The sequence below is a fragment of the Paramormyrops kingsleyae genome, chromosome 21 (genome assembly GCF_048594095.1).
Source record: "Paramormyrops kingsleyae isolate MSU_618 chromosome 21, PKINGS_0.4, whole genome shotgun sequence".
In the NCBI taxonomy this organism is placed as follows: domain Eukaryota; kingdom Metazoa; phylum Chordata; class Actinopteri; order Osteoglossiformes; family Mormyridae; genus Paramormyrops; species Paramormyrops kingsleyae.
The window spans coordinates 16,520,568-16,592,656 of record NC_132817.1 but is presented as its reverse complement, the minus strand read 5'-3'; the positions used below and the strand labels follow the sequence as shown (position 1 = coordinate 16,592,656).

General features: G+C 44.7%; 3 protein-coding genes across 13 annotated transcripts in view; all 3 read right to left on the bottom strand.

Moving 5' to 3' along the window:
• The window catches only part of LOC111836658 (arf-GAP with coiled-coil, ANK repeat and PH domain-containing protein 2-like), a 40,179-nt gene extending 31,609 nt beyond the window's left edge, over nt 1-8,570 (bottom strand). For 2 of the 4 annotated variants that reach the window (XM_072704022.1, XM_023798136.2), the window contains exon 1: nt 8,144-8,567. In XM_072704022.1, the coding sequence (XP_072560123.1) occupies nt 8,144-8,196 (53 nt within the window). In that variant the 5' untranslated portion in view covers nt 8,197-8,567. Of the gene's footprint in view, nt 1-8,143 lie in introns of all 4 variants that reach the window. The other 2 variants (XM_023798134.2, XM_023798138.2) reach the window with 2 other exon arrangements.
• A 5,839-nt stretch (nt 8,571-14,409) lies between these two features.
• On the bottom strand, nt 14,410-21,486 carry LOC111836553 (intestinal-type alkaline phosphatase-like). The gene is made up of 11 exons (XM_023797929.2): nt 21,202-21,486; nt 20,749-20,865; nt 20,254-20,369; nt 19,659-19,833; nt 19,155-19,327; nt 18,559-18,684; nt 17,966-18,035; nt 16,674-16,808; nt 15,685-15,876; nt 15,446-15,562; nt 14,410-14,851 (listed from the first exon to the last, which is right to left on the bottom strand). Exons 1-11 carry the CDS (start codon nt 21,332-21,334, stop codon nt 14,592-14,594), a joined length of 1,614 nt encoding a protein of 537 aa, XP_023653697.1. The 5' UTR covers nt 21,335-21,486; the 3' UTR covers nt 14,410-14,591.
• A 1,384-nt stretch (nt 21,487-22,870) lies between these two features.
• dis3l2 (DIS3 like 3'-5' exoribonuclease 2) lies at nt 22,871-70,454 on the bottom strand. Of its 8 annotated transcripts, XM_072704505.1 has the most exons (22): nt 70,170-70,345; nt 69,948-70,026; nt 66,637-67,335; nt 66,371-66,513; nt 65,971-66,024; nt 62,926-63,027; nt 56,553-56,757; nt 53,705-53,766; nt 53,325-53,554; nt 51,668-51,841; nt 46,810-46,889; nt 43,295-43,407; nt 42,302-42,409; nt 40,489-40,722; nt 36,057-36,136; nt 29,183-29,366; nt 28,688-28,774; nt 27,629-27,776; nt 27,091-27,221; nt 26,714-26,818; nt 26,291-26,395; nt 22,871-25,033 (listed from the first exon to the last, which is right to left on the bottom strand). In XM_072704505.1, the coding sequence occupies exons 3-22, from the start codon at nt 67,325-67,327 to the stop codon at nt 24,932-24,934; spliced, it is 3,138 nt and encodes a 1,045-aa protein (XP_072560606.1). In that variant the 5' UTR covers nt 67,328-67,335; nt 69,948-70,026; nt 70,170-70,345; the 3' UTR covers nt 22,871-24,931. The 8 variants fall into 8 exon arrangements, with proteins under 8 accessions (XP_072560606.1, XP_072560603.1, XP_072560602.1 ...); XM_072704502.1 differs by lacking the exons at nt 69,948-70,026; nt 70,170-70,345 and adding an exon at nt 70,352-70,454 and having other exon boundaries at nt 66,637-67,332; XM_072704501.1 differs by lacking the exons at nt 69,948-70,026; nt 70,170-70,345 and adding an exon at nt 70,352-70,430.
• Nucleotides 70,455-72,089: the final 1,635 nt, after the last annotated feature.

The following is a 72,089-nucleotide window of genomic DNA, read 5'->3' as shown; positions in this document are numbered from 1 at the left end:
AGATGGCAATATTCCGATCTGCTGCACCCCTTTTTTGCAAAAGCTGAAATGCCTGCTTTTCACGTCATACTTTTGTCAATCCCACCACCACCCCCACATCCAGATAAAGGATCTGTTACTTCCTTCCATTTATGTCACATGGTTCCGTTAATGTTAATACTTTTCTTTCAAAAAAAATAAATAAATAAAAAAAAATCATGAAATCCATTAAGCCATGACCAGTGGCTAGACCCACTGCTATGGGACACAAGGTGGCCATTGCCATGGCAACCGCGCCCACTGGGTCACATGGCAAAACCGAAGCAAGTGCAGCAAGCCAAAGGGCGTGACCTGAGTTTTCACCCCGGCCTCATTCCACTTCAGGGTACGTGGGGAACGGCGCTTGTGCTCCAGGCTGGAAAGCAGAAACGGAAACAGACAGAGGATGAAACGCGACAAAGCAGACAGCCAGCGCTGTTCCCCGGGTGACAGACACCGGAGCACTGCGGCCAAGACACATCAACGGAAAACGTGCAAAGTCACATCCACACGGGCCCTCGATCCAGAGCGCCTTTCACTGCATCATTGTTTGGGATAAACCAAAGACACATGGTGTGTTTATTTAGAGGAAGCGTGGCAGGGAGTGGGCGGGGCTTGCAGAACCGCCACCCTCTCCAGGGGCAACCTCCGCCGTTTACAGAACAGCATGAAGGCCGTGTGAGAAGCAGATCTTCCAGGGCGTAGTGACAAAACAATCAAAATGACCACGATTATCATCCGGCCCCCTGCCAAAACCACTCTTCTAGTAAAAAGTCAGTATGAAGGTCCACAGGGGATTGGAGGAGGGAATACCCAAGGCAGGGTGCCAGGTCATTGCAGGACATACAGTCACCATCATAAACTGTGGGCAACCCAAAGAAGCTAATAAAGCTAAGCGCGTGTTTGCGGGCTGTGGGAGGAAACTCATGGGGCCACGAAGAGAAAATCCCGACTCAACACACCCTGAAGCTGGTGCAGGGAAAACCACTGAGCCGGGCTGTATAAACAGATATTTTTATCAATTTATATAGTATGATACAGGGCCGGCTCTAGAAACAGACAGACCGGGCAGCTGCCAGGGCCCCCGGACGATGATGACGGAAAAAGAAAGACGGAATACAGAGGAAGAGGAGGATAGGGAAGACAGACGGCGAAGGAGGAGGACGAGAATCAAAAATGAAGATGAAAGATGGTGAAGGAAAAAAAGGAGGATGAAAGATGGAAGACGAAAGGACTGAAGGAGAAGAAAGCGGCGGAGGAGGACGGAAGACGGATGAAGAGATGGACGAAAGATGGAGGACGAAAGATGGAAGATGGAGTAGGAGGGGGAGGACGGAAGACTGATGGAGAAGGAGGAGGATGAAAGATGGAAGACAACAGGCAGAGAAGAAGGAGGAGGAGGAGGAAGACAGAAGAAGGACAATACTGATCCCCGTGGGGAAACTCTTTTCGCCTGCCTCGCCTTGCTCTCTGTGACACGGACACATACGTAGATAAAAGCCAGCTTGGCAGTGAAGGGCAGCCACCCGCAGCAATGCCCATGGAGCTGGGGGTAAAGAGCCTTGCTCTAGGGCTCACAGACGTGCCGAGGATGGACTCGAACCGGCGACCTTCCAATCGCAGGCACAGAGCCCTGGCCCACTGAGCCACACGCCGCATTGACCTGCACTGTGAAGTGAAACAATCATCACTTTTCATGGTAGGGGGGCCTCCCAAGAAAGGTTTTGCGTAGGGCCCCTAAAAAGGTAGATGACGCATCACCAAGGGGGTCCAGTCCCTTTTAGGGACACAACTGGGACCCTTCCGTTGCCATCAGCCTATGCCGCATACACCAATCAGAGGTGGACGTTTCCTCTGCACAGTCAGGTGAAGGGAGAACACAAACAAGCAGCTCACGGGGGGGGGGGGGGGGGGTTCCTCTCTGTGCACCCTGCCTGGCAGGAAGCTGCGACGAATGCCTGTTTTATAAATAAATAAACAAATAAAAAACCACAAATAAAAATAGCTGCAAAGACAGTTGCCGAAACAAACATCATTCCATGGGACGTACTCAGCCGGGTTCCTTCGGAAGGAGACGCCACATTTGTTATTTCTGACTTATTCGCACACAGTGAGGCAGCCAGCCAGCTAGTCAGTGCCTGTGTAAGAACCTGCAGCCACAGCAGCATCGCCCAGTCTGACCCACGGTCTGACCCACAGTCTGCTGTAGCGGAAGCGGGCAACCAACAGCCTCTCGGCGTGTGAATACGGCAAACAGAAACTCTCATTCTCAAACAGTGTTTGACTTCTGCCTGGCCAGTGGGAACATGCTCTTGTGGTTTTGAACGCCATTGTTGCTAAGACACATCACTGGGTGTGTGTATATGTGTGTGTGTACAATATATACACACACACACACACACAGACACCAGCATATATGCAGGGATGCAAATAACTGGTATGCACATACGCGTTTGGTGGGTGAAGTGTACTTATTTTATGTGCATTTGCGCTATTATGCCAAGAAGTTGCATCGCGTATCGAGTTACATGCCAAATGCTACCTGCGTAGCAGCTATGTGCATCCCTGCATATAACATTTAAAAACAGGGGGCTAACAGTTTGCACTTTCCGGTGACATCTGCTCATAAGTTTACCCCCTTAACTTGGCTCCTTCTAAGATAATAGAGTGACCATTTGCTTTTCAATGGCGGCTTGGGAAAGTGCCTCCACTTTAACCTCATGCTCGTCCTTTATCCAGTGGAGGGTCATCGAGAGCCTGGAGCCAATGCAAGGAAGCAAAGGCTGGCAGATGGGATGCTCACACACACACACACACACACACACACACAAACACACACTTATAAGCTGAATAAGCCCAGCTGCACCAGAAGTTCAAAATTCACAAATATCTGCTTCATCTGCGGCCTGAAAACATTACTTTAACTCATACAGCTAAAGACCTGGAACTTCTTGAGCAGTTTGCTGTGGTTGTGGTGCACCAGTGTGGACATTCTGACTGCCACCAATAACCGATATATCTCTCTCTAACATGACTAATACAGATAACCTCTGAGCCGCTTGTGCCGGCAGTGAGACTCTCCAGTGCTGATTAGCAGAATGATCTTACATCATATTCTTATCCTCCGTGGAAAAGAAACGTTCGATCTGCAGGCCGGGTTATTAATGAATTAAAAATATGTCTCAGGCCAGAACTTTGAAACCGACAGAATACCTTGTCCTCAAATGGTTGATTATCCAATGCAATCATCTCCATTGGGTTTCTAACCCTAAACCATTGGTGTAGTGAATGTGTCTTAAGCTCTGCTGCTGCCAACTTAGTCTAAATAAGGAGCTGTAATATTGACACGTCGGACTGAAGCTTGATTTCTAACGAACATCAGCCAATACCAATAAGGTAACAGACATATGAATCTCTATGGTGCGGCTGGAACTTGATGGATTCCTGAACTCTGAAGTCGACAGACTGAAAGCATCTCCTTTCTTCCAAATTTCAGCACCATAAAAAGTGCTTCTTAAATTGTCCGCTCTGTTTCAGTGAGGCTAGGGGTGTCGTACTTAGCAGAGCAAATCTACTGAAGGTCATCCCCTCCCTTCAAGACTTTCCTCCATTTCCCCTCGGGGGATCAATGACGTTTATCTACCTAAAGCTGCCCGTGACTGATATTTGCAGTATAGCACATTGGGTACTATAAGGTGGACAATCAGTAGTATAGTACATAGGGTATTATAAGGTAGACAATCAGTAGTATAGTACATTGGGTACTATAAGGTAGACAATAAGTAGTATAGCACATTGGGTACTATAAGGTGGACAATCAGTAGTATAGTACATTGGGTACTATAAGGTAGACAATCAGTAGTATAGCACATTGGGTACTATAAGGTGGACAATCAGTAGTATAGCACATTGGGTACTATAAGGTGGACAATCAGTAGTATAGCACATTGGGTACTATAAGGTGGACAATCAGTAGTATAGCACATTGGGTACTATAAGGTAGACAATCAGTAGTATAGCACATTGGGTACTATAAGGTAGACAATCAGTAGTATAGCACATTGGGTACTATAAGGTAGACAATCAGTAGTATAGCACATTGGGTACTATAAGGTAGACAATCAGTAGTATAGCACATTGGGTACTATAAGGTAGACAATCAGTAGTATAGCACATTGGGTACTATAAGGTAGACAATCAGTAGTATAGCACATTGGGTACTATAAGGTAGACAATCAGTAGTATAGCACATTGGGTACTATAAGGTAGACAATCAGTAGTATAGTACATTGGGTACTATAAGGTAGACAATCAGTAGTATAGCACATTGGGTACTATAAGGTAGACAATCAGTAGTATAGTACATTGGGTACTATAAGGTAGAAAATGCTCAACCAGGTATAAGAAAGCAAGTCCGTTCAATTAAATGCAGGCTTGTGAGGGTTCAGGGCAGAAGCCTCTGCATAAGAAGGTCCTGCAAAGTAAAGAATCCAGGCAAAGGTTTTGTTTCAACCATGCAGTTGAATATAAAGAGTCACAGTCCGTTACTTTGCTGGTTGGTTCAAACAAAACCTTGGTCTGTATTTTTACTTTCTGGACCTGAACTATCCACCTCTGGCCAAGTGCTTCTGTACTGGAGGTGGAGACTGATAATCCAGACAAATAACAGAGCAAGCAAACCTCCGAGATGTTACAGTGCTGCTCATTGGTCAGTCACAGAGGGTTTTTCCAAATAAAGTAATCGATCATTCATCGGAACTCGAACTGTCGAATGTACCGAATTCTTCATATCAGTCCTATAACGTAAGATTTTATTACTTGGCAGAAATATCAGAAAAGATCATCAAGTTGCATAAAAAAAAGAGAAATAGGGATTAATGAAGAAAACTTGTCTGATCACCTGATCAAGTCAAAGCCCACAGTCAGATCATATAATGGAAAAATTGTTACAATCAAAACTCAAAGCTATAGAAGTAGCATGAAATACGTCCACAGAGGGAAATGAGCATGGAGCGTGCCTGCCACGAGGAACAGACGGTAAACAGCAGGGACAAGCAGATCCATACCTTAGTGTCGATACTTCAATACTCAATTGGTATCGATTACCATTAAAAAGTATCCGTTACAAATGCTTGTTTTCCTCAAAGGTGACACTTCCACAATAACAGATCCACTTCCAGAGGCCCATGACATTTATAAATAAGTTAAAAAACTCCCATTTTATTTTATTGTAACTTGTATTAATGGGACTAAATCCAAAAGCATGATTTTTTTTGTTTGTTTGAATTTTAATTCAATTTACGGACATATAATGGAGTATTATATGTATGGTAATGTTTACAGATAAATAAACATCATTAAATAAATATTTTGTATCATATCCATATATTAGTTCATAAAATACTTATTTGGGTTCTGAATGTAAAAATTGCAGTATTTCCCGTCTCTAGTATGCAAACAGCACAAAAATGCTAGAAACTGCTACCACATCAAAATGTGACCCTAACAGATTAATGGCGAGATATCTGGTGACGTGCTTCATTGTCTCTTATTTTTCCTGCACAAGTCTGTGAGTGTGCAATAAAAATAATTTGAGTTTTTCCATTATCTGCAGTCTGAAAACCTCTGAAAGTTTCTTTACAGCTTCAATGATTCCACTTCAAATGACTAAAAAAAATAGCTTCCTGAACTCGAATTACTACCAGCAGGTAGAAGCAGTAGTATGGGCTTAAAATGTACATGCAGAAACATGGAAACAGATGTGAATGACTCCGCCATTCCGCGTCGGTCAGCAAACTTCCCCTTGAGCCCTACTGGTGATTTTTCTCCTCCCCAAAGAAAACCTGCCAAATTAAACAGAGCATGGAAATGGAAAGAGGCTGAACACAACAGCACAGGAACTCCATCTGAAGGGAGGGGGGCGGACAGGGGATGGTGGTGGTGGTGGTGGGGGGGGGGGGGGTGGTGGTGGGCGATACACACACCCATCACTTTGAGGAATGCCAGAAACTCTCAGATAGAACAGGGAGCATATAAAAATCAGATCTAGCCCACTCTGTTACACCTGATTAGAGACAAAACGAGAGAGAGAGAGAGAGAGAGAGAGAGAGAGAGAGGGAGAGAGAGAGGGAGAGGGAGAGAGACAAAGCTTGTCCCAGCTTGTCAATAAGGGGCCACAACAATGGCATTGTCTAAGGACAGGGTTTCCACTCAGTTGCCAGGATCACAACGGGGTACCAGAGATGAGCTCAGTGCATGAGCGGATACCATCCTGAAAGAAAGGGAATGGGTTCCCCTTCCTGCAAGTCTGCAATTTAATCACAAGTTCTCCCATAGAGGTTGGAGTTCAGCATTCACAGAGCCTCAATTGGGATATTTACTGATCCGCAGAATTCTCTCTGACAGATACAGTATGTACATTTACCCAAAAAGTATTTCAACTAGTAAGATGCGCTCTACTACCTGTTAATTTGTGACTTTAACAGATCACCTGAACAAAATATTTCTTATATACAAGACATGCATAAAATTGTTAAAGGGCCACAAATAATCCATATAAAATCCATAAAAAGGAGACATAAGAGCAGCTTGGCTGAGCTTCTAATGAACGCCCAGGTCAAGTGTGGGCAGCACTGGTGCAGAGGTATACAACAGCTTCTAACAAAGCGAGAACCTACTGGACAATTCAAGGAGCAGAAGTGGAATATAAGATTATCCAGGGAACACAGAGAGGCGTCAGGTCATACCTCCAGTACGGTGCCCTTCCGTCACACACTAGCAATTACTGCAATAACGAACCGTTAAATGAGTCACCATTCATTACTACAGTTCGGCACAAGCGGTTGCATGGTCCCATGCAATAATCGATCTGACAGGACATTAACACCCACTGAGTTCAATGACACCAGACACACTGCATTACATTTAGAAAACAAAGAAAAAAAAACTTTATTATATAAAGTTATAATCTCAAGTATGGAAATCTAAACAGCAGACAACATGACACCCAGACTGTCAGCCCCATTGTATTAACCTCAATGCTGTTCGGTGCACCTTGGATTATTCAAAGGCTGCTCTTTGAGGAAACCTTCCCAGAAGTCCCCTCCCGCGTTTCCTGCATCAAACTTTCTAACATCTGTTCTTGATTTGGGACGAGCGGATGTTGTGATGGAAGGGGGGCAGAGGGGGCTTGTGGGGGCGGGGAATAGTTTGCTATATGGGACAAAATAATAATAATAATAATAATAATAATAATAATAATAATAATAAAATAATAATAGGTTTAGAATTTATCTAAATTCTTAAACTTTACAGAAGTATATACAAGATCCTAACCTATGGAAGCCCAGCCTTTCAGGAATAGCCTGATTAAACAACAAAAAAAAAAACGCTTTCAGGTGCCAAAGAAAGTCGACATCGTTTCACAAGACCTCGAATCAGGTAACATCTCTGGATAACTTTATTGACACATGACCCCCCACGGAGCCCGCATCTTACGCCGCTCGTCGGCCGACATCCAGCCGCCTAATGGTTGTATAGGAACACCATTTTCCCTTTGTTCCCAAATGCTTAGACTTCAGCAACGCGTACGCTGATTTTCCACAGTTAAAGAGCAACAGCTACGACCATGCAATATTGTTTTAGGTTTCCTCCTGTGTTGGAGCTTTTGTTTTACGACAGAAGGTAAATGTCTTAATTAAATATTAGATCGTTTACATTATGGCTCCACTAGCGTTGCACGAGGAGATTCCTGCGGTCCAAACTACTGCACATGACAAACCAGCTAATGCACAACAGAAGGGTGATATAAAGTAACTTTCGTTAAATGATCGCTGTGGATACAATGTGACAAGGGGCCGAGATCTGAATATGGAGAAAAGCCGAACAAAGTCAAGGGTCAACCGGATTCCTTTCTGGGACTAAACTAGAACGATCTTGGTTATTGGTGCCGTATTACGGTATAATACACCGTGTCCACACTGCAAAAAGGGAACCATTGCAATTTTCACCCATTGCTCACCCACCACTGATTTAGTTACATGTCATAACCGAATAAAAGGGAAAATGGTCATTGGAGGACGGTGCTTTCATTAGTCAGATGGCAGATATATATGATGTCGCCTACCTGAATCGGGGGGAGTCTTTAAGGCATTCTTCAAAATCCACAGTCACCTTCATCTTCCTCTTCGATTCAGCACACCAGGAAAGATTTAAAACTGCAGCCCCTTATGCCTTTCCCAAATTGGAAGCGCGAGTAATCGTCGAAATCAAAACACGCCCTTTTTGTAACTGAAAATAAAAATTTAAAAGCTATTGCGGAATAATAAAGAAGAGGATACCGGCGTTAATTATCCATAATAAAGGGGGCCGAGTCATTGCACTGCTTCTGCTTTCGGACAAGGACAATATTTTAAGCAAGCGATCGCTACAGTCCGAGCTGCATCGGACCCCTCCTGGATTTGCCCGATCGTCAGCTTTGGATACGCGGTTGAGTGTCAGACCGGAGGGCCAACGGGAGCATGACAGAGGCTGGGCTTCTCCCCGTTTCCTGTAATGAAGCCGACGCGGGGCTCCGTACTGTGTGGAGGTCCGATCCTCTGCCGCGTCCCGCCCCGCACTTATCTGTGCGTTAAACCGTCACGCAGCGCCACTGCGGGACGTTTGCATACAGACACTTTCAGTTTTGTTCTCGGGAAACATAAAACAGTGGAATCGTGGCCAGTGTAAGCGCATGGACGAACGGTAACAGTCCGCCCTCTGGTGGACATTTATATTTCTTTGTAATTGTTATGAGGAGCTGTTCGACGCTGTTTCAGTGATATGACTTTACATGTAAAATAGATTAAGATAATTACACATAACCGTGTTTTAAATGTAAGAAAAAGAAAAAAATCATTGTGAGGACAGGATGTTCCTTCCTAACTATCCTAAACTATGCTGTTTTGGGACTCAAATTATTACTGGGGGATATCCTGGCATCTCATCCAGTGTCCCCAGCCTTGTGTCCTATACTTTCTGGAAGAGGCTCCAGACTCACCACAACCATGTACTGGACACTTGCTTACAGGAGATTAATAGATGGTGTGTGTGTACGTGTGTGTGTGTAATATTGCAGTTATTTATACATGTCATTTAGCAGTTCCACAGTAAAACTATGTACTAAATATGGTAATTAATTATTTAAAAATATGAATTACCCAGTAATACCCAAGATGGAAGATGGATATATGAACATTACACACATTATTTGTTCTCTTTCAATCAGGAGGAATTAGTTTCAGATTTCTCCGCTTTTTTCTCAGATATTCATTTTAAAGTCATCAGTTTCAAATCACTTTTGTCACGTCACTCGTCACCAGTACACAGGTACTGTACATGTGAGTGAAATGCTTGTGTGCAAAGCCTCTCGAAGCGGCCGTCGTATGACAACGAATTAACAATCAATATAAGTATAAATATATAACACATAAAACATTTGAGAAATCTGTATATGTACAAAAGTGCATGCAGTGGTGCAATGAGAACGTAGAGTTAAATGATGTGCAGAAGAGCATCATGTGGAATGTGTGGTAAATGGCTGAGTGTCGGTGCCCATTGTTAATGGTCAGAGTTCAGCAGTTTGATGGGCTGGTGGAAGAAACTGTCCCTCAGTCTGCCGGTCCGGGACCGGATGCTGCAGTATTGGGGTCTTTGATGATCTTCCCCGCTTTCCTCAGGTACCTCGTGCTGTAGATGTCCCGGAGGAAGGGAAGACCACCTCCTATAATCCTCACAGAACACTGCACCACTCCCTGCAGAGCTTTGCGGTTCTAGGCCGTTTCTGCACGTATGTAACTGTAAATGAATCCAGGACATGTGACACCTTTGCCCAAAGGGGGAAAGTAGGTTAACTGTCCACGTGCTCTGCCATGTGGCCATCTAAACATCTAAGCATTTAAACATCTGCAGTTACAGCAAGATCGCGGCATGCTGGACTTCTCGTCTAGAAATCCAAAGAATCCACTTTATGGGGAGAAGAAGAAATCAGGGCGTGAGCACATGTGGTGAAACATCTGAGGTACAACTGAAAACACCGGCAGCACCTAACCTCCGCTTTTCATATGCTGGTCCAAAATGAAGGGGATCCCAATGCCCCAGTGCAGTGACGGGGACACTGTGGCCAGCAGGGGGAGCCCATCCTGCAGTCTGCGTGGATCCCAATGCCCCAGTCCAGTGACGGGACACTGTGGCCAGCAGGGGGAGCCCATCCTGTGGTCTGCGTGGATCCCAATGCCCCAGTGCAGTGATGGGGACACTGTGGCCAGCAGGGGGAGCCCATCCTGTGGTCTGCGTGGATCCCAATGCCCCAGTGCAGTGACGGGGACACTGCACTGTAAAAATGGTGTTGTCCTTCAGATGAGACGTAAAACTGAGGTCTTGACTCTCTGAGGTCATAAAAGATCCCCGGACATCTTTTTCAAAAAAAGTAGAGTTGGTACCCTGATGTCCAGGCTAAAATCTCCCACTTTGGCCCTTTCAAATTTGGCCTCCTAATTATCCCCTATATGTAACTGATGAATTGGATACTTCCAAACATACCGACCATAATGTACTTTTTTCACCTGTGAATTGGAAACCATTTCATATTCAAAAGATCTCCATACAGAACTGTATTTTATAACAAAGTTAATACAATGGTATTTTTAAAGTGTGAGTCACTGGTTGCAATGCTATCAAACTTGTAGCTCTATTGGGTAGATTCTACATGTAATTATTTCTACTATAGCTAACATTTCATTATTATGCATTGATTTAAAGTGACTTACAACTCACTGTCCATATTACCTCATAATAAAATACAGCTTAAACATATATTATTTATGCATAGAACAACTCAAGACATTTCTTGATTGTGGCTGTGTTTGCGGCTTGATTGTAATCATATATAAACGACAATGAATTCTGAGAGAAAAATGTACTCAATGTGTTGTATGGGTGTTTATATTTTGTAGAAATAATATTCCCCTGTACATTGTTCTTACAGTAATGCAATAAAAAGAAATATTTTATTACTTAAAGTCAGTAAAAAGTAAAAAGTCATATTTTAAAAAAGATTGTGACCTTGGCCTGCCCTCACTGTTGTGGTTTCCGTGGAATGCTGAATTCCACAACCTCGGGTGTCAAAGATCCTTAACACCAGTTACCATCTTCTGCAGGGTCCGTGCTGAGGTCCTCATTTCTGTATCGTCGTTCACTGGCTTTTCAACTTTCTCCTTTAGCGCAGACGTTCAGACCGTCGTTGCAGTGAATTTTCCTCATCATTTGAAACTGCTTTTTTTTTTTTCACGGACAAAAAGAAACTAATATTACTCAAGGCTTGGGCTTCCCGTCAGCGCAGTGAAATTCCGGGAATGCAGAGCAGGGTCTACACAGATGCCAGAGGGTTAAACCAGAGGAACGTGTAGGACACACTGACATCTTTTTCAGAAGAATTATTAAAAGTGAGTATGCTGCAGCTTCCAAGCATGCTTTACTAGAACATATAAACGGGTCTTCCAGTGCTGCTAACCTCCACCATTTGGCACCATGTGGAGCCAGTGCTCCTGGACACCTGCTCAGCAGTGATCATCTCTAAGGAGCAGCTCCAAACACAGTTCTCTTTATAAGATTCTGTTCAGCTTGCAGTGGGCTGCACTCAGACGCACACACTGCAGTATGATTGCCGGGCAGAAATCCCATTATCTGGATGGGCCGCACAGTCCCGGCAAGATGCTTTTTCCTATCTATACATCTATTCAAAAGTTATTCTGAGGACACTCAGAAGCAAGACACAGACCATTCCTGTCCTAGAGAATCATTACTACTTTGGTAGAAACTCTAACTATAAATTAATTCACTTCAGTTCTCAAGTCTAAATCATACATGAAAGTATTCTGTACAATTATTTAACATTTCAAATCCCTGCACCAAGGACATTAATGGCACATTAATGGCACAAGACATCTCACTGTAAATAAGGGTTCCTGTTTAGAACCTTAAACACACACACACACACACACATGACTACAAACAAATCTTTGTTTAATTGTCTTTTTTTCCTTATTAGGTAATGTAAAAAAGCAAGCATTTAGACAGGCCAAAGTCATCAAAAAACACATATGTGCCAAGTATGTCCAGCCGGTGTAAGCACTTTGCTCCTCCTTACTGCAGTCTTCACCCTCCTCTGTCCACGTTCTCCACGTTCTCATCCACGGTCAGTCTGAAGGTGCTGGACAGCAGGGGGAGCCATGACTGGGTACGAGGAGAGTGAACGGCGACCAGGCATTACTGAAGACATGAGAAAAGTGCCAAAAGCAAGACAAGATGCCTGTAACATAGATCTTCCACAAGTTCCTGATGACTGTATAAGGAATGTGCCACACTGCATGATTCATATATGACCACCCAGGAGATATTTCAGAACATTAGTCACAGGTTTCAGGTACATCACAAAGCCACTTGTCGTCTGTGAAACTTCTGGGCATCGCAGTGAGGGAAAAATGACAATAGAACACAGCCAAACCTTTGCCATTTCAGCTCTATGCTGTCTGGCATCAGTGCCATCTAGAATGGTTGCTGCCTAGATTTAAGGTATTACAGGTAGGGTTGGACGAACGCCTCGATCCCTATGGAAGTCCCACCCTGTTTTGTATTTGAACACTAATTTCACCATCATTAACAGCATATCCTCCGTAACGCAACACATATAACTCAAATGGACGGCCAAAAGATTTTATTACAAATACAAATGCAGCCACCAAGGATTTGATGAATGGTACATGACCGACACAAAGATCTTTGTTATGCTGAGCATGTAAGGCTCTCTACCAAACAATCCACTTGGATATTTGGGAGAGACCTGGAAAACAATCGGTCTTAGAACCGGGCCAATCGTTGTACACAAAGGGCGCGATATTAAGTTCCACTAAGTGTCATCGCGATTCAGTTAACAGGCTAAATATTTAAAGACAGTCAACTGGCAAAGCCAACCCAATGACAGGGAATTGAAAGATTGTATCACACTCCGGCTTCATAGCTGGTGCATCTTAAGCTCATGGGACGTACGCCTCTTAACGGGAACAGAACTGCACTCTGTTGGAGTACTTGAACCTAAAATTCCCTGCAATTCAATAGTCTTATCTTTATTTTTCGCAAAATCCATACAGGTGTGCAAGATTACAAAACCAGACCAGTCAGCTATTGTACATACATGACGCCAAGAGCAGAGTCCAGTTATCTAACAGATGCGGGAATTCCAAACAACGCCAAAACAATGCCAATGTGCTGGGTTGGCCATATTATTCATGCGTTATCATTTAGTCATGGGTAACTATCCCTTTACAAGCAAAATGTGCTTGGTAGCAAGTTTCCCTACAATATCAACAAATTGTGCAAAATGTAATGCTTATCAGAGCTGAAACACTGAGACACATCTTATCTATTTCCCTGGTAGGTAATTTATTCTGTATCTTAACACATCACAAAATAATTGCTCAACTCTTCCTTATAAAGATAATGTTGTACTGTGCTGATCATCGTCCAGTATTTTGTGATCGCGACACCGGATGCTGTCTGTTTACACCAAACAGTAGTTTTGGTTTTCAACATACCTTTAACCGGCTGGGAATCTGTCATTCCCCTACACTGTTAGACTGACAACTCTTAGCTATTATTGATTGATTTATTTCGGCACATTACCCCGCGATCTCTTTCACGGTTCCAATGAGATTTCTCTTGCTTACTTCTAAAACATGTGGTTGCACATTTGGCAAAGCCAGTTAAACGCTCCAGCGTCGTGATAATTGATAAGCGGTCACACTGCACCCGACGCAACTGTGTGAAATCAGCCTACAATTAAGTATACAGACTAATTTAGAGAGGTCTCATGTAGGTCCACAGGTAGGCCATTTATTTGATATGTTGCGCATATAAAGAAATCATTTTCAATTCTTTGTTGTTTATGGGGAAAAAAAAAACATGAATGCAGTGAGAAATTTCAACAAGTCATGATGTTACAACCAAACTTAACACTCAAGGTTCTCGTTTTTATAAATCTCCCGAAACATATTCGTCTGTCCTCATGTAGTTGAATTCTGCTGAAATCCAAGGTATTTGAGATACGTATAAAGACAAGAAATATGCACTTCTTCAATAACCCTTCATGGCCTAAAATATCGTTTTGCGTGGGTGACCCTGAAGATTTTGGGCCCCTTGAAAGACCGATCCAATTATGTTTCAGATTTTTTTAGGGCCCCTGGCACTGAGGGGCCCTTGGAATCATCCTAACTACCCCTCCCTCCTTTATAATGCCCGGGTCTGTGTGTATGTGATGGTTAGTGTGACTAACACAACCACACAGAGTCAGCACATGGATGTGTTTGCACAGGGATCCCCTTTATCATCTTTTGCAATACCTGATTCTTTAAGAATGTGAGGAGAAACATTTTAAAGGTCAAGGTCACATGACTAGGGGGTGGGTACCATGACAGTCCAATGCGGGCACACTTCAGTATACTGAGTTTTCTTTGATCTTCTAGGAGTCAGGAAGGACTGGCTCAGGACAGCGTGACGGTGCCCAGCAGGGCTATCAGCAAAGCTAGGAGGCTGGCTTTCAGAGCGCCAGGCCCCGCATTGGGGCAGGCAGTGTAGGGCTCCAGGCAAGCGGCATAGGCCATAACATGGGCAATGTAGCTCTGTTCCTGCACTCCGTGGAAGAGGTGGGCCATGGGTCCTTGGGCAAAGATGGCCACGTCCTCTGAGCCATGCGTCTCCGAGTCCAAAGGTACAGCCGCTTGCTGCATGTAGTCCGTACCACCTTAGAAAGGGACAAGGAAACCATCACGTACGATATAACGCAGCATCCAGATGAGAAAACAATTTTATCGTACAAGGTTTTTTAATATGGTGTAAGGACTTTTCATTTACATTTAATATATTTGCCCAGATTAAGACAAAAACTGACTCTTTGGTCCATCTATTCTGAACTGTACAAACGATGACTGCATTTATTGCAGAGGTTAATCGTTTCACTGTAAATCCATAGCATTTCCTGGAAAGTTTATCTAGAATGTGTTGTCAGTGTTGAAAAGTGAGAAAGCTCCTCGTAATCAACTGCTTCTGCCGGCAGCGACACTTATCAGACTTTTCTTTTCCGGACTTCGAGGGGACGAGATAACTTAAAGTGGGCCGTGATAACACAATCTGAATTGCTCTGTCAACACAGCCACTCGTGAGTTCAGTTCACTCTATGAAGATGTAACGCATTTCCTTTCTCGTGCCTACGAGTTCACGGCAAGGTTTGAAGTGCTTGTAGTAACGGAGCAGGACCACAAGGTGGTGCCAGTACTGCTGAAAAGCTTGCGAAGCTATGCCCACCCCCCACCAGATTCACAGTTCACAAGCGTCTCACCTGCTATGGAGGCATTAATCAAAGGACGGCTTCCATTGACTATTTGGAATCCTGGTCCGTTTCCATACAGTGCTGTAGTGAAGGGCTGGTTATCCTGGCCGTAGGAGCTTGACAGCCCTGAAAGAAACCCCGAATCAGATATACTTGGCACACGCTGCCGAATATTGTTATTTCAACAAAACTCAGATTTTGTTTCCCCCTAAAGTCCGAAAAACAAAATGTCACCAGCGTCTCCATACCAAAGACGGGATTTCCCCTGGCAGAATTGCCTCCGAAGCTGAAGACGTGAGAGTGGTCTGCCGTGACCACCATCAGTGTGTCCTTGATGTTCACCAGCTCCAAGGCTTTGGCGATGGCCAGATCAAACTGCACACCCTCGGTCAGGGCCTGCCTGGCTTTGCCATCATGGTGACCGTGGTCTATCCTGCCACTTGCAGTTCCAAGGCAAATATGAACTCATTACAATGAAACCCAGTGCCGGAACCCTGTGCCTCGCCCTACTTTTGGTGCTTTTCCACTGGCATACAGGAACCAATCCGTACGCGAGCTGCACTGCAAAGAGACCAGTCACAGCGCAGATCCAGCACATTTCGGTTTTCCACTGCAGAATGGTCATTGCTGGGTTTGGTGTAAAACAGAAGAGACGCTTATTTACTGTTCACACAGCATGCAGCATGATTTACGACGTGCTAATTTCTGCTAGCAAGTCTGTGAGAATCACCACGTTACGTTAGCATCAAATGTTAGCGGAATTAGCATTCACTTGAGTAAATTTGCATTACAAATCCATTTCATTCAGCTTTTCTATAGTACTTCCTTAAGTAGGAGGTTGGGAATTTTCAAGTTCCGAGTTCCGGGAATGCATTGGTATCTTATGGTGTGTAATACCACTACTAATAATATATAGAATATGCCCTTTTTTCCTTCAGATAATACATGCATATCGACACAGATCACTGGTATATTGACCAATCAGATGGTGGTGCCGCAACCAGCTCAGTTTGGTCACGCTTTCGACCCTGACAGTAAGCAGGGCCATGTCATCACAGGTGCAGCTTGGGTATGACCCGGTTCTTGGTGGCAGTGGAAAAGCGCCATTTGTTAGCAATAGGCCAGTAAAGGCCTATTGGGGGGAAATGGCTGACGTTTGAAGAACATGTGATAGTCAAGCTAAAAAAATAAATGGTCACATTCTAAAGTGTGCCTGGACGTGGCTCGGAGTACTCATCTTCCACAAACAGGTAGAATCCTTTGGAGTTCTTTCTGAGGATCCTGATGGCTTTCTCCACCATCTCCGGGAGGGATGGATCAGTTTTGAGGTTGCGTTCCAGCTCGTAGCGCATGTCCTTTGGTTCAAACAGGCCTGCCCAACACACACACACACACACAAACACACACACACAGTCGTGTAAGCATATCTTTGTGGGGACTGCTCATTCATTTCTATGGGAAAAATGCTAATGCTACCTATGACAACCTTAACCCCTACCCAGCCCTAACCATAACCAAACAAAATACAAAAAGAGTTTTTGCATTTTTAGTTTTTTCATTGCAGTCACGGATTTTTATAAAATAGAGTTTCCAGGAAACTGGTCCCCACAAGGTAAAAAAAAAAAAAAAAAGGGTATTCATCACGTTGTGGGGACATTTGGTCCCCACAAGGTAAGGTATACCTGGACCCCACACACACACACACACACACACACACACACCCTGATGAGAGAGGTGCAAGTAGTCTGCACCAAAACTTCAGAGAAACAATGAACCTTTGAGCATTCCACACATAAGGCCAAAAGAAAGTGCTCAGTGTTACATTCTACCATAATAATAAAGGTTGCTTTTAAAAAAGCTAAAACATGCATGCAGATTAAATGGAATTTTCATGGTTCTGTAGACGATTTAACGGAATTTAAGCATCTAGGGCCTTTATATGGTGGGGTCTGACGGAACCACGCAGAGCTTGTGATCTGGGGGCTGATGTGAGGCTTCGTGGGTTAAGATGCTGTGCCTTTGATCAGGTCACCAGTTCAAATCCCGTGGTCAGCAGAGTGATGTCACCGTTGGGCCCTTAGCACCAATTGGTCCAGGGACTGTCTGACTCTACTTTCTCAAAAATGTGCCACTACGGATAAAAGCATCTGCTAAATGTAACTTGTGAAACGTTTATCTCAGAAAGGAGCTGATTCTGCTTAGTGAAGAATGATGTAAGTCCTCACCTTGTACATTTCTAAAGATTTATTATTAAGGACTGACGGCTTTGAATGACGTGTGAAAAATGCCCTCTTCTGGATGAAAGTGGGACACAGTGATTCAGTGACTTTCACCCTGGTCATCAATACTGCTCATGTGGACATTTAAGCTACTCAGAGCTGCGAGGTCGCTGTCCGAAGCCAGCAAGTTCATTTCCATGGTGATGATAATTCCATTAAGTATAGCACCTGCCATCTTCATTTTCATGAAGTGCCACATTTCAATGGAAACATTTCTGGTTTAGCTGGTTCTTTTCGGCGGTAACATTACCCATCAAGTAGTCCACATCATCTGCATTCACAGCATCAAAATCAGCTTTGTTCCACACGTACTTTGCGTTCTAAAACACATAGAGAGTGAGGCAGAGACAAAACAGCAACAATTAATGAAAAATACATGTTAAAAATCAGTGACAAAAAACTGATCCTAAAATCCTAAGGATTAACTTATACCAGGGACTTTCAACCTTTCATAAACCAGGGAACCCCCAAATGAAAACAGACCAGAACTATGAGCTTGCTACCACTAATTTGTGGCATACATAACTCAGAATGGGCAGGAACTGTTTCATCCATCCATCCATCCATCCCTGCTTGTCCTATGCAGGCTCACAGGTGTCTGGATTCTATCCCAGGAGCTACGAGTGCAAGGCAGTGAATGACCCAGGATGGGGCGCCAACCCTTCGCAGGGCACTCAGACATTTACACACACACATTCACACCTATGGGCAACTCGGCAACTCCAATTACACCTTAGCAAGACTGAAAAGCCCTGGGCTATATAATGCAGCTGCTCATGAACTCCAGGACTAAGCCAGTGCTCATGTACTGAAGCTGGTTTCAGGTGGTGCATGACTGACTACCTTCTTTCCCGTGAGCCATTTATCGACGAGATCAGTGTTGTCTAATCGGGATCCATAACTGGTGTTGTACTCTGGGTCTTGTGTGGCTTTGGGGAACATGTAGGTACGGCCACCTCCAAGAATGACCTGTTAGGGAGGTACAATGTACACAGGAAGCACTTTCAATCGGACACTGAAATAACACATTTTTTTCATTACTACTAAGGAATTTTAAAAAATAAAAAGTACATAAAAAAAAAATATATATATATATATATATACACACACACAAAATCCTTGGGAGGCTTCTTTGAAATTGCATCAAGATATGTATGGAAAAGCAATATCCATAGTTATTAGATGATGTGGGAATTGAAGATCTAAGGTTCAAATCTAGCATACCATCATGCAAAATAATAGGTGCAGAATGAAGATGGATGGACGTGTGCTTTAATCAACATCCAGATGTGTAAACAGGAAAAACATGTTACTTTAAATAGGTACCACTTGTAACGCCCGATAGGCCATGTGTTCATACTACAGTTACTACAGGTGTGTACTTGCAAGGTGTCAGCATTGAGGATCTGATACTGATGTTAGGGACCTGCTGGTCTTACGTTGATGTCAGTGTTGTTGACCAGCTGGAAGGCAATATCACGGCAGCCCTGCTTCACCGCATCCACCGGCAGGTCGGCGTCACTATACCAGTTCCTGTCGGCCGAGTGCGAATAGGTAGCGCCGGGTGAGGCGTGCTGCACCCGTGCTGTAGACACGATGCCCACTGACATCCCTGCAACACGGGACGGCCACATTTTCACTGCATCTTTACAGCAAGATCACCTATCCAACGACGCCACACCAAACTTGCATCACTACAAACAGCAATGTATATCAGTGTTTCCCAATCTGGTCCTTGGGGACCAACCAGACAGTCCACGTTTTTGCCGGGAGCTGGGAGGAAGCGAAAATGTGAACTGTCTGGTAGGGAGTTTAGAGGGAGCAAAAACACGGAGCGGCTGTGGGTCCCTGAGGACCGGATTGGGAAACTCTGCCTTACATGCATCACTATACTTGCTGCTTACAACACTTTGCAGCATTACTGTGATGGTACTCAGGCCCACCTGCTCTCCTGGCCCTGTGCAGCACAGATTCGACCTCGTTGCCGAAGGTGGTATTGCACTGGCCACGCCGGGCTGCTGCATTCAGGCCCAGCGTGCCATAGTTGGCCTTGACGCCAGTCAAGTAGGCTGTGGCAGTGCCCGCACTGTCAGGCATCTGCTTATCCACATTGTAGGTCTTGGGAGAAGAAGATAAGGCTAATTGAACACAGAGTGATTGCTTCCTCAGACCACAATGTGACTCATTTCAGCTAGCAAAACAAGAACAGCTTTAATTCGACAGAACGGCCTGGATATCTGACAAAGCATTAAATAAATGGCGTTTAGCACTACATATAATGGGATCTTCCTACATGTGATGGATGAGCAATGCGTCTTACTTCAAGTTGAAGAAAACATGCCCAAAGAGAGACTTCCCATTGAGCTTAAACAGGCAGGAAACGTTTAAGACAAGACTGTTTGTTTCAGTGTGGTAAATAATTTACTAAAATACTGCCACACGCACTTGGCAAGCTGGGGTGGAGCTTAACAACAAACAATATGAAATTTTACAGGAGAGACTGACTACTGAAACATAGAAGGACAAGGCCGATGGTACCTTTGAAAGGGCCAGGAATGGAAAGGTGTCCATGGTCAGCGTGGTCTCCTCTCCTGTCTTGCCGTCCATCTGGCCCTTGAGGATTCGTGTTGCTGTCACGGTAGGGATGCCCATCCCTAGGTGAAGGCCAGCCACATAGCATCCAAGCTCAAAGACCACCATCAGAAGGCAATTTTATTAGCTGCAGCGCATAATTACTCTTAACGGCAGGTATAAGTCTCAGAATAAGATCCCAGTTTGTTAAAGGTACGAAGCCTTCAGGGTCACGATGGTTTTGAAGGGACAGAGGGACAGATTCTGAACCCTTGTTCAAGTTACGCTTGAGCGGTAATTTGTCCGATAATTACAGGTAAGACTGATTTCTTGATCCAGGTTACATGAAAGCAACATGCAACCATGAGCAGGAAAAGTGATAGAAGATGTAGAAGATGAATGGATAAGGCACCGAACCGTAACCATGGTGAATATATCAATGTTCTTCACTCCGGAACTCACCATCACCCAGAAACAGGATAAGGTTCTTGGCTTGGCCCACAATAGGCTGCAGATTCAGTGCCTGCGTGAGGGACTGGTTTCCCTTCTCATTCCAAAAACGAGGGTTCTCCTCTTCAACTGAGGGAGCACCAGAACAGGGATGGAACAGCAGCTAAACAGGCTTACTTGTAGGTTTACTGGTTTTGTGGTCACATTCTGGTTAAGTATTTTCCAATGGGTGAATTCAACCATCATTAGGATAGATCCACACGTCATTTTCCATGCATTTTAGAAATATTTTCTGATATTCATAAATGAATGAGACTAGAAAATGATTTTCATATACGTATAAAAACTTAATTATTTTAAACATTTGAGTAAAAAACGTTTCAATTGTCCTTTGAACGTATGCACATCGAGGTGTTAGATTCAAGCTTCCACTACCCACAGGTCCGGCTGATCCACGGCACTTACCGGGGATGACGGCCCTGGACTGGTCCACCGCCATGCAGAGCAGGACCCCCGCGATCAGGGTAATACGACACGGAGCCATGTTATGTGTCACACGTCGTGTCGTTAAAAGAGCCATACTGATGTCGTACTGCATATTTATAACCGCGCCACTGACCAAAGTGTAAAGGGCGTAGCGGAGTGGTGAGACATTTTTATGGATATTTTATGCCGATTGATGTATATATTTTAGTAAACATCTCAAAGGTACACCACCGTGGAGTTACCAGGGATTTTGATACTGTCGCTACATGCAAATTAGCACAACCAAATCCAATGGCGGGGCCTAGCGTTATGGGGGGCATCTTCCTAGGGGGGTCCACCTTAGTAAATCAAGCACCCCCCCCCCCCCCCACAACTTATGAGTGGGGGGTTGCTGATGGTGAATCTTACCTGGGGCACCACATGGGTTTTGACAGCAACTGGCCAAATCACAGGAGGATGTGCTAAGCTTTTGCTCAAAGAACACGTTTGTTGATGTTTTGTATGAAATGTACACGGATACTACAGTGTAAGAACCCCCTTAATGCAACACTCTGCTGCTCCAGCCCCACAAAACAATTACTTTACTGAAGTAACTACTTGGGCAGATGCTTTACCTGGTATTTTGAGAATAAACATGCAGGCGTATTTAAATACACTGTAAAGCCCATAGATCTGTTGCTCTTGATGACCATCTGATAACCTGTAGGGACGACGCCTGGGCGTGAGGGTGAACATTGTACATGTGGTCCAAGGTGGCACCTTGGCAGCAACAGGCTGGGTGGTGCTGGTGTTCGGGGTGATTCATGGCTCAGCAGGCTAGGACTCTGTGCCCGTGGGTCTGAAGGTTGCTGGTTTGAATCCTTGGGCTGGCAGATTGATGCTGCCGTTAGCCATGAAACCCCCTCCCAATTTCCCTTGCCTGTACTGTATGTGTGTCTCATTTAGAACTAGATGGCAGGGGGAAGGAATTCCCATGGGGATCAGTAAAGTATCACTATTCCAAAAAATTGGAATCCTGCCCCCCAAGCGAGGGGCGTATCCTGTCAGGCATTACGGCCACGGCGGCGAGCATCTTAGCGCAGATCAGCACCTTCTGACCACACCCTGACAAGAATGAATCCACAAACAATATCAATTAATTGGATAAAACAATTATATCAAGACAGGGACATTTTGTTCCATGCTTCTAATACTTCCCAGAAGGAAAAAAAAACATCAAACTTTTGCTGCACTTACTTTAGTGCCAAAGACATGTTTGCTTCATTAATATCAAATGATCGTAATGCATATTCCAGCATATGCATCTTATCAGCCTTGATAATGCTGAGCGTGTTCCTTATGGGGGTTTAAGATCCAAGTCCTTGGCTGGGGGCAAAGTTCAGGAGGAACATAAAACTCACATCTATACCCACCCACCCCTATATCCTGGTTCACAGAAAGTCAGAGCTCATGCTGCAGCTGCGATAGTCAACGATCACCAAAGCAGCGCCGCGCTTGAGAACTCAGAGCGAATTATCTAAATTTCCTGCTGGCTCGTACACGTGCAGACAGACACACGCTCTCTTAAACAAACACGAACACCAAACAGTATCAACAAACAGACTATGGCACACAGAGTCAGCAGCCAAAAAAATCAGACAATGCTAGATTGCGAGCGGGTAAGTGTATTTTATTATCCCAAGGGCCAGTTGAACAATACACGTCGCTCTCATGGACACAGGAGAAAATGACATCACATTATGATAATTACTGTAACGCAACGGAGGCGGCTAAGCAGGAGTATGCACACGGTGTTAAATGGAAGCAGCATCACTATGAATGACCCCTGACGCAGAAAGTAGACAATTAACTGCACAAACTACAAGCTTCAGATTACAGTCCAGCTCTTTTCACAGCTGGCTAGATAGAGACAGGCATCTGTGTGTCAAATCTTTGTGAAAAAAGTTAAAGTTTAGCACATTTGTGTTTTCCTCCTTCACATACCCTGTAAAAACATCACGTACAAATGCCTTGTGTTGACTTTAAGCACAAAGATCAATGCGATAATAAAAGAAACACCTAAACAGGAAAAGCGCAGCTGGATTTGAGTGACGAGGCTGACAGGCTCCCAACAGATTTATATGATCATTCAAATTTGGCCAGAAAAAACACTCAAGTAAAGGCAGATGTGAAGCACTTTGAAAGGCTGGAAAATGAAAGGGCATCTGAGGGGAAAAGGACACAAACGAGGACAGTCACACATCACAAGGCACAGAGCGTGCTGCTTCCAGCACTGAGCTTTGTTCTTGTAAAGACAGCTGGAGCTTAAACATGTGGCAATGTGACCGTGACACAGAGACATACGAGAAGTCGTCCCTAGCTGGCAAACTCTCCATAAAGTGCTGCTGATGCATGCAGCCGGTTATGCTCACGACGGCAGCAGGGCAGACGAAACTTTTCAAAGTGTGTGTGTGTGTGTGGGGGGGGGGATATGTAAAGATTTCCAAAAACCCCAAATCCCAAGCCAAATGGACATCTTCAGGTTAACGCTCACTCACCCCCCAAAACCTCAGGCCCACTGCAAACCAGGAGAAGGGCAGAATGGAGGAAACCTCTGCCCAGAATAAAAACCACACACATTTCAACAAGGAAGGCCCATATGTCCAAAGGCCGGCAGCATCTTGGAGCTTAGCACTGCTTAAGAGCAGAAACGGGATTCCGTTCTCACCAGGAGCAGAAGCACACGTGTTGCAGGTCGGACCGGCGGCTCCAGCAATAGATGCCCACAAGGACTACAAGTCCTCAAGTACCGAAAAGCACAAGTTAGCATCCCGTTGACATTTCAGGTTCTAAAAGGGGACCAGCACACCTAAAACTAACACTTTAAAAACGTCAACATTTTGTTTGGCAAACAAAACATTAAAAAGTCACTCAAGTCTTTGCAAATTTATGTTCCCATCGAGCGGCACGGGTTCCTGGGGCACAATTTCAAAAGTAAAGTCCTCCAACAAACGGCAGTTTCAGTTTCCCAGATACACCGATCCCATCTAGTGCAGAATCGGCCGTCAACTGCTATTTACCTGCTACCATCCAACCCTAAATTCAGGGCACTGCCACTTGAACGTCCGCCGTAAGCATCTCCTAACAATCATGTCGTCAACCTGCGGGAAGCACATCAGTGCTTCTGTGCTGTATGTTCATGTGTCGAGAGCCATAATGCACCCATTCAGCACAGCAGACTAAAAAAAAAATAATAGATCCTGTGTTTGCCAGTTCATTTTCTGCTAGCTACTACTAAACGCACATAGAATTAAATGGCTTAAAAAACCAAAAAAAAAACAATGCAAGAACATCTCCAGTTTCTGAACACACATCTCCAGCTAATATTAAAGCTTAAATCTTTAAATCTTACCCCAGGACTATCTCCTAAGCTGGGCACAGACACACAGGTATGTAACACTGACCTAGGAGGTCTGAAGACATAAAAGAAACAGCAGCAACACACTGTATCACCTTGGCCCTTCAAAGAAAACTTCAGCCAAATCCATTCGTCATAATTATCATTAATGCCAAGTTACAATACTGGTCACTTATAATTGGTTTACAATAATAATAATTAAAAAAAAAACAGTACTTCACTTAAAAAGCCTCAGTTGGCATACTTTAAAAGGCAAGAAACATATGCATTTCAGTTTAAGCATTTAACTTGTGGCACCAGTAGGGGGCCGTCTCACGACCCGGTGGGGGAGGGACACTTCAGTGTGGCACTGTACTTCATGGGGGCTGCATCCGCTTGTAGCTGGACCTCCACCAGGGTGAAGATGCTGATCTCCTGACAGGCGATGAAGCACATGAGTGCGGTTCAGGGTCATGAAAGTGAGGCACGTGGGGAATAGGGGGCGTACAGTCAGCTTTTCTGAATTAGAAAATAAATTTACACCCGGTGGAACAGGAAAGGTCAACTTTAATTACATAGTACAGGCGGTAGAAGGTATTCAGGTTTACTGCAGGCATGTAAGGTTAAGTAGCAAGTTAAGCTAAAGAGATACCGGGACCAGACTCAAAGATCGACATGTAGACAGAGAAAACTTTAAGTTTTCAGCTTATAATGACAGATTGTGTGTCGTTGTCAACTTTGTTTCACAGAGGGTGCGCGGTTTGCTGCTTTTAGCCTAGCAGAACTGGTAATAAGGTTTCTGATTGGCCAGCATGGCTTTACACTTTATATCGCCCCCTGTTGGTTTGGCATGTTCTTGACAGCGTGTTTTAGCATTTTCATGTGGATGGAGAAACACAGTTTTTTAAAAGTACCTGTGTACGTGTGGACAAGGCCTAAGATTATCCAGTCGGTTACCCACAGTGATTTCCATGACTGCTAACCCAGCAGAGGGTTACAGGAAGTCTGGAGCCCATACAAGGCAGCACAGGGCAGGCAGGGGCAACATAAGATCATCTAACTGCCTGTTTTTGGGTTGCGGGAGGGAGCCAGAATACCAGGAGGAGAAACACCAGCTCCACACACAGTGCCAGAGGTGGGAATCAAACCCACAACCCTGTGGTCGTGTGAGGACACAGTCGTAACGGGTCTGGGGTAAGGCCTTTACGCTTTACTTCTACGGTGACATCCGCCTAAAGTGGTCTTTAAGCCGACCTGCATTTGGAGTCCTGAGATTATCTTTATGGCAACCATGTACGGGACCCTTGCCCTTTACAAGGGTGGAAACTATCAACATAATCGCACAAGTCAAAAAAAAACAGTTTCAGATAGCAAAGCCATCTGACTTCCAGGTCCTGGGTCTAGTTGCCTTTGGAGCAAAAAAAATGTTCGTATGTATATAAAAGCCATGATTTAAGGCCACACCACGGTGATCTAAAGACAGCGTGTACTGTGACAGGACAAACACACTCCATTAAGTGATTACAGATCACACAATGAGGCTGTTAGTCAGAAATGACTTCTTACTATGCGTAAGCCATGACCAGCTTGATCTGTCTGGAGAAACTCAGAGTACGGCATGGAGGCTTTTACGATGCAGCCTGATCTCCCTCATCACAGCTCTGCAGTCCAGCCTGGATACACGCCTCTTACCTGCTCCACGGCTCCCCGCACGCTCCCGTCCGCTGCCCAAACCAGGGTCAGCTCCGGCTTCTTCCCAACCTTGCGGAAGCGGAAGTCTTTCAGGCCCTGCAGCGCCTGTGGGAGATGACGGTGTAGTCGAGAATGTGGCTTTTCGCTTCGCCGAGAGACGAGAGAATTAGAGCTGCCGTGTATGGAGGAACAGTTTGACAGGCAGGCAACCTAGGACTGTGGCTAGAGGCTATGGGAGCCAGAGAGTGTCGAGCAGCAGACGCAGGTGACTCGACTGCGTCGGGGAGGGGTATCCTTGTCAATCGACTACTTATCAGCGATGTGTCTGCAAAGGATCCTTAAGGAAGCCAGCAGGACGCCCGCAGCTCCTTGAAATTCTGCAGAAGGCGGCGGAGGGGCGACCAGACAGAACGCCCCACTCACTTTGCAGTAGATGCGCTTCTGCACGCCGTACTTCAGCACCAGCACGTCGAAGGACTGGTCGAGAACCCCCATCACCATGGCCTCGGAGTCCAGGGGGCCGGACTCCTACGGGAGAACACAGCTGTTGGTCCGCAGCGGCCGGTGGAGCTCGTAAAAGGACGCGGGCATGGGGCCATGATCCGTTAATTACCGTGCCACGTCTGCTCAATAAAGCCTGACACAATGAATTAAATAAGTTCACAGTTTGTTGTATAATTAAGGAATAAAAGGAAGGAGGTGGCTAGGCGCTGGCACGCGATTACAGGGCTGCGTTTAGCCTCAAGGTCAGGTCAGGTTCAGGTGAGGTTGGGCCTTCCTGCCCCAGGACGGGTGCTCACCTTGACAAAGGCGGCGAAGAATAACTCAGAGCTGAGCTCCTGCACGCGTTTAGAGGCCGTCTTCTTGTCGTTGCAGTGGGACGCTTGTCTCTGGACGTCCTCAGCTTCCAGGCTGGGGTGGGGGCTGCACCCTGGGGGGGGGGGGCAAACGGGATCTTCAGTTGTAATAAAAACCCCTCTATTCATACAACTCTGTCCCAAGCACTTCAACTGGAATACAAGATGAATCAGTATGGTTACTTTTAATGTTCAATTTTATCGTACGTGTGTCTGTGTGTGTGTGTGTGTGTGTGTGTGATCCAGGCCAATGTTAAACAGGCACATCTTACAACTTTACTGAAAGACAAGCATTTGCATAGTGGTTACAATAGATATTTGGTTCTATGTCATTAACCGCTATCCAAACCCGTGCACTGCAGTCATATTCATCCATAAACAATCCTTTGTTAGGTTCACCTAAGCCCAAAAAGAATGTCACTGTCCTGAGCAGCCACGAATCTGCCTCGGGCACGAGCCTCGAACTGCGCGCGCCTCTCACCCAGCGCCGCGCCCAACAGGCGGTGCACAATGACGTCAGCGTAGCGGCGGATGGGGGAGGTGAAGTGAGTGTAGAAGGGTACATTGAGGGCATAGTGTCGAAACTGGGCCTCATCCATCAGGACTCCAGTGCAGAAATATACAGCCATCTGGAAAAGGGCACAGAATGCCAATGTGAGGTGAAGACTGATCACTGAAAGCGACCTTTGACCATAGGACGGGCTTCAATGCAAATCAAATACGTGCAATAGATGCTCAATAGGTACTTACTACAAAATTATAAAGAAATATTCAATTCTATAGGACACTGCATCTAACACCACCACCTAGATAAGAATTCATTAGGCTTTCATGAAATTAATCATACATTTTAAATGCACAACATTCCCCCAGGAACTGGGCTGTGGGACCGTACCCTTCGCAGGTTATCTGGTAAGAGCTAAAACCTGCAAGCTAGCCGACCGGTTCAGCACCGGGATCTGGCTTCTCGGGGACCTTTCCAGCCTGCTTAGGGCCTTAGACACCCGATTCCCAGCCTACGTGTGCGGCCGGCCTCGAGGGGCAGCCCCAGGACGGCCGGGCCGAACCTGTGTGGGTTCCGGCCCGATTTGCAACCCGTGACGCGGGTCTCAGAACTAGCAACCTGCTTCATTAAGGCTCGGCTGCTAGACAGATGTTCACAGCGACTCATTAACTACGGAAAGGCCTGGAGCGGGAGAGACTGACCACAAAACCAGAACCCTCCCGCCCCCCAAAAAACATGATGATATTATAAAATAAATTAGATTAATAAATACCACTACATGCGGATATAAAGTGCCAAAATGGACGTGCTAGTGGAAATCTCTCTGAGTGATGAAGGAATATCTCTCCTGCAGAAAATACTCATTAAACACGCCCCCAAAAATCATATTATTGTCTTTAATGCAATAGATAGAGTGAAGAGAACATGCACTTTGCCTGCTAGGTAAAGGGACTGAGCCTAATTCAGTTAATATCGCCACTCAGGCAGATACCCGTCCTGCGGAGCGACATGCTCTGGGGGCCGGCACTCACTCACCTGCATGGGCCTGGAGCACATGTTTGTAAGGACCTCTTTCCTGGCGAGCGAGTACTGGTCCGTCCCCAGGGTTTCGTTCAGACTCCTCTGCGGTGACAGTAAATTAGATTAAAAAAGAGACAGTACAGGCATGGACGGCTTTATAACACAGACAATCCAGGATGGAAACTTTCTGCCACTTTGATTATCGCCAGAAAGTGACAAACCGACCATTAAGTCAGTGTTTCCCAATCCGGTCCTCAGGGACCCCAGACGGTCCATGTTTTTGCTCCCTCCCAGCTCTTGGTAAAACCGGGTTGGAAAACGCAGCACAAGCCACTCTACTTATCCGTCTATCTACTCTATGTACACTATCTACTCTATGTACACTATCTACTCTATGTACACTATCTACTCTATGTACACTATCTATCCAGCTATCAGACAGCTAAAAGAATTTGGAACTGGCAGGTACAAACGGCAAGAGCATGACCCACGTGGACGGCGAACACTCACGTGAAGAGCCCCTGCGGAGGAGAAGTCCAGGCTAAGGCCCATCTGGTCGCAGAACTCCGTGAGGTCGTCCACCATCTTGGTCTGGGGCGGAGGGTGTCGGCGAAGCAGGGCATACTGTGGGAAGCTTCGGTAGATGCGGTGGGCGGTGGCCATGTTGGCCAGAAGCATGAACTCCTCCACAAGCCTATGGGTGGGGTGGGGGTGGGGGGTAGGGTTAGCTGTGAATGCGAGTGTCTCATTGGTCTCGTGGCCGAGTGGCGATCAGGTTTTTCAGAAGTATCTGGATGGCAGAAGTGTAACATTGCAGGAGTGTAACAATGCACAGTGGCAGGAAGCCATTTATAGATGTTGACGCAAGAGGGCGCAGCAGGCGTAATCTAAGCTTCGCTTTGAGATTTTATTTTTGCATTTTGCATTGGAGTCTGCAGAAAAGGGACAAAACTGCAAGAAATGGCCTGAAAGCGGCTTTTTTGGTAAGTATATGTGCCTAGAAAGGAATAAATAATTGTGCAGTCTTATTTTGTTGAATGTATTGTATCAAGCCATGAGTCTTGAATCGTCTATTGAACCAAATCATGAGTAGACTATCGTTACACCACTAACTAAGACCCAATCACAGTGGTCCTCAAACTTTGGTATGTGTACCATTCGTGGTGCTCATGAGCACCCCCAGGTGGTACACAAGACCATTTCTTCATTTGTTAAGTACTGCGATTCAGGGTATTGTCATTTCTTTCACCCATAAGGTACTTGGCTGCTTTGTTTTGATCCAGAGTGGTACTTGATGCAAAACCTTTAGAACCACTGCACTAGTATATTCATTCGGTAAAACAAAGCATATCTACATACTTCACATGCCTATATAAACGATTCAGCATGTATCCCGCAACCAGAAAGCATAAGCTTCAGTCACAAGAGCCTGTATCTGACATAATGTGACAAAGGGTACAGAAAAAGGGGATATGGCAGCTCACTGTACAGAAGACAAGACGGCACTGCATCAGTGTGCCAGTCTAGAGATTTAACAGAACAATGCAATCTCTCGGAGTCAAGCTACCTATTCAATCACTCTTTAGCTGAAATGACCAAAGTCCCAAATGCAGGTAAACAGACGGTTGCAGCCAATCACCTTTCCACAGCTTAATAGAGTCGTGACCGACACCCTCCCCCTCCACACACACATACATATATACACACACACTCCAAGCTAAAAGTGTCCTTGGCTGCATAAGCCTCCAGATAAGTGTCACAGGTGGATTAATGAAGCGCAAACAGGAAACAGGAGGAAGCGCATCCGCCGTACAGCCAAGCAGGTGGGGAGGAGCGATTCACCGATCTTCCAGCAGGTGGCAGCGAGCGGCTCTACAGGAAGGAGCAGGCAGACGCCAAGGCAGTGACATCATCAGGGACCGCGAACGCACACAAGCCGCTAACAGGTAACAGCGGATAATAAGCCCATCGGAGCTCTCTAACCTGCACTGGATAAGGGACTATGATGGATATATCAGAGCCACATGATTCATTATACCCCCATTTAAGTCTGTTAAATAAGCATCCGGCAAGTAAATGTCCCAAAGCAGTGGCCTCCTTATAATGTCCATAACTTATAGTATAATGTAACTTATGAAACAGGGATTGTTTTACTTGCCCTGAAACGCCAAATATCAAATGTATGACTTCCGCACTGGAAACCAGAGCACCGGGCCGCATCGTCACGAAACCTAGTGAGCTGGTGTTTTCCTCTCTGGGTGGGACACAAAGACTGGGCCATTTGCAGCAGGGAAGCTCAGGCGGGATGACTTGGGGGGGGGGTTGGGCACGAACTTAAGTGGATATTCAGTTCCTCTTCAGTCACTGATTGAAACCTGGTGTTTCTACATCAGATGAGAAACGTGAGACGGACTGAGTATGTAACGACCGTACAGGTTGCCCAGCAGTGCCGTCAATAAAAGACGACAGACAAGGACATGCAGAAATGACATTTCTCTTTCGTTACTAGCCTAGGGTAGAACTTTCTGTACTTTCCCTTGTACACAAGCTCTTGGACAGCAGTGACTCCAGGGAGAAACAGCTACTGTCCGTACCGCTAACATTTACAACAATCTGAGGCACAGACACTGACATATAAAGACATTACGCTTTCATTAAAAATGATCTTAAGTGGAAGCTTCTTCAAAAACCCTGAGCTTTCTTAACAGTCTCTGATCCACTCGAGGTTGGAATTTACACCTGGCAACCTTCTCAAATCGATCATCTGGAAACATCTCTTTCGGCAAAAGAGTGAGTTCAGGAACATTGGGATAAAACGGGTCGCACTCATGAAGGAGTGGATGGAACAGCGCTTAAGGGTGGGAAGGAAGGAAATTTAAGGTTACGGGTATAAAGATCATGAAATGGATCTTGGGGAATCACCCTGGATTAAAGCGCTCTGAAATGTTCCAGTTAAATACATCCAACCCAGGAAAAAAAAAAAAAAAGAATAAAAAAAATAGATAAATGTAATTCAATTTGGACAAAATCATTCTGCTTGTGTGATGGACTAATTCAGAATAATAAAAATAATAAATTCCAGCCAATTAGCCATTTGATTAAGCATGGATATCACCATAACACGGATATTACTATAATAACCTTCAATAAACTGACTGGCTGTCCACGTTAGACTGAGCCGCATGGAAACACTGGAAATAGCAGAGCTATTTCCTCAGCATGATCCTGCTTGTGCAGTGCGCTCATTCTTTCCTGTTTTCCAGTGCACTGGCGGTTGAGTGAGGAGGCGGTGCAGTCGAACACGCTGGACCATAAACCCCCGTGGTCGCGGGGGTGTCCATATCCCAGAGCGCTCCAGCCACGGTTCGTCTGGTTAGTGCCACTGCACTGCGACCCCCTCCCCCCCGCCCACCACCCTGAATCCAAGTGTTGAAAACCACGAAAAACCCTCATCTTGTTCATAGTGACTGTATTAATGCACATTGAATGATATTAAATATTTAGCCGCAGACCTTTGAAAACGGTCTTGGGTTCCAACTTTAAAATGCGCATTTTAAATATCAGTTTTTCCCCTTTACCTGTTCGGCAAAGCTGTGGATGCAACACGTTTTTATTTAATTAGCACTGAAAGGCCTCGAGTGGATTAATGGACGTAGCGGAAAGCATATTAAATGTTAATTTAAACAGCACGTCACCATCAGACAGTATTTTTGAGAATTAAAACAAATGCATTTCATCCAATTAAAATGTTAACTTTTATTTTATATGTAGGCCTGGATGGCAGATCTTCAGAGGGACTCCCGATTGACCTCATCTGTTCCTCCTTCATGGCAGATGGAGATGACCGGTCACAGAAGGCATGGGACCTTTCATGCAGGCCCAGGGCAGGGGGACACTGCTGAGCACAGGTCACTCTTACTGTACAGCAGTGTCTCCCTACCCGGTCCTCATGAACTCTCACACAGTCCACGTTTTCGCTCCCTCCCAGCTCCAGGTAAACGTGGACGGTCTGTCAGGGAGCTGGGAAGGAGCAAAAACGTGGACCGTCGGGGGGGGGGGGGTCCCTGAGGACTGGGTTGAGAGACTGCCTGAACGTGGGTGAGAGCGGTGGGCATCGAGGGAGGGCAAACCGCTACGTGATAAATGATGCGAGAAATCAGCCCTGCTGAGAACAGCCATGGGCAGGGCGGCACAACAATCACAACTAATCGGAGCCAGTCTGGTTTCGCTGAGTCAGTACTAAACAACTTAATATCTGAAAAATAAGCCAACTAAATTGGAACCCAGTTAAGAAAAGTGACAGGAAAAACACAAACAGATTAAGCACCTCTTTTTATATATACACACTTGAGCATGAAGGGCTTCAGTGCTTCAGCTGTTGGCTGACAGAACCCTTCTGCATTGTATGGGAGCTGTCCAGCTGTGCGCGAATGGGGCTCCATACAGTCTGTTCATTATTGTGTATTTATGGTAACAGGGGAGGGGGCGACAGGATGAGTCAGTGGGCAGCGATGACACCTCACACGTCTGCGGCGTGGACCGGCTCTGCGGGCGTGTTGTTCGTGCGTCGTCCCCCCTCTGTATTTCCACCTGCCATGTTTCGTTTGACACAAACCGCAGCATCCTAGCCCATCCTGCTCCGTTTCGCCTGCTCAGTAACAACTATGTGTCTAACAGGACAAGTGGATTCTGACGTAGGGACAGAATAACGAGAGATGTTCTTGCATACACACGCACATATACACACACACACACCCCCAACTGCGTGTGTCTCAAGGCAGGCAAGTATGTACTTTAACGTTTACATTTATTTAGCAGATGATTTAGTCCAAAGTACAAGGGAGGATCAGAGAGTACAGTCAGCCAGTGACCCTTGAGCAAATAGGGTTAAGAATGCCAACAGTGATGTCATTCTACCAGCCACCGACAACCGTCCAATCACAGGTACAGAGTCCTAACCCACTGTCCACCCTGCAAACTCACAGACAAGCGGGGAATATTTATGCAACACTAATCATAGAGCAACAATCGGAAGGTTCAATCGTTACGATACAAGCCACCGGCCGCGGTGATTGCAGTCCGCCACTGCGCCAACCTCCCTGCCCTGACTGCCCGAGGACAACGTTCGGAGACTGGCTGGTACTCGGGTGATGTCACCTTCTCTGAGATCATCGTGAGTTTGCCGCTGGCCCCCGACCAGAGGAGAGTGACACCATTTAAGTGTGTTTACACGTGGCCCCGTCTCTCGCACGGGGCTCGCTTCCTGAGGCCGTCTGAGCCAGGAGCAGCAACGCAGCAGCACGTTAGGAAAATGGCCTTTGATTAAAGGTCACACCTGCAGGTTTGATGATTTTATATCCTCAAGCATTATCCAGAAACATGGGCACCTGCTCATGGTGCTTTCTAGAACATTTTCAGATTATTCTAAGAGGTCTAAGAGAACTTGGTCGGCTACTACATTCACGTTATTCAGCAAAAAGGCACCCAGGGTGCAAAAATGAGCTAACAAATGGGTTAGCGAGTTCACTAGCTCGGGTCGTTCAGGACGGCACGGCGACACGGAGCCGAGAGAGCAAACGCAGCAGCTCTTGCTGAAATAACGCGTAAGACGGTGCGAATCGCGTCATTAGCCAGCCCGTGAACTCCGGTGCAGCGCTTACATGGGGACAGAAACCGCCGTCTCAGGGGGGCTCAGAGTCCCGGGCCGAGGCTCAATTCGGACGGATCCTTACCATTCCGAGTGCCAAATGCTCAAAAGAATCCTGGCTGGAGGACAAAATTTTAAAATAATAAAATCAGCAAAGAAAACACGTTAAAAACACACGAGTGCACAGTAAGCAGCGTGTGATTACACAAGCAGCCACGAGCCCAGGAGTGATGAGGATGACTTAAATCATCCTGACGGTACATTGTTTTTCTAGCTCGGTATATGTAGGGGAGATGTTCTGACAAAGCGCTTGCTGTTTACAGAGCAAGTCGCCCAATCTTCGCCCGCACTCGCTCAGACCGACGCCCACACTCGCTCAGACCGACGCCCACACTCGCTCAAGCCGCTGGTAATTAGCAGCGAACTGCCGACTCCCGGTCGCCACCTTCAAAGAGGCCGATTGCCCATCAAGCTGTGTCTCTCAGTGCGTCGGCATAGAACTTGGTCGGATACTACATTCACGTAATTCAGCAAAGAGGCACATTGATGGTTGGCCGAACAGAGGAATTCTCCTCGCTGATCACCCCGGATGCTTCCGCCCCAGGCCTGCGGCAAAACACACCTGGAATAAAACGCGGCTCTCCGGGACTAACGTGATGAGACACTCTTGAAACCACAGGGCAACCCCTGTGCCAAAACCATGAATAAGCTGATTTATATAAACACACTAAGAATAATGGGATTACTGAATAGATATAGGTGTGCACAAAATGCTGACTTAAGTCTCCTATGAAATCTGCACTTTTAAAATCAATCCACAGCAGTATATACTGTAAGGGTCAGTTGCTTGAAAGGATATACCGATCTTCTTGCATAAACTTAGACCATCGATGTATAGCAAACTAGTGCAACTTTACTTTGAAAGGCAAAGATGTTTTTTTCCGTCGTGTCGTTTTTCTACATTTTATAAAAATTAAAACATTGAAACGTTTCCAGTGTCGCCTAGCTACGGAGGAGCAACTACCCGTCGGAAGAGCTGGAGAGGAATCAAGAAGACAGTAGGCAGTATCAGAGCCCTCTTTCAGCCAGACGACGCATCATCGCTTGCAGATGAACCCGACCTTGGACTGAAGCGCACCTTGCACGAGCTCCGAGTGCCCCTGGACAGGCTTCAGAGAGAAGCAGGTGTGGTTCAGGTCACTGCAAACTCACTACGGGAACAAGACTACCAAAATAGCAGGAGCATCGCTGCCAAGCCCGGCAGCCCTGGCTTTCAGGGGTCCGTTCAGAGTGTTCTCCTTAAGCCGGTCGGGTCACGCTGACAGAAAGCACCGCGCAGACCAATTCGCCCAGAAAAGCTGGACGACGACCACACAATCATATTTCATTGACTGCCATGGAAGTATTGAAACTTAAAAAGCTTTTTGCGGAAAAAAAGGGCCAGACCGGATGAAGTCGTTCCAATGACTGAACGCGAAGTCGAAAGCTCGCCCCATTAACAAAATTACAGCCAGGTTCAAAATTAGAGTAATTAATTATTTAGGATTCTCAGCTTTTTTTGTAATTGCTTAAACTGCTTTATATCTTGCGGTATATCCCACAAGGTCATTCAGAGAGTTAAATAATAAACAAAACAAAAAAAAAAAAATCTGAGAGGAATAAATTATTTCTCAGACTGTGGGCTAAAAGCACGGATTGGCCTTATGTGCATGAATACTTCGGCTTTGAGTTACTCACTTGTTGCTGTCCCTGTACTGATAGATGTAGCAGCCTTGAGGCATTCCTGACTCCTTGTCCAGGGTGAATGACAGCTTGGACTGAAAAACAGGAATGGGGGGGGGGGGGCGGGGGGAGTTAGAGAGGCAGGACTCAGGAGGTGGTTGGATGTCCATAAAAGCACAGGGCAGGATGTTGCTGCTTCACCTGTAATTTTAGTATGCATGTAAATACAAGTAAATATACACAAGATACATGCGTACGAAGCATGCAGTCAGCACATGTATGAAAAGGATATTATACAGTTGGTCTCAACATGGCTATTAGAGATTTCGGGGATACGCTGCACTCAACACACAGGCATACTCTGTGTCATTAGTACGTCAGTATCACAGTAAATACGTCATAGCATCAGGAAGCAGATGAAGTAAGGGTTACGAATGTCCGACTTGTGTACACTGCTGGTTAAGAACTGACTGCCATAAAGTCTATTATATAAAAATGTGAGTTAAATACAATGGCGCATAATAACGAACACATGCACGACTTTGTGACGCTCATGAAAACATTGCGTGGCTTCAGTGGTTGTATACTATATAATATATATATACACACCATATACTAAGACAAACATTTGGCTAAATAAGAACCATATGTACCTGTTCCAACTTCTCCACAAATCCGACTTAAAGACTTAGGAACGAATCTCGTTCGTAAGCCGAGGACTGTCTGTACTCCAGGTTCTTCTGATCAAACCCTTAATTAGAACATGATCTGGGGAGTTTGGAGTGCCTGTGTTTTTTTGACGGAGGAGAACATGGAGACGCGGGGGAGTCGGGATGAGAAGACACTGCGAGGGCGGCCAGCCTCCCGCCCGGCCACGGAGGAGTACGCCGCAGAAGCAAGCCGCTTCCACGCGCTCATCCGAGAGGGTTTCTGCTTCATCACGCTTCATCTTCGATAACCACAAGGTTTCTATGCAGTTTAAAAGCAGATCACTGAGTGCATCACATACCAGACTGCGCTTGTAAATAAACCGCGTGGTTCCAAAGCCTTCAGGATATCTCCACCATGCGCCAGATGGATACCACTTGCCCACAACTGCTCTTCAGTGCCAAGATCCTCAGTGAGTTTCTGTATTGCTAGATAACCAGGTAGCTACCTCAAAGAGCTCCTTTCCTGTGGCAGTAGAACCAAACGTTCTGTGTGGCAGTTGGAAGACGCCAAATCCATATTCATTTCTATAAGACTCAACACAACACAACAACGGCAGTGAATTCCCCACCTGGGCACTAATTAGGCTTTTCTGCCCCAGCTAATACTGAGGGCACGTAGACTGGCAATAACTGTGATGGATACTCAATATGGGTGGTAACTCTGGAGAAACCAAAGTGCCTAGTTCCCCAGTGGTCCGTGGATACAAAACAAATCACATCGACTCCAGCACACGGAGGCACTCAGAACTACAGGGAAGGAGAGTGTGAAGTTACTGCAAAGCCTCTACATACTTTGGTGTTCATCAAAACGTAACGGTCTGGACATTTTCAGGAATGGGGAGAATGCTAAAAATAGCACGACTGACTGAACCTCAGACCTGAAACAGACATCAACCAACATCTCCTAGATTCTGAAAAGTGGTTAGCTTCAATAGACGCGTCTGTATTTGATGGGGCTGCGTCAGAATCAGAGTCTGAACCCCTTCAAGGTGCACAGCAGAGCTATAGCACTGAACAAAAAATATTTCAATTTAAAAATGACTCCCACGTCGGAGAAAATGGACGTACGCAACGCAATCTGCTGGGGTAAAGGAATCATCTTCATGTGGCACAGAAAGGCAGCATATGACCTAATGTAGCTCTAAGTACTAAGCAAGACAAGACCTTGTACTGCGCGCCCTTAGGAAAAACCGAAAATCCAAACCAGGACACTCCTGATGTAACACACAAAAAATATGGCCTACATATCTGATGCCTTTTAAAAAGCCCATGGAGTGAAGATGAATGTTTAATTCTGAATAATTGGTAGAAGGTGCGAACGGTACGCAGCGGCACAGAGTGTGTGGTGATGGAGCACATGAAGTGTGTCTCACTGCGATGGCATGGGGTGATGTTCCAGAGATAAACTAAACGTCTGTCAAGCAAAATAAGCAGAATATGCCTATAAATCAGCGTATGAATTAGGATGGACTTCATCTGTTTTGTTATTTATGTGGAAGGACAAACTTGATGAGTAATGCTGATCAGCGAAGTAACAGAGGATGACGAGACCAAGGCTGTCACTATCGATTACATTGATAATCAAGTAATCTACCGATTAATTTGACGATAAACACACACATAACACTGTTTTGGTTCATCCGTTTTCTGCCCATGTGATCTGGGATGCGGGGGCAGCAGTCTGAGCAGAGATGCCCAGATCTCCGTCTCCCCAACCACCCCCCCCAGCTCTAGCAGGGAAACACTGAGGCGTTCACCAACCAGCCGTGAGATGTAATCTCTCCAGTGTGTCCTGGTTCTGCCCGACTGTGGGACAGATGACTTCCCCGGGCTCCACTTCTCCTGAACAGGCCCTAAGCAGCTGCCTAGTCTGCCAACGTCTAGATCTGGCCCTGCACACAACAGAGGCCTTCGCTCTTCATTTGGACCCTCGTCCGCCATGCTTGCTCTTCCTTCCGCCGCATTAGCGGGTGATCAAGGAGGTTAATTTTAAACCGATACTTTTTTAAAATTGAGTAATCAAGGTTTAATTAAGTAACCATGACAGCTCTAGAAGAGACAAAGGGCTTTGTGGATCTGCAGAACAGGACGGCCAAGCACCAGAGCAGAGCATGTGACCAGACCAAGTGGTACAGGCTACGTAGTCTAGAAGTTGGGAGACTGATTAGATGAACCGAGGTACCAACACGCGATGGCAGGACCATCGTTTCCACCTACGCAGGTCAGTGAGCTCATGCTTCATAGTCCAACTCACTGTGATCTTATGCCCGGTTAAAGTAAAATCCATATAGTAAGCTCTCTCGCACCCTGCCGGGATCTGGCCAACATGTGATAGAAAGTGATCCAGCTAAGAGGAAGTCCGGCAGGTGACCTCATTAAACCCTGTCTGTAGTGGCGTGGTGACAGCGCCACGTCGCCTGGGAAACGCCAACACCCCCTGGGGCAGAGTGGGCGATCAATGGTGTTCCTCGCTTACAGACCACTGCCTGGCACTGGCTCATCGACAGACCCACCCACTGGCACTTTGGACGTCATGCGGTGAAGTGGCGATGAAATCACGGCCGCCTTCCAGCCCCGGTACGACTGTCTATTTAGGAGAGCTTCACATGATCGTAAAAGCAACCTGTGAGAGTCACTCTGGTTAGAAAGGAACAGGCACATCAAAGTGTCTGTGAGCCGTCTGTACTGGAAACGCACACGACACCAAATGGATAATTGGCGGCAACCCTGTAGATACACTCCCTGCCTGCTGGGGGCACCATTACTCCCACTGTCCCAGGACCCACTTAAAGGGAGCCTCTCCAAAAGGCAACAGCAAGCTAAAAGGAGGACAGGAAATTTCAAAGAGGACAGACCAGACCCCCCCCCCCCTTCTCAAAGCCACTCGTTGCAGTGACTCCATGACTTGGCTGTTTGGACCTGGGCCTTTAGGTAGATACCGCTTAAACGTCAGGGTGAGATGGCCGTCCCTCAGAGCTGCTGGAACATGTGAAACGTCATTGTTTTCAGGGACCGTGGTCATCACCGTTTTTCACTTTTCCATTTTCATATATTATATATATATTTTGGTTTATAAATCCAGGTTTCCCTTTTTATAAAATGCTGACCTTACACTGCAGCTGCCCATATTGTGTGTGTGTGTGTGTGTGTGTGTGTGTGTGTGTGCCATGCAATGGACTGGATACCAGGCCACTCCACCTTGGTTCTGTATTGGATGGCAGGATGGACGGATGGATGGACGGATAGATACTGGTTTCACTAAGTGATAACACCAGGGTAACTTGCATGGCAGACCATAAAAACTAAACATCTAGGACAGCTAGGGGGTTCAGAAGTGGTCTACACACTGCTGACCCTTTCATAATATGTAAAGATATTATTAGTCTACAAAACAGATGACAGCCAATGACCAGAGAGCACGGTAAATCTCAAATAGCACTGCTCCCTGTGTGAGATTCTAAGACTTCACTCTATATCAGCTCATCAACCAAAGATAACATGGTGTTTCCATGTAGGAATCATCACGAGTCACATTCCCTTCAGAAGCTGATCCAATCAAAGTGCCCAAACCAAACAGATTGTAAATAGGAGCTAAACAGACCCCAGGATCGTTCAAAAATAAGGCTGAACATATGGTACCACTGGAATGTTCAGTCCCTAAGCATTAGGCCACCTGGTGGCCGTCACAGATACAGCATTTAGGTGTGAGGTGCTAAGCTCACACATGCTCGGCCCACCTGGTCCAGACGCAGGGCACCACTCTCAAAGCGCTGGGCGCGGAGCCGGCGGGCAATGCGGTGCAGGTCCAGGACGGCCCGGTGGATCTCGGCGACAGGGTGCTTGGGGGCGCAGGGGGGCAGCTGCTCGGGGCCGGGGGGGGCATCGGGCGAGTCAATCATGCTCTGGGCGTGGTCGTAGCTCAGCTTGATGCAGGAGCGAATCACGGAACGGCCGAACCACTCACTCAGGATCTGGTGGGGGCGGGGGGGGGGGAGAGAACAGGCCGTTCTTCACAGGAGCAAACAAACACTAATGGGTGGGTCATGGCGTGGGGGTGTTCGCCAAGCATGACGTGAGACCAAGGCCCATTAATGCAATGATTGCACGCAGTTGCTCTGTTGATACTCAGCCAAGGCCTCATTTTTATTTACCTGTTTATACAGCTGGATGTTCGACTGCAGTGATACACTGGACTCAAAGGTACAATGCTTGGCCCCTCTGAGAATGTGACCCCCCGAGTCCATGAATTTAACTAATACTAAACCGGCTGCCACAACAGAATAATTTGTATTGTGTCTTACAATGACTACAAGTCAACAACATCAGTCGTTTTTGACTTAACAATTTGATGTTTGACTTATACATGGAGTTACAAGGTCACAACCATTCCTGGGTTGTTTCTACAGGTACCTGCTGGAAGCCCAAAAGTGACCACAGGGGCTCTTCTGGTTGAACACATGGAACTGCTTTGAAAGCAGCTCAGCTGAGACAAAGATGGCGCCCTGTGATCAATACTGCTGCACTGTGAACTGAATTGTGCAACATCACCAGCCTGGACACATTCATACAGAAAATATCTCCTCTTTAATAATTAATAAGAGCCCCATCAATTGCCGTATTAATCCAACTTAAAAAATAAATACTGGAAAAAAAGGAACAGATCAGAGGAACAGATCATTGTCAAATTAAGAAGATGCAACCTACAGTAGACTCCACTGGGAGCTTCTGGCTCTCGACTCAATCAGTGATGAAGCGGAGACAAGGGCACTGGAAGTCTGTGCTGCCAAGTCGAACCCATGGCACAATGTGGGGAGCTAAAGAGGACCCCCCCTGTATTTAAGGATCAGGCTGGAAGGGATTCAGTCACAGGCCTGTCCAAGAGGGGTAATTAAAAAAAAACTAATTTTTAGCTAGAAGGAAAGGAGGTATGATTTTAAGAGTAAATGATGTTCACTGACAGTCTTTTACTACTGCCGCTGGACACCAGCTCACCAAAGATTAGTTCACGTTAGGATTTTTCACCCTGTAAGCATTGTGATATTGTAGCACAGGCAAAGTCAAACAAAATCCAGACTCCATCAGCCCCGGAACCAATCCCACTTTCACCCCCCCCCCAGTCACAGAATCACAGAACTCCTATACTAAGTGACCTGGCATCCCGGGGCCCCCATCAAATAGGACCTTCTCCTGTGGGACCTGAGGAGACCCCTGTCAAATGGTGCCTTCCCCTTAGGAACCGGAAGAGACCCCCGTCAAATGGTACCTTCCCTTCTGGGACCTGAGAAGACCCCCGTCAAATGGTACCTTCCCTTCTGGGACCTGAGGAGACCCCTGTCAAACGGTACCTTCCCTTCTGGGACCTGAGGAGACCTCCGTCAAATGGTACCTTCCCCTCTGGGACCTGAGGAGACCCCCGTCAAATGGTACCTTCCCTTCTGGGACCTGAGGAGACCCCCGTCAAATGGTACCTTCCCTTCTGGGACCTGAGGAGACCCCCGTCAAATGGTACCTTCCCTTCTGGGACCTGAGGAGACCCCCGTCAAATGGTACCTTCCCCTCTGGAGTGATTTTCCAGATGACTGAGAAGGTCAGTCGGTCAGTCATGGGGTTCAGGCTGCACAGTTCCTCACAGAGCAGCCTGGGCAGCATCGGGACCACCTGGGGGTGGGGTGGGCGGAGAAGAGAAAACAAGCAGTTATTGTCAGTGATGTCAGGGGCATCCAACCTGACAGGAAGAGCAGCCACACATTACATTTACAGTACAATCAAATTACTAGGTGGACACACGAACTAAAATGGAGCAAACTGCTAAGTCATGGCCCCTTTAACTGACTGTGAGTGACTGAGAAAGAAAAAAAACTTTTCAGGTTTAAAGGCTATTGATGGACTGGCTTACCAGGTATAGACACCTGACTGGTTTATTTAACGCGAGGTTTGTGAAAAAAGGACAACGGCTCAGCATCCAACTGCAGCATGAAAACCCCAATCACCGGCCATGTCCTACCTTAAAGCAGAGGCACACGATACAAAGCCATGACTTTGCATCCTCCTGTTTACTAGCCAAAGGACCGTGTATAAAAAGCTTAAAACAATAAGCACTGTTCAAGTAAAAAGCATCCAAACCTAATCCATTCAATTCAATTTAATCCATTTATAAAACCATTTCATCCAAAAAGGCAAGAAAAAAATCTAATGGATGAATGTAGTCCTTTGAAAATTTCTCACAGATAATAGAATTAATTCATACCAAAGACGCCGTATATTCACAGCACCAATTATTCACCGGGCAATTAACCTTTCTGCCCATCACACAAAAACGGGCAAGTTCACAGATGCTCTTCCAAAAAGAGAACTTCAGCAAACAAAACTGGCACAAGACGCACTTTATCAGGAAGTAAGCCTGGGTCACACCTGCTGGCAACAAATTTCTAGCCGAATGACCCTTAGATACATACAGAAAGGCATCTTTATTTTGCCTGAATGATCTAATCAAGAAAGCACACTGATTAGTTGTATTAATTAGATTGCAATTAGAAAAAGGACCTTCTGAACCAAGTAGACACTGGTTGCTCTTCTGCTAGCGACACTGTCCAGCAAGCATCCCTCCTCCACGAAGTAGCTCACGTCAGCGATGTGAACTCCGACTTCGAAGTTTCCTACGTGAAAATGGAAAGTGAAGACAATGAGGTTTGTATGCGCCCCCCCAGATGACAGTGAGAATGACAGTGCCAGACGCTTCTGTTTTTCGTACGGCGCTAATTTTTCCCAGAGTTTCCCCAGGTGGGGGCTGGGGTGGGCACTCGATGTAGGTTTTTGTTCCAGCGAAGGTCTGAAATATTTAGGTCCGATCACCCTGCTAATTGTATACAGGGACCGAATTTGACGTTTAGACAGCTAACTGTTGTAAATAATTAGTGAAGAAGGGGGGGAAAAAAAATGTTCCTGGACGAGTGTTTGTGTCAATGCGACGATAAACTAATGGAGCTCCTGAGGCGTGTTTCTGATCTGGTCGTCAAATTAGTGAGACGTCATTAGCCCGGCTAAGTAAACCTTAAAAAGGCAAGAAATAATAATTGAACCACCAGTAAGTCCCAATTAACTTAATAACAAGCTCACATTATGAAAGTCATGTAAATTAATAAAAATATTTAGATACAGTGGTGTGTGTGTGTGTGTGTGTGTGTGTGTGTGTGTGTGTGTGTGTGTGTGTGTGTGTGTGTGTGGGAGGGGGGGGGTTCTTTGGTCTATTCTTCGGTTTCATTTGCTTGTCCTCTAAGCGACCACAAACACACCTGGAACAACATGTGCGCACACACACTCACAGTGTCACAATGACGCACAAAACGCACAGCGCCGATTCCAGTACAGACGCAATTAAGAGCCCCAGTTCCACCGGGCTAGGTCAGGGAAATCCTTCTCCTTGTTTTACTGATATGCGCTTATCTTTATTTGGCATTGAATACTGTTTTTTTATTTGATTTTTTTTAAGCCCCTTATCAGAATAATAATCATTTCACAAGACTATGTGCCAATATCAGATCACGAGACACCCTGAGTTCATGACACTCAGCAAGACAGTTTTCTCAGAATTAATAACAATCTACAGAAACACACAATATATAAAATGTTACAAACATCCATACGTCTTCTAACTGCTTATGCAGCACAGGATCTCTGTGTGCCTAGAACATACCCCGGGAAGCACAGGGTGCTGGTCCTTCACGGGACACACAGAATAAGACGTGGGACTGCAGAATGAAACGGAAGGGGCCAAAGGAAATCGGGCAACGCAGGGAGGTTCCACAAGCTCCCCAGCCGCACGGTACGGAGGTAAGAGTAGAACGCGTAGCCTTAGCGATGTGAGGTCACACTGCTACCCAAAGCACAATCAGGTTTCATATAAAACTATACAAGTTGGGCTCAATTGTAGTGGATCTCTCCATCCAATTTCGTTACGCATCCAAACGTTGCTACACTATGTGGTTGGGCAGATGGTGGTCATTTCCACAGCCCTCAAACTGATCCACCAAGCCCCCAGACAGGCAAGATCATCTGTACCTAGGTCTCCTGTGTTAGGGTCTCATTAGGGGTGTGCATAAAGCAAGTCAGGGGCCCCCCGAATAAAAGAAAAACATTTAGTATTTCCAGGGAATCAGAGAACATACACTATGCAGATCCCAGGGACACGCGTGGGAATTTCCATGGGGCCACCCAATAGCACGACACTTCATGAACCAAGCCTGCGCCAAGAACACAGAATGACTGAGGTCTGGACAAGGCACTCTCCTGAGACACACACAGACAGCAAATTTATGTTAACAACTTAACACTGTACATGCATGCTTAATGCTAAATCTCATGTGTAGGCATGTCTGGAAAACCAGACATCGCCTACGCAGGTGCACCCACATTCCTGCTTTGGGGTATTTTCTGGTCAGACCTTCCATCAAAAAGGCAATATGTGACCAAGGGTGCTTTCAAACCCCTGGAACATCTTTCAGGAACCAAAACCCTTTTATGGAACCAGGAACTTTTGTTGTGTTCACACTGCAGGAACTCGGCCCCATTGTGGTTCCTCGGAGGCGGTTCCAGAACCCTTTTTTAGTTCCTACTCCACAACAGGTACTTTTCATCCGAACAAACTAATCCAAACTAACTTCTGCATTAGAAAATGAGATCGATAACCAACATTATTTACACAACTTCTACCATCTCCAGTGCCGGTGGTTTATTAGTGGAAAAACACAACATTGTTTTCTTTTATTCAGATCAGTCTGCTTGCTAGATTTAATAAGGTTTATAAACATGTTGTGGGTTGTATAAATGCAGTGGTTATATAAATGAAAATGTACTCCCCTAGGCTAATCATTGGTTAAAATATAAGACTATTGCTAAACCAGTTACCAAGCTACTTATTTCTTAATTCGTCTTATTTCTACCCCAATGGTCAATGTTAAAACAGGGCTAGTCTTTATTTTCTCCAGAAGTGCCAAATCCCATCAGGTGTGTGTGTGTTGTAATCCTGGACTGGGAGCCTCAATAACCCAGGTCCTTCACAGGTATGAAAACAGGGTGGGGGTTTGGAGGGGAATGTTAAGGCAGGAAAACAAGATGCTTCAGACTTTCTCAGGGTGAAAGCATGCAAGTCACTTCCAGTGTGGCATGACTAAATCTAGAAATGTTCATGAAATAAAAACTTAAACTATTTGTACATTATTAAAAGAAAATGAAACTGAACTAAAACTGAAAAATGAAAAGGAAAACTAAATAAAAACAAAAACTAATGCAAATTTGAGAACTATAACAAACGGCAAAGATACAAAAACCTGCATAGGTTCAGATGAGAATACAGCGCAACGTTGTAATGAATAACCTGTCCATTTTCAGACAAAATGGCTGAATTGGTTTTAAAACTGCACGTGGGGGTCGGAGGGGGGGTGCGTGTGTAATGATGCAAGTCTGAAGCTATGGGTGCATGTGGATTCTCATTCTAAGAACTTCAGCTCCAGCAAACAGGGACAGCCATGGCATTCTCAGCAAGCAGAAGGCTTTTGGTTTCATGCCGCAAAGTTACAAAGAGCTAATATTTTCCGTCTCTGCTGAAATGACACTGAGTTCAACAGCATGAAGCTTGAGAGGAGCTTCAAAAGAAAACAATTAGTCAGACATGGTAGAACAAGAGTCAACGGGAAATTAGCAGAGGCTTGTTTTTAAATAATCTCTTCAGCATATACAGGGAAGAAGGGAGAAAACTGCTTATTGCCTTAAAAGTGAACTATTTTACTGAATAAATCAATTAAAAATAACGAATCAACCAATTACTCCTTATTAGCTGTGACCATATGCCTCTTATCATGCAAATGCTAATTCATTCAGCACAACATGGATAGAATGCATCCTGTGTTTAACTAAACAGTAAATAAAATTAATGTTGCAGCACAACAGCCAACAATAGAGAATTACACAGCAAATGAAGCCGGCATTTCATTAATAGTCCAAAATGCACCAAACATGAGGTACTGAAGGAAAAAGTAAACAGCTGAGGACAAATTACGCACCATCTGGAAGAGGTTTGCAGGACAAGGCATCATCCAGGTCCCTGGCAGTGGCTGGGTCGATGGTGAAGATGCACTCCGATCTAAAGGGATAAATTGGCTTTAAGTGTCGCTACAGATACTGGGAATTTACCATGTGACCATTTAAGGAAAATAGGTTTCATTCGTAAGTGTATTAAGAGATTCCAACAATATCCTTAAAACCGCAACAATTAAATGACGACTAAGACAAAAGCTACAGCAATATTTAAAGCACATTTAAGTGCTTTTAAGAGCAGGAGAGCTCAAAGAAATTGTTATAAGTTTTATAAATATAAAAGAAGTATGTGGTATAAAACCTAGTGCTCTAGGACTGTAGTATACTTGTTTTTAATATTTTCAGAATGTAATTTATTTTTAAATTTATTTGGGTGAAGTGTCCCTCTAAACTTTTTTAAGCAGAACCTCCCAAACAGTTTTTGAAATAATCCGCTATCAGTATCAGCCCGAAATTTCCTTGTCGGTGCATCACTAATTTTTATAGAATTAAAGCTTCCTAAGACTTTCTGTGGGCACTGAAACTTAACATAAAAAGTTACCCTTTAATCCCTACTGAATAATGTGACTTTTGTCGGCTCTTTCTATTGGCACAATGCACAAGGAAGCCTATGGGATAATTCTGTGTGCTTAGACTCGAAAAGCCCCTCACTGTTCTGAGGTGCGCAAGGAAGCCCAAGAGGGCACCATCTAAACTTAAGTACAAAACATTGGAACCGAAGCTAAAATTAGAGATGCCATACGCAGAAATTCACTGGCAACTCGCACTTTATTATCGCTGTTAAAAAACATAGATTACGCACACGGCTGGCAGACTGTAAATTCCACTTGGTGTGAAATCTCACCTTTAAACATAGACCACTGCACGCTGTATAAAAAATCCCATTGAGAAAAAGGTAGAGCTTTTTTCTATTAAAATTCACTGTGACCGCTGAATGGAACAAACAACTTTTTTTAAAATAAAAAAAAAAGGGGGGGGGGATAAAAACTGTTGTTGATACGTAAGAAGAAAGCGTACAAGTTCAAAGAGGATGGCTTACACCAAAAAATTTAAAACACCCGCCAGCTGTAAACAGGAATTTGCATCCGCCAGAAGGTAAACCCTGAGGGGTACAGAATTTGCACCCAGATCAATATTTAATATCCAAAATCATAAAACACGTAAAGGACTTCACTAAAATAAGTCTTGGAGCACTGACACACCCTAGATAAAAGACATTTCAGACAATTCCATCTTTGACGTCACAAGTAAAGCAGCGGATATAAATAATCTTTTCACACCTGGCTAGTTGCTCTGACAACATCGGAGACCATGTGGAAACGTCGTCTGAAGAGCAATCGGATCGGCACTTATCTCTATACAGTGCCTTGCACAAGCTTTCAAAATTTCTCTTAATTCACTTCAGCTTGCGCACTGTGTTGTAAGAGCAAACCAGGAAAGGGGGCGTCAACATGAAAAGAGGACGTGGGCAGGTATTTAGAAGGTTATCTTTCCTAGGCACAAGGCGGTAAAGACTCTTAAAAGAGCTCTGTGATCATCTGATCCTTAGTGATCACTTGAGTGTGTGAACACCCAGTGGTGTGACCCTATACTGAATAAGCAGCTGGGAGATGGATGGCTGGACACCTATTCTAAGCTCTCAGTCCCATCTTGCGCGCCCCCATTCAATACACAATCAGCACACACACAGGGGCCTGTTTTCTGTCCAGTAGAAGGAAAACAATAGAGCCCTTCCTGCATAACATGGCAATTTATGATAGGGGAGTGAGGGGTGTAACATTTTTGTTTACCAAAGAACGCATGCAGAAACACGTCACAACCAGCACATGACTGACATTCCCACAAAGGCGAAACTCGCCAATTACAGTACAATAATAAAAAAAAACAAGTCGCTATGTTCTGCGAGATTCAACAGAAAGCCAAATCACAAAGTGTCTCTGGTAAAACCGACAGCATCGCATTTTACGGTTTCTGATAAATCGGCACACGCGTGTCCTAAGAAGCTGTATCTCCAGCGCTGATCCAGATCATAACGGCATCGCGACGGGAGAGAAGCAAAGGGCAGCTGGATGGCATGGATGTCCTCTGAAAGCTGCCAGGGCTAAAAGTAATCTCCACAGTAATAGGATTTTATTAGCAGTAGCCTGAATGTCATGCCAGTCATTTTTAATTTCTAAAGCATAATTTACACACATTGATTAGCTGAGCAGGTCTATTCCATTAAAAAAAGGGGGGAGGGGGGTGCATTAATTCTCTAGAAGCTATGCAATTATTTCAAAACTGCCATGAGCAGAACTCACGTCATCTTGGCAAGAGCACAGCATTATTTTTTAAAGATAATAAAATCGAATTTTGACAGCGTAACACATATTCCATGACCTAGCTAATTTAGCGTAAGTTTGCGTAGTCCTGAAGTAGAAGAGTTTATTAACATAACAGAAGGGACTGATCTGCAATGGGCCGCAGAACCATGCAGCACATACCTCGCCAAACACGTCGCTTACTCATCGCAACCCTGGATGGAAGAAACAAACAGCCGAACATAAACTGTATTCACAAACGCACTTGTTTTAGCACATTAAATACAGGAGATGTGAAACTGAGCCAACGGCTTCTAACAAACTCAGAAAAGAGCGACAGTTGAGACCGATTTAAGCGTGAATTTCGGCCAAGTTCAGAAGGGGTGCTAAACAATCAAAATGCAACGTAAACCAACAATCAGCCCTTTGCTCTCTGAGGAACCTCATCTTCTGCTATCCCCAGGAAACATTTGCTGTGATTTAAATGCAAATCCAAGTCCAAAACTCATCATCTGTGCAACACCAGCCCCTTTAGCTCACTAACAAAAAATGGAACATTATAGATGTAAATAACACAACCACATTACAATAAGCAACGACCAAATTTTGTCTTATTAGCCTTTAGCTGACATCAGAAGGGCTCATGAAAATTTTTAGAAGCAGCCAGTACATTGCCCTGTTTAATGCAAAAATTAGTTCACTTAAGCCAGATTAAAAAAAAATAAAAAAATCAGTGTCTTGCTGTCCATTTTTTCCATGTATATTGCACAATTTTCCAACAAACTTTATTGTTACCCTTAATAGCCCGACTATGTCTTCTATTAAAAACAGATTTTTATCCATGTGTCACTTTCAGCCTCTATATTTGGCAGATACCATAACAGATTTTAACTGAAAGTATACACACTAAGGAAAGTATTCTCTTATGTAAGCAGACTGCACACCGACTACAAATCCCTAATCAATTTAACTTAAAAAGTATCATGCAGTAATGAATCAAATTGTACAGTTCATTAGGCAGGAAGAAAAACTGTTGTATAACAGTATAACTACAGTCAAAATATTTAAAAATTTCACACATCTATTTCTGCATATAGAAGACTGAATTAAAGTTGCATAATATCACATTGCGATTTAATCAGAATTCTGCGGCGCATGCGCAATAATCACCAGAGCTTAAGATTTGTACGCACAGTGGCTTTTTATCGTAATTTACAGATGTTTACGTATGTTCACAATTTGGATAACCAAGGTTAAAAAAAAACAGATATCAGTGATCTGACGGTACTTTTTGCAGTTTAAAGTCAGACACGTTTATGAAACAGAAGTATACGTTGAATCTATCAAGATTATACGGAAACTTTTGGGCGTCGCAACAAATCTCTCATTAGTAGGTGTACTACGTATCTGCTTATGAAATTGTGGGTGTAAGTAAATGCCCATATGATATGAAATTAAATGAAGATCCTTCATTTGGACAAATTTTTACGCCCGTCATCTAGAGCCATGCAATCATATCACATTTGTGGGCACTGATTTGTGTCTGTTGACAGAACTCGCAACGCCACCACCAACTTATTTGACACACTTGGTCAAATCTACATCGACACAATAATCTACACAAATACTCTACATTGGTAGAGTACTTATTGTTAAAAACTTATTCAGGGTTAATTTCATCTCCTTTTTTGTTTTAGAAATTGCACAATATTAAGCACAAATATTTCAAATAATCGTGATGTGATATCGTGCAGCCCTGTACTGAAAATTATCTTAATGGGTTATTGTGTACGCCCAGTTTGGACGTCCATCCCATCCATGGTATCTCCTGCCTTGCGTCCTATGTTAGACTCCAGGCCCAATGGGACCCTACACTGGAAATGTGGTTATGATGGATGAATGGATGGATGGATAAATGGCGATTATTACACAAAACATGTCTCAAGAGCACCTTAAACCTCTAGAGTCTAAGGCTCTATTGAAACGCATGTACCCATTCTACCCCATCTATTGTGCTGAAATTGAAATGGCAAAGCCTGTGAAAACCACACACACACGCGTGCGCACGCGCGCACACACCTAATTTCACTGCGAATTTCAGCAACATGAACATATCCAAGCATCAGCAGAGTCGCCTTGCATTAACGTTGTTGTGAGAACTGTAAACACCTTCCCCCGGGGACCCTCTACAGGGAAGGCAACAGAAAACAGAGTTCCACTTCAAAAATAAACAAAACAAGAAAGGCTCTGTAGTCCCACAGCAGATCAGCTAGACTGATGAGAAGTACAACTTCCAGAGATGTCTCCAGACACACATGGCAGCAATATTTATCTCCAGAGAATTAACAAACTTGGATCAACTGAACTAATCACAATTTCATGTAAATACAAAAGGCAGATGTTTTTAAACAAAAACCCCTGTGCAACAAGACCAGTCAGGAACTAGAGCAGAATACGGCAGAGGTACCACTGCGTGCTTGTGACCAGCGACCAAAATCAGAGACCCGATTTTAGGCGAGCCCACCTCAAGTCTCTCCTTTTCGTGAATTCATCGGCCGGGATGGTCCACGGCAGGTCCTGTGGGAGACACTGCAGAACGTCCTCAGAGAATTCAGCAAAGTCCACGTCGTACTCCGTCAAGATGCCCTCCGTCTCCGGCTCGATCTCTCCAGCTAGGCCAAGGCTCTTCACCAGCTGCCTTCGGGGATTAAACAACAGCAGTAACGACTTTCACCACAAGGCAAACAGAGCTTAATTAACTGCTGCGCAATTAAAAAATCCAAAGCAAGATAGATGTCTGAGGAATCTCATCAACTAGCTCTGTCGATATGCACACACATATATTACTTTGTTGTGTGCCCAACAGTTTCAAACGATTGTACGCAAAGATCTTGCGTTCGTCAATTAAGTAGTTCAGGTCAAGTACTCTACACCAAAAGGTACAACAGCCACACCCAAGCTGAAAAATGACAAGATGCCCAGATCTGTTACAGTATGCGAAGTGCTGATCAGCTCAGGTAGACCGATATTAACTTGAGTAATTTATTTACTTGATAATAAGTCATACTGGTCTCTCTTTTACTCTCAATCACTGAATATTATATACATCATTACAAAGACAAGCACTCAATGTCCACTGACATTGGGATTATGCTGCTGGATGCATCCATTTGAAGGGGAAAGACTGTGGCCATAATGAATACAGCACAGCTTGGGTATATCTGAATGCCACAGCGAGGGCCCTAATGTGAAAACACTCCACACACCATTACAGCATCAGCACCACAAGCAGCCTGTACTGGAACGGACAGGGCAATGATGCAGTGCTGTAATTTTTGCACTTTCGGTCTTCCTTTACCGAGCGTGGCCTTTCCCCTCTGATCTCGTTAAGGTGCTCTCACCCGCAGACCTGCTGCTTCATGTTTGCATTATAGTGCACCATTTTCCGTGAACTCTAGACACCACATTATGCAAAAATACCAGGATGGTGACATCACATCCCTGCTTCTGTGCTTCACATATCGGGGGAAGGCTGTTCGCATTGACGAACAGATGTACCTAATGAAGTGGCCACTTATTGTGCACCTGCATATATATACATGTACAAGTGCATCATACAAACATCCAAATACTCACGTAAATATTAATGCAGATGTAACACTGAGTGATTCAAAGGCAGAGGAAAAAAAAGCATAGCCCACTGATTCTCTCTAGCTCTGATGAGGTATGAAGAGGCCTTCTGCAATTTGCAAGCTGAATGACAAAGACAGCAATTTGCTTTAATTGCTGAAGTAATTATCACTTTTATGAATTTGCAGAACGGGCATCACGGCCGCTACAGGGTGGTGCCCCCCCCCCCCCCCTTTGAGGGCATTATTATAGGGTGTTCTGCTCCAGCGATTACCGACACCGCACGGGGGGTAATTGGCAACTGTGATGGAATCCAAATGACCCTCTTAATTACCTCTCTGAGTGGAACCGAAGTTTCACAACTGCCTCCACTTCCAGAAGCTAAAACCTCCGCACACATGCATGCTGGACCCGTTCCCAGTGAGGATCGGACCTTTACAACGCGAGCCCTCAACCAGAGAGGTAAATCATCTGAATTGGGCAAACGGCAACATTAAAAGAGGGTTTTCTCCATTGGGCGGGGCAGCCGTCGGGGCTCCGCCTCCTCTCACCCCTCAGCGAAGGTGCTGTCCCCGGGCCAGTCGGTGATGCGGCAGATGAACAGGATGCTGGCGTAGTCGTCAGGCCGCGTGGCAAAGTCGGCGGGGCAGTCGGCCAGGGGCACATTGACCCGCGGCACACGGTGGTCCACTGGAGAGAACATGGCGAAGCTCTTCTCCGGCAGGAACTTCAGGAAGCCGGTGGCGGCTCGGGAGTGTTTCCGCTGGAGGATGTACACCACCTGCGGCGGAAGGGTAGGAGCGAGGAGCGCCGTGCAGTGAGGCGAAAGCGTGCCGGGAAAGAGCAGCAGGTGAAGGGCGAGGGGACGCCGTCCGCACTGCACTCTCCTCCAGCACTGGCCAGAGACTGAAGCTCACAGAGCACGACTCACCTTCCCTGTCCTTTGAAGAAACTTGTCAGCTACGGTTTTAACGTCCCCAGAGCTGTGCGAACCTAAAAATACAACACAAACTCATTCATTCAAAAGGATTTGAAAAAAGGAATGCATTTAAATTTATCTAGGCAAGATTGTGGAAACAAATCAAAATGATCACTTCCTAAGCTTTTCACCCAAGGAAGGGGTTTTGATATTTAGGAATTTTACAATAATTAAAAAAAAAACTAATTATACTGCAGAGACCGTTCCACTCAAATGGAACAAAAGGAGAATATTCTGGACCAAGTATTTTTTTTTTTATTAAGCAAAATAAAAACCACTACTGACCGAGGACTCAGACCTCTCACACAACCTCAGAATACTGTCTGAAGGGCCGGGCAGAATATCACGTTTATGGTTCATCTACACATTTTCAAACCAAAATACAGAAGGAGACAAAGTTTATATTAACATACTGTTATTGTGTGTTAAAAGATTTTTAATGGAGACCTATAGTATTCTTTCACGATTGCAAACAATGCAAACAATGAGGGAACTTAATTCACAGTCAAAAATGAAACCATTGAGCGTGTCGTGGAAGCTGAGAAAGGGGAAAGTCGAGGAGATATCACCCCTCCCCCACCACCCCCCACACCCCCCAACCTCCACGACTTCTAGAATTACTGGATAGATCAACCGGAAATGTGAATGCCAATCCATGTGACACAGAATTCTGTTCTACACCTATTTATTGCATATTCTGATTACATGCTGATCTGCACCATCTTTCCCCATCCATTAAGTTGTTGACTGTATTTATTTGTGTCTGTCTTAATGTCTATGTCTTTAAATGGCTGGAGCAAACGACAAGGCTAGCCAAGGAATACAATGCTGTAGTCTCTGACAGCACCAAATCTAGTTGATTTTGTCCTACATTTTGTGACTTCTGCTTGGAATAAAGAAAACGTCTATGTTGAATAGTTGTAGTTGTACATTTGCAGACGGGGAAGGAGAATCCGTATTTGCATTTTGTCAATGACTCCAATGATTCAACCACCATGCAGACAACATCCCATCAACTCCTCTATTTGTGAGGAAGAGGGAAAAAAAATAAAAAATCTAGTTTTATGGATCAAACACCACAACCAGAGGAATTTTTCCCCTCCCAGTAAGAGGGCAATAAGTTTCACAGAAAGCAAACAGGACGCCACAATGTGATGACATCACAGCCGAAATTGCCTGGCTGCACATTTTACACACCTGCGACACACCCATGTGTCACATCTAGACCAGCAGCCTTTTTAAATACAGTCACCCCCCCACCAGTGAAACTGCAGTCCGGGGAAGCCTGACCTTCATGCTTTAAATTAAAACGCTCACACCCGTTTTTCACCAGCGTAAACTTCCATGGCTGCCTCTTCGCACACGACATCGCAGGTGGGGTCCCCCCGCCCACTGGGACACCCCCCTTGTAATGGCATTAAATAGGAGAAAAGGAGCCGCGTCAGCAGAAAGCAGGAGGGACGTGTGACCCCCCCTCCATCGTCGCTGCGCTGAGGGGCTGCAGGGAGCACCGGTGGGTACGAGCCGCCAAGCACCTCCATCGTTATTTATTTCTGAGAGAAGGAACCAATATGTTCACCTGACAGTGCAGTTCTGGGGGAGCGAGATAGTCCACATCTCCATCTGGTTGGGAGGGTCGACTGGGAAAATATCATTACTCACAGTACGCTGTGGGGATGGGGGGCAGATTAATGAACATTTCAGCCGTCTTGACGGAATGAGGTAAAATCACCCCCCTTGGGTCTGCAGCACTACTGTCAGATACAGGATGGGTTATTAAACTCTTTCCATCAACAGGACAAAACTTGTGTTTTTTTTTCCCTTCCTATTTGTTCGATTACACAAAACACTGTCTTGCGAAAATAAACGTAACGCGTAGTCAAGTAAACCAATCCAAACAGATTCCGAGACGGCTCAAAGCTGGCTATGCAAACACCAGCCACACAACTGCTGCTTTCATCTGTGTTTTGGTTTCCTCTCACCGGGGCTCAATCCCTGCTCTGCATCAGGAGCGACGTGACGGGATGCGATACGACGCAGCGCCTGACGCTCGCAATTAATGAGCCGAGCATCGCATCCCGGAGAACCTGCGCGCAGCAAGTCCCAACACAGCCGCCTCCGAGACAGCAGAAACTGAGATGATGATGATGATGGTGATAATTAGAGGAAGTGTTCATTCCCAAATACCCTCAATTCTTGTCTTTTTAAATCCCAGAAAATGGAAACATTCCCAGTGACTGGTGCGTAATACTGAAGGACCACACCTTCTACTAAACGCTACACAAAATCCAGCTCATCTATACCAACCTCCTTCACATAAAATTAAACTAGTGGCGAGTCTATGCAGTGGTTTACATGCAGTGCAACTTTCAAGGTTAAAATAGGTGTAAGGAGTCCGTAAACCAGGAAACATTAATTATGCTTCCGGTGCTTATAGCTGGAGAACAATCCTTTCTTTTCCTATGACGCAGTGTAACCCTCACTGGAAGTCAGTTACGACTATGGGTACAGGACTCATTTCCACTGTCCATAAGCAGGCTGGAGGGGTCAAGGCTGAGGTTGGAGTGATAATCTTAAGCATCGACTACCCTGAAAGAACTGGATCCCTTGACAAAATGGACACACATACCATTCACACCTACGGACAAACGTCTACTACAATTCACCTTAGGCATGAGGCAATAGTGCTAACGGTTGAACCATCAGTGTTGCCCCCAAGCTACAGAATATTAATGCACTAAAATCCCTTTTCAGCCATAAGTGTAATGGTGCTGAAAGCTCAAGACGTCAGGTTGCGCACCTGTGGTTGCTTGGAGATTCATCATCTCAACCTTGGTAGCAAGTGCATCAGTGCCGGTTGCGTCGTGCTCGCCGTCGCTGAACTGCGCCTCCACGATGACGTCTGGGCTGGGCTGGGCTCCCCCCGTCGACCCCCGGGCCGAGGTCCCCATGGCCGGGTTCTCCGACTCACCGCTCCCCTCCCCGTCCGTGTCGGACTTAATCACCTGAGTTGCGGGAGGGGAAAGGCGGCATGATATTGACTTTCCAAGACGGCTTAGAGAAGCTCTCAAATAAAACCAAACTGCTGAAAGTTTGCCCAAGACTTCGTCATTTCATATAATTACATAAAACAGCTTACTTTCAGGGAAACCTTTTTTCCCAGGAAAACTACAGGAGTTCAACATCTGAGAAGTAGGTGTCACATTTCAGATATTGCATACGTATGTGATAGTTTCCTTAGCTGGCTTTCTACTCAATTCGATGTCAAGGCAAGTCCATTTAGCAAGAAAAATTAAATAAACGCAAGCTCCTTCTGAAATGTGGTAATACGGTCAATAGCTAGCAGAGAGGGTCAGGCAGGCATTACCCAAAAACTGGCTCAAAAAGCTTAAGCGTATGACTTCTCTATTCCCAAATGTCACATTTAAATTACTTCACAAACTAAAGGATCTCTTACTATTTTGCCAGCCTATGCCATGTCGTTTTTCAAAAGAACACACTAAAATTAAAGTCAAGATTTCAACAGTGCAACCTAAAATATTAATTTCACCCATAATTTACAAAAAACCCAATCAATTAGGTAGCAAAATAAAGTTCAGGAAAAACGATGTTTTAACGGAGAATAATTGCGAAATCCTGCGATCAACAGCAGAAACCCGCCACGGAAATCAAAGCGAGGTCACAACTCTTCAGGTCAGAGGGAACCCCAAAAGCCACCTCGCAAAAACTTAACCTAAAGATTCTTTGTGTATCGAGATAAAAGAGTGATATAATGCTGATCACAAGATAATTTCAATTTTTACCTGCTAGGAACCTTTGAGAGAAACCAGACCATGCTGGAGAAAAATTAACCAGCCGGGCAGGTACCGAAAGCGTATTAGCTCAAAATCACCCAGATATCTTTCCTTGATGGGAAGGCCAGTACACATTAGTGGTAAGTGGAAATCTGACCAACCAGCATACATCACTCTCAAGTATGAGAGCTTCCAGAATTACCCTCTTGCAATTCAATGGAACTATTGCAAAAGGTTGACTTTCAGTGTCAGATTTATCTAAAAGTAGAATATTTAAAATGGGGGATAAAAAAAGGATGTACACTTTTGAATTGTTTGTTTCATCCCTACAATTAGATTCGGAAGCAGAACAAGTTAAAGAGGACGTGTTCGACAAAAGCATCCGGTAATGTTCTTCCAGGAAGATGAGTCAAAAGCATAACTGCTCGAGTCTCCTGACTAAATATCAACAGACATGCATCAAGGTTAGTTATAAAAGTGCAGCCAAAACATACTGACTCACTAAGGGAACTGATAGGTTAAAGGAAGGAAATTTACAAAATGATAAATGATCAGGCCCTGGTGGGGATGTCCTCTAATATTCTCCACTCCTACTGCGTATCATGGCTGTTCCTGTGCTGTGATGTACTGGCTTAATCAGCCCAGTCTATCTTCTGTTGACAAGCAAGGCCTTTCGCACGGCACGTCAGCATTACGCGGCAAGCTGCTGCAGAAAGATTATGCACAGCCGGGGCTACTCCTACTGCCTGACCGAGAGACCTCACTGCAGGCAGGGCAGAGGGTACGCACAGGGCGGGGGCACGATAGCTGAAACAGGGCTATCCCAGACCAAATCCGGCAATAAAACAATAGCGGGCAGGGCAGGAGGGGAAAATAACCCCTTCTGACTGCGCAAAGCATCACACTGTCGGAAACATTACACATAAATAACTGTGGTAATAGTACTATTCCACTGTTTTTTCTCTCTTCTCTAAAACCAAGAAACGTTTACCACGATGAAAGTATTCCAGTAACTTTGAGCCTAGTCGAGAAAACACACGGAGTAATGAATCCAGAATTTGTTCAGTGCAAATGAAGCATCAAAGTATATATATATATAATGGTTACGGGGCTACAACATAAAAGCTATTAAGAGGAGATTATAAAGCTTCCAAAAACAGAAAGCAATATAAACAAGGTTTCAAAATGACAATTTTACGAAGTACCTGACCTGCAACAAACATACGCTGACATTTTGAGAGAATGGAAGACAATCTGAAAGCAAATATTAGACCACGGTCTATGAGTGATGGTTTAAATAAGTCAAAGGCAGAGAATGTAACCACTTGTTGCTATTTGAATTCTACTGTTTTCCTAAACAAAGAGCAGGAAAAAAATAAAGAATCATTAAGTGGGCAAATTCGTCCCGATTAACGTTTCACACACAAGCTAGACAGCCGCTCGGCAGTGAGTATTTTCTTGCAGCCTGAAGTGACAGTAAAGGAAACTGGTCACGGTGGTGTGACAGCCTGCGCTGCCTGTACCAGCGTCTCCAGAGCTCGGCGGCTGGGAGGCACGCCTGCAGGCCTCCATTGTGTGCCTGTGCCTGTCAGGCCAGCGGCCGGGAGGTGCGGCAGCAGGCCTCCATTGTGTGCCTGTCAGACCAGGACTACTCCCTGTGGGAAAGAAAGGTCCTGAATCAGGATGACTTCCTCTTGGGTATCTCTGCTGATAGGCTCAGGGAACACTGACTGAGCAAGCCCAGCTTCCTCTTCCACATCCTTGGAGGAGACTGATGATGATAATACTATTACCATTACTGCTACTAGTATTATTACTATTATTATTATTATTGTTGTTGCTAATAATACTTAATACAATATGGATACTACTACTACTACTAATAATAATAATAATAAAATCATCATTATTATTACCATCCTCATCTTCAGGGTGAGCCAGTTCATAAGCATGTTTTTTCCAAGACTCTATTTCCCAGTTCAGCCAGCCAAACTCTGCCCAACTCACAGAAAGGAAGCCCCTACAGGCCACATGGACGAAGTGGCCTGCTAAGGGACAGTGGGTCTGCAGGTAATAATGAGGCAAGACATGGTGACGCTGCTTTAATGCCACAAGCCAACATTCTGCTGAACCATTAAGACCAATTCATTACATATATGATAAAGTCACTTGGAGGTGGACAGAGTTGTCTGTCTTGTATCTAGTCTGCATACTGCAGCCACATAGCATCGTGAATGATTGTGGAGACCTTCAGTGGCTCATTCCAAATTCAGTGACGCGTTTACACAGCACTAGCCTCCGCTGTAGGTCAGGCCCTGCGTATCACGTCCTACCGTGCGGCGCTGTACCCAACCGGGGCCGAGAGCAACAGCAACGCATGGAAAAGCGCTGATAAAAAGCAGACGGCCTTTTACGAGAGGGAAAACAGTCGGTCTGGACCACCGCGAAGACGGCCGGGGAGCTCAGAGGGAACACAACACAGGGGAAGGTCTCGGCGTGGCTCAAAGCACACTGGGGCGGGGCTTATTCTCCGGCTGTCCAAGCACATGGCCCGCCGACCACCAAGGGCTTATTTACCATTACACAAGGACATCATTAGCCGTCCTGTGACGACAGTATGAAGCCGGGGTGAACGTAAGTCGGCGAGAAAAGCTACATAAGCTTCCGCAGCAATCCAAAGAAAATGTCCAGGTTTTAAACAAGAAAACAAAAATTAAATATAACGCGCATACAAGGCTAGCCGCTGCACTGCCATGAGATTCCTCACGGTCCATTTTCCAGATCACTCTGCGTGTCATTTAAGGTGGTCATCCCTGCTAATACGGCCCCCGGAACAATGGGGTTTAGCTGCGACATCCCATCCCTCCAGCAGCATCATAGGTCATTACCTGCCGTTACATTAATCACCGGTCAGGGGAAAACGGGCGCTCATTAAGCCGGGTAGACGAAAGCGAAAGGCCATCATCTAACCTTAAAACCCGACTCTACCTTTACAAATCACCATGCAAGACACTGAAAATTACTGACGGACAATCCTGCAGTACAGGAATGGCTTTCATGCAGTTACATAATTACAAAAATTATGAGTATTTTTCAAGTACCAGATTGTCAAAGACAACCTAATCAAAATCAAAGACATATGGCATCAAGTGTTAAATGCAAAAATAACTTCCCGAGAGAACCCCCCCCCCCACACACACACACACACACACACAAACAAGCTTAAATGGAATAAAACTAGAGACATAAAACACACTTTAAAAAATTACAGACCAATTATCAATCCATTAGACGGCACAGAACATTTTGGTGATTAGGTATTCCAGCAATAAACCTGAATTTTGCCATTTCTGTACAAACATCAAAGTAAATCATTGAAATTCAGCCTGCATAAGCTACAGCAAATTGTGTTAATACAGAAATTACTCAGCCCTATCAAGGTCTTGACTTCATATCAGCAATTATGGTAAATTTTTTCCCCTACACACAAGCACTATTTATATTCCTTGATTATGGCAGAAATGGCTACAACTCAAAACTAGCCAACTACAGTACATCCTGTTGATTAGAAAACACGGTAACAAAGAAATGGTAGCAATACAATTAAACAATCAGTATGACAGGATACCGGGATATAGTACCGCATGTTTTATATCGCCTATCCTTCAATAGGCACATGCGATGCGAGTTATACTGCACACCCACCAGTCAAAACAGTCTGCAGACACCGACTAGGAGACACGGAATACCAGAACTTTCTTTAACACGTGTAAACACGTATCTCCACTGAGCCCAGCACTTTGGTAAAAATACAAATATTATGTTTTTTCCAGTAGTCGTACTTTATTTTTTAAAAGCATGTCAAGATAATACTTTGTTCCATTAAAAAAAAATTTAAAAATCTGAGCCCTGATGCTGATAAATGCACATGCAATAAAAATGACTTGCGATCTGAGGGTTGGCAGCAAATTAAAGACCGTTGGTAATTAAGGGAGGCTACAGTAGTTTACATAATGTTCTCTTCGTGCGCTTCCATCATCTGCTGGCCTCAGGCCTTCGCTTCTCATTTGACTCATTAAATAACCATCATTTATGCAGTGAAAGGCTGCATCTCCTCTCAAAAAAAGCAGATCAACCTTGTGAACAGCAGCCCTGTGAAGCTTTTTCCTCCCTACAAAATACCGACACAATCAGCCTTGTGTTTCAAACACAAATACGGCATGAAACCCGGAAGACAGGCAGAGTTGGCATTTCCAAGAGACACTGATGCAAAAGCACAAGTTCACTTAAGTACCAGGTGAAGGCGTCAATACCCACTTAGCTGGAGATTCCCGACCGAGTCAAATCAAAGACCTGGATGGACTAAAACGACAGTGCCAAGGTCAACCTACCACACTGCTAAGCTTTAAAATTAAAATAATAATACCTGAAATCTGAGATCCCGAATCCTTCAAAAATAATCGGGCATGTGGACAAAACGCTATTTATTCAAAGGCTGCTTTAAAAAAAAAAAAAGAAAAAAAAGAGCAGGTTGAATCAGTGAAAGGCGGGTATTGTTTGGGACTGTGAGATAGCAGGACAGAGACGGCCCCACGCCGGGAGGCAGTGACACTGCTGAGACAAGGAGTCACGTGTCGGGGATGACAATCAGCCGCCGGAGGGAGCAAAGAAAAACGAACTCGGGGAATACATGCGGAATGCGGGAAGTGGTGGCTTAATGGTCAGGGAAGAACACTTATAATCGAAAGATTGCGGGTTCGAATCCCCGACCAGCAAGGCACCACTGAGGTACCCTGAGCAAGGTAACGCCCCCAAGCACTGCTCCCCGGGCGCTGAATTAGCCGCCCCCTGCTATGTTGCATTTTTCACATATGGGTTAAATGCAGAGAACACATTTCATTGTTGTGCACTGTGTGCTGTGGTGTGTCAACAATGACAATTGATCACTAAATTCTAGTTAGAAAATTCTGTACCGCAGCGCTCTGGAGTCTGGAGGACAGGCCGGGTGAAGTGCTTGCAGCCAGGCCACACAGAGCATCTTACAGCACATGCTACAAGACCAAGGACTGCAGATCAATAAAGGAGGAAGGAACAGGATGGAGAGTCCCGAGCGGAGCCTGCCCTTCTGAATGGGTACTAGGCTGTCTAAAGAGGACCTTAAGGTCTGACATGTAATTGTCAATTATAAAGCTATTGGTATGAAGGGTTTTTTAAGTCAAACATTACATTAAGAAACTAAATTGCCTATAGGAAGCGCAAACATTAATAGATTAATAGATCATTTCATTGTCCGACTACTTGTACTTTGTGCGATGACATCAAAACTGAATTTGATCTAATTTAATTAGTACCATGTTTAGTGTGTAAGGGTATCCTTACCTTCCATTGCTCCCGTGGGAGGAGTTTGACAACCACAACGTCCCCATTGAGGGCACGGTTCCGGGCCGCGACCCCATCCAGGAATATGTCACGAGTGCCGTCCTAAAGCGGGGTGATAAATAAAGTTTTTTTATCAATTCTTTAAATAAAGAATTGAATAAGAGGCATGGCTTGTTGAGTAATCACACAAAGTATTCGCTTGCCAATAAAAAAGGAGCATAAAAGCAACAGAAAGGTTTATGGTCAAACATATTAAAACTTATTTTTAGAAAATTATTTTTTGTTTAACGTTACTGTGTATGACTCACGAAGCTAGATAAAAAGATAGTAAATTTGAGCTGGAAAACTTTCGTAACATACAACTCCCAAACAGACAAAGGTATGAACACCCTCAAGGAAATGTCACTGGCTCAAGTGCAGAGTTTTCATTCAGCTCCAGGTGCTTTTGCGCCGTACCAATTTAATTAAATGCATTACTTCCGTTGCCAAAGCAAATGCTCCGCAAAGGTGAATGTGAAACAACTGCACATCCGATGACAGGGGGATTTCACTTAGTAAAAAAAATAAATAAATAAAACATAACATAATGCAAGGAAGAATGAGAGCACAGCTCAAAAAAAACTGCTAAAAACAATCTGATCACTACATACACTTAGGGGGGATTCTCCTTATGGCAAACAACCTGTCCAGGCTGAACACAGAAGCTTCGTTCCCTTGAATTTCCCAAGACGTTTTTAACTCCAAGCGCTCAAATATCAATTCATAATATCCCCACAATCTGCTAAAGCTAAAAGCACAAAAGGTAAATGGACACATCAATACAAAGAAAAAAAGTTTTAAATACAAAAAGCTGTTCATAACAAACTGCGCCGAAAGGTACTGTAACTTTTGAACACACAGTTGATGCAAAGCAATTAACTTGGACTGCTCACGCAAGAATTTTTCCACCTTCCACAACTCCATCATGCTCTCTAACATCCAGAACACGACCGAGAATGTTAATACCAGCAAACCGACACGGAGCAGACACCAAGAGAGCAGACTTAAAAGCGTCAAGCAAATTGATGTACTGTATGCAAATATATGCTGAAAACAAAAAAGATGACTATCTCTCAGCAGACCCTGCCAAAGAAATCTATAATCTATCATCAAGGCCGGAGGGGGTATTAAAAACAACACACCCAATATTTCATGCACTGAAGGCTGGGAACATCTTAATAATATCTCTAACTGTTTTTCTCAAGTCAAATTGGAGGTTCAAAATGATGCCGGGCTCAAATTCCTAACTTCGGGGTGAGGGAGGACAAGTGAAGCAACACTTCAAGTAACCGCTGCAGATTTTTTTAATTTTCCTGCTACTGTCTACAGGTAAAGATCTATTGGTACTGCAGCTACCATGCACAGTAATGGAGATGTACTGCTAAGCCTCATGTCACAGACCAACCTGCAGGCTAAACACACATGGCAAGACACTCTGAGTATATTTCAAGGTGATTCTTATGCCTAAAACTAGTGCCATGTTATCATGGTTTGGGGAGTGAAACAGTCGCATTTGTGTGGTGTCTCTTTAAGACAGCGTGAGTCAATGTTTTGATGATGTCAGCACGTAAACGCTACCACGCTCTGTAGAGCGCGGAAGAAGCGTGCTTACAGATAGCCGCATGGACTGAGGGAGACTTTATGTTCTTATCTCCCTAACTCAAAGTAACGTCACGGGTTGTATGAATACTGCTCGCTTCATGTGTGACGAGCCAGCAGCCATTCAACCGGGCTTTGTAAGGATGGTGAAGAGTGCGTGTAATTAAAAGACAATCGCTGTCCCTGCTAAGTGTTCTGCCGCACCTTCTCCATCACAAAGTACAACCCCACGTTACAAAAGTTAGCCTTAATATATTGAACTGGCATTCGAAAGAATTGCATTACGGTACTGTTCTTGATACTAATGTCGGTCATGTACAGAGGAGAGGTGTTGGAAAGAAGGACGCTGAGGACAGAGCTGCTAGCCTAGATGAAAAGAGGAAGTTTATGGATGTGGTGAGAGAGGACATGCAGGTGGCTGGTGTGAGAGAGGAAGATGCAGAGGATGGTAAGAAATGGAAACGGATGATCCGCTGTGGCGACCCCTAACGGGAGCAGCTGAAAGAAGATGACGACTTTCCTTGATACTAAGAAAATTAATTTTATATTGCAAACAGGTCTTAAATTCTCTTCTGGTGACTATGAGTCAAATCTAGCTAACCCCAACCTGCACCGTACCACATGCAAACTTAAAGGGCAATGCGAGCTGGCTTGAGAACTAGTACCAAGCCAGCAGTCTCCAACTGAACCCAAGCTTACATCAGCTTGACGTCAGAAAGCTTTAAAAAAAAAATATATAAAAATTTGAGGCAGATGTTGCAAATTGTGAGGTGCCTGAGGTTTAAACAGACTTCAGTCTCTACTGAAGGTCTTACCTGGTCAATGTGTTATCTGACGAACCTCCTACGTTGAGAGTGTTTTGGCTTGAGAGTTACTGTTTTGGGCCAGTGTGCCAACAGACAAGTTAGTGTTGTACTCCACGATAATTTGTTTTCCACAAGTGAAAATGCAAAACACTCCTCAGTATTTACTCAGATTTCTCCAGACATGTTTATAGGGCAACCTGAGGTTCCAAACACCGATGTTTCTGTAGCACGGTGACTTGGATTTGCGTACAGCCGTTTGATGTGCGCTTGCAGGTTAGCCTGCTATAAGGCGTACTCAACGAGATCAAAGCACTAGAACAGAAATAAGAAGCTACTAACCAGACAACTAGTTTGTTGAACAGCCAGCCTGTTTATGCTGACCTGCCCTCATCAAGACCATCCTTAAGCATAACCTGAAAGCACTTAGCATTGTGTTCAAAAAGTCTTTAATGTCAGCCTACAACCATCCTTCAGGGTTGAACTGAAGTGTTCTAGTATAGCGGCAGTTTCACTTTTTAAATCCCTACCGTTTTTACAAGACTCGTCCATTAAATAGCTAATGTAGTGTTTTGATGGAACAAAAAGGGGGGGGGGGACTCACGGGTGAAGGAGCAAAGGCCTCATGGTACTTCTTAGGATTGATTCTTAATGGTCCCTGGAAAAGAAAAAGGATAATTTGCTTGAAAACCAAATGAATTTAAAGTGGTTTACCACAAATATATTCAAGAAAATTGGGTGTAACGATCACAAAACATCCAGGGACATACACCTAGACAACAAAACCAGAAACCACCAACTATACCACCGAACTATACTTCACACGACATGCAAACTTACATAAACTCAAGTATTGTTTGATGCAAATTACTACCAGATGCAAAGACAAATCAATTTCTGGTAGAATTGCCCTCAAAAACACACATATTCAGTAATGTTTGCAATCAGTCATTAACAGAAAGTACTTCAGTGACACTTGGGTGGCCTGCATCACGCAGATTTACCTGAATGAGTTCTCCCCTCTTAAGCCCCATGGACACCTCATCCGTAGACAGGTACACGTCAAACACTTGCTTCTTCTTCCCTCTGCCTCCTTTATTTTTGCTCTTGTTCTTGTCTGGGGTCATTTGGGCTGAATGGACCTGGTCTGAAAATGAAAGCCACATCTACAGCACCGCCTTTTAAATTATTTGGTGTAATCACAGAAAAATCGGTATGTGAGGCTGTACAAAAACCCTGAACGGGAATGAGGATCCTGCGGCTGATTTACCCTGAGGCTGCGCTGACTTTGCTCTGTCAATGTGGCCCTTTGGCGCTGCTGTGACTGAGCTGTCGGCACCAGCACTCCTGCCTCCCTCAGGCGCGGCGTCCATCTTGTTTTTTGCTGCGTTCTTCTTCTTGTGTTTCTGCTTATTGTGCTGCTGCCCGCCGGTAGGCCCTACAGGGCTGTTGGTCCCCGCATCACCAGCGGGGGTCTTGAAAGCCCCTCCCCCACCATGCTGCTGTTTCTTCGGGGGTTTCGGGTGTTTCAGGAGCCCCTCTTCGCTAGACTCGATGTCGGCATCTTGGCTGGTGTTCGTGTCCCTCCTCTCGCCACGCCTCGGCCGCCGTGCCCCCGGTCCCGGCTTTGGTCCCGGCGGCTCGAAGACGGGCCCACCCCCCCGCCCATTCAGCTTGCCCATGTATAGAGACAGGCAGCTCTCTGACTCAGCGTCTTTTGCGGGATGCGGAGAGCAGCCATTGGTGCCCGGTGCTCCGATCCCTGCCGGACCTGGTCTGTTGTGGTCAGTTTGCAGATTCTGCTCCCGAGCAAACTGCTCCAGGTATGCCCGGAAGGCGCTGCTGTGGTGCTGGCTGAGCAGCCTGGAGTAGGCATCTTTCTGGGGCATATTAGGTGCACTGCTTCCATGTCTCATTTCCCGGGAGTGGCTAGACCCCTTCGCCTGCCATCGAGGCTCCATGATTTCTGCTAAATTTGATGCAGAAGACAGGGCGCAATACATCATCAAGAAGTTACAAGTTTATGGTACTTCATTATTATTATGAAGCAATTAGGCATGGTTCGATTCAAGTTTAGCTACTGGGGCAGTGGAGGCCTAATGGTTAGGGAAGCATACCTATGATTGAAAGGATGCTGGTTTGAATCCGCGACCAGCAAGGTACCCCCCCCCCCACACCCCTTCCCCAAGCACTGCTCACCAGGCACTAAGTTAGCTGTCCACTGCTATGGGTTAAATGCCAAGGACACACTTCACTGTTGTGTGCTGTGGCGTGTCAACAATCACTTTGACTTCAAATTCCAACTAAATGTTTGATTGTACGACATATGAACCCCTCAAAAAAGAGAGACCATCATATGTAAAATATACGGCAAGGTGTACATCAACACCAGCTAATCCAACATCTCGTTTTGAAACCAAGAGTGTTCATTTGGATTTGGTCCATTACTGCTAAAAAAAGTCTCTACTCTTCTGAGGAGGTTTTCCATTAGATGTGGGAACATTTCTGGTGGGATTTGCTGCCATTCTCTTAGATATTCAATTCACTTGCGGTTGACTAGGGCAGGTCCATCAGGGCTGAAGTGTGGTAAGCTGACTAGCTGGAAAGACAACGTCCTGTGATGGTGGCGACTGGAAAGGTCACTAACCTCGTCTGTGCATAAGAACATAAGAACATAAGAACTATACAAACGAGAGGAGGCCATTCGGCCCATCGAGCTCGCTTGGGGAGAACTTAACTAATAGCTCAGAGTTGTTAAAATCTTATCTAGCTCTGATTTAAAGGAACCCAAGGATTCAGCTTGCACTACGTTATCAGGAAGACTATTCCATACTCTGACTACACGCTGTGTAAAGAAGTGCTTCCTTAAATCCAGTTTGAAATGTTCTCCCGCTAATTTCCACCTATGGCCACGAGTTCTTGTATTTGAACTAATGCTGAAGTAACTATTCGGTTGAACAGCATCCAAACCTGTTAGAATCTTATAGACCTGGATCATGTCCCCCCTCAGTCTCCTTTGCTTGAGGCTGAACAGATTTAGCTCAAATAACCTTTCCTCGTATGACATTCCTCTAAGACCAGGAATCATTCTTGTGGCCCTACGCTGCACCTTTTCTAAGGCCGCTATGTCCTTTTTAAGATATGGTGACCAAACCTGTACACAATATTCTAGGTGAGGTCTCACCAAGGAATTGTATAATCTTAGCATTACCTCCCTTGACTTAAACTCCACACACCTGGAGATGTACCCCAACATCCTATTGGCCTTTTTTATTGCTTCCCCACACTGGCGAGAATGAGACATGGAAGCATCAACATACACACCAAGGTCTTTCTCATAATCAGCTACCTTTATTTCAGTAGGTCCCATAAAATACCTGTACTTTATATTTCTGCTCCCTACATGGAGTACCTTACATTTGTCTATGTTAAATTTCATCTGCCAGGTGTCAGCCCAGTCACTAATTAAATTAAGATCCCGCTGTAGCTGCTGAGCCGCTAGTTCAGTATCTGCTACACCACCCACCTTGGTGTCATCTGCAAATTTCACCAGTTTACTGTATATATTGGTGTCTATATCATTTATGTAAATTAGGAACAAAAGTGGTCCTAAAATTGAACCCTGCGGTACCCCACTATGAACGCAGGCCCACTGTGACATCGAGCCTCTTATAACTACTCGCTGCTTCCTATCCGTTAACCAGTTATCAATCCAAGTCGCTACAGTTCCTAAAATACCTGTCGCTTTGAGTTTAAGTGAGAGCCTCTTGTGGGGAACAACATCAAAAGCCTTTTGGAAATCTAAATAGATGACATCATAGGCCTTCTTATCATCAACTTCCTGAGTAGCTTCCTCAAAAAACTCCAACAGATTTGTTAAACAGGATCTACCTCTCCTAAATCCATGCTGGCTATCCCTCAAAATGTTATTTGAGTCCAGGTAATCTACCATTTTCTCTTTGATTATAGCCTCCATAACTTTACCAGTTATACAAGTTAGACTGATTGGCCTATAGTTTGACAAATTACTTCTATCCCCTTTTTTGAAAATGGGCGTTATGTTGGCATGCTTCCAATCAGAAGGTACCACACCTTCAGATGCAGATGGATGTTCTACTGCTGTCTGTTATTACGTGACTATGTGCTTATTCATACACCTGTGTCAACAATGACATGGCTTTATTTGGCAATTCCTCTGATTAACAGGGACGCCCATACATTTTTGCCCATATACTGTACGTCATACAACAATATGACAAGAGTGGCTGATCAAAACAAGCTCCAATCTAAAATTCATAAAGAAACGAAAGCTAAGAATACCATAAGGAATCATATGGCATTGTATGAATTAATTTAAGAGTATAAAATATGAATAAATTAAAAGAAAGTCAGGGGGATCAAACAATTGGACGAATAATGTGTGTCAAAAAGACAGAAGCGAAGACATCTGCCGCAGATTTCAGCAATCGCGGATATGCACTGCAGTCTAGCTGGCCTACGACCTCACCACTGAGTAAGCAATTAATCGAGTAAATGCCGAAAAAAACACTAATAACACGACTGAGTGCGTGTGGCAGGTACCTGGCCACTGGGGCACAAATCTAATGGCTTACATAGATGTCCGTACAGAAGAAAAGAGAAAGTTTAGTTCGACAGGAGCCTGAAAGCAAAGGTTACACAGATGTTATCAATATTTTCTTCATACAACATTCATGAAATCACAAAATATAAGAAAATTTGAAGGAGGCAAACTCACGGGTGACGAGTTCGCAACTGTTTCGCTTCAAGTTACTAAAAACCTACCTTAAAACTCCGTTTTTATTGGATAGCTATCGCATAACGTCGTAAATTCGAAGTACATAGACCTCTCAAAGATAAATGTAACAAAATGTAATTATATAATCGTTAGAGAGCGCGGCACACTAGATATCTTTTATTTTTTCGCAAGACAAAAACTGCTGAAGATGTACAAGATCGTTGATTACCTGCTCTGATGTCCCGAATAGTGCTGTTACTGTGAGTCAAGTTTTCTTTCCGGGTAACAGATCGAAAGGTCATGGTGCATCCTGGGAAATGAAGTTTAACAGGAGAGTCTTGCGCGCTGTATTGTTTTAGTATAATTCAAAGCTCCCTATTTTTAATTTCAAATATTCAGTCACAGAGCTACCAAAATTGGCACCATCCCCAGATGCAATTGCATTATAATTCAATCGTTATTGCGTCTATTTTTTTTTTTTGTCGTTCGTCATAATTGATGGGTTTTTTGACCTATGAACATAGAAGGACATGTAAGATTCAGTCGTCCAGGTAGAGGGGCTTACATTTTTCAAGCAACCAATGTACAAGCATATTTCTGTCTACATATAATATTGCCATTATTTGGTGCATCTCCAAGTATTATGTTTGCCTCAAAACTGTCTTGTCTTGTTTTTTCTTGCACTGTCTTGTCTTTTGCTACGCTGCAGTTTGCCCAGTATTGCACTGCTGTCTGTCCTATTGCCACACATGCACCTGTCCCCTCCTCTGCAGCTGTGCAGCTTTCAATATGTTCCCCCAATCACGTGACGATAAAACGTGAAACTTGAAAAGCTGCTGAAAAAAAAAAACCCTGTTAAAACGAACTTATGCTGGTAGTTGGTTTTAGCTGGTTTAAGATGCTGCAAAATATAAAGGTCTTACATAAACTTTACATTTTACCATCCAGGATAACATATCAGTTTAGTAGGAAATGTATGTTTAATGCTTGTTGTTTCGTAATACTTTTTTGTATTGCTTTTATTTTATTCTTCTGAAAGACATGAATGATATCTCCATGTTCCATTGGTTTAATTATTCATGTTATGTTCTCAGAAGACAAAGTGAATGCATCAACTGAAAAAGGAAGTTTCCTTTTTAAAATACTCATTATTATTATTATTATTATTGTTGTTGTTAGTAAAACATTAAATATATATTAGAACTCAAACCGATTTATCTTGAAGCAGCCATGCAATACTACTTGCGTTGCAAATAAAGAGACACTATACCTTAGCTTTTGTTCAGCTGTACGGGAAATGTAAGCCTGTTCTATAACACAGGCTTCCAAGATTGTAACAAGAAAGAAGATTTTTCGAGTGTCACAGATGTTGAACAACTTTTCCTACTTCATCCTGACACATTTAGAAAATGCAACAGTTTTTCCCAATGACACCGTAAAAACCACTGAGAGAGTTATGAAGAGCCGACCACAAAATGGTTAATGCATACATTTTTAGATGTTTTTAAGCTTTCATGTGGAAACAGCAGAATAGCGGCAGCTCATTCATTGCTTGGTGCATCTGTAGTGTCTCACCAAGAAATACATCTCAGTTCAATTGGGCTAAAAGTAAAGCATTATGAATAAAAGTTTTATTGGGCTTGTTTCCTTTCCTCTGCTTTGCAAACAGCAGGTCGTAAGTGTTTTACTTGTGACAGCAAGAAGCTGGATCCAGGCGTCAGTAAAAGAAACAGAAAGACAGACTGATGCGCAGTCAGTGTCCACCCTAACCCTTCCAGTAGGCTGACTAGGCAGGCAGAGCCGTGCTAACATGGTCATTGGGCCCCAGGGCTATTTGAGTTGTCAGAGAGCCATGCAGTATGGTGTACATAGGGGAAGCAGGTCTCAACAATGATGACTAGATTAAAGAAAATGTTAGGGAGGAGGTCGGTTGTGCGGTCTGGATTAAATTGGGGCAACTTGTGTCC

Excerpts from the sequence above, each read along its gene's own strand:
- dis3l2 (XM_072704501.1), bottom strand. The coding sequence starts at position 70,424 with ATGACCTTTCGATCTGTTACCCGGAAAGAAAACTTGACTCACAGTAAC. Across the intron at positions 56,758-62,925 it reads TCCCACGGGAGCAATGGAAG|GTGATTAAGTCCGACACGGA; the intron begins GTAAGGATACCC and ends CCCGCAACTCAG. Across the intron at positions 46,890-51,667 it reads ACGAAAAGGAGAGACTTGAG|ATCGGAGTGCATCTTCACCA; the intron begins GTGGGCTCGCCT and ends TTATCCCTTTAG.
- LOC111836553 (XM_023797929.2), bottom strand. The coding sequence starts at position 21,334 with ATGCAGTACGACATCAGTATGGCTCTTTTAACGACACGACGTGTGACA. Across the intron at positions 16,809-17,965 it reads TGATGTGGACTACTTGATGG|GCCTGTTTGAACCAAAGGAC; the intron begins GTAATGTTACCG and ends TGTGTTGGGCAG. Across the intron at positions 15,563-15,684 it reads CAGGGGAAATCCCGTCTTTG|GGCTGTCAAGCTCCTACGGC; the intron begins GTATGGAGACGC and ends GGTTTCTTTCAG.